At 36.2% G+C, this 72,089-nt stretch overlaps 2 protein-coding genes across 4 annotated transcripts; both read left to right on the top strand.

The window, feature by feature from the left end:
- Window positions 1-22,734: 22,734 nt before the first annotated feature.
- Window positions 22,735-51,568, top strand: LOC109008630 (protein CTR9 homolog). Of its 2 annotated transcripts, none has more exons than XM_018988802.2 (24): window positions 22,735-23,028; window positions 23,399-23,465; window positions 23,745-23,939; window positions 24,596-24,696; window positions 25,648-25,701; window positions 25,935-26,051; window positions 26,163-26,226; window positions 26,347-26,561; window positions 26,908-26,992; window positions 27,654-27,754; window positions 28,096-28,188; window positions 28,520-28,588; window positions 28,716-28,808; window positions 28,989-29,255; window positions 31,113-31,193; window positions 31,308-31,466; window positions 31,666-31,761; window positions 47,676-47,777; window positions 47,866-47,973; window positions 48,068-48,292; window positions 49,176-49,442; window positions 49,548-49,619; window positions 50,347-50,661; window positions 51,162-51,568. In XM_018988802.2, exons 1-24 carry the CDS (start codon window positions 22,888-22,890, stop codon window positions 51,342-51,344), a joined length of 3,270 nt encoding a protein of 1,089 aa, XP_018844347.1. In that variant the 5' UTR covers window positions 22,735-22,887; the 3' UTR covers window positions 51,345-51,568. The 2 variants fall into 2 exon arrangements, with proteins under 2 accessions (XP_018844347.1, XP_035547355.1); XM_035691462.1 differs by having other exon boundaries at window positions 31,113-31,196.
- A 15,441-nt stretch (window positions 51,569-67,009) lies between these two features.
- Window positions 67,010-68,982, top strand: LOC109008615 (growth-regulating factor 1). 2 transcript variants are annotated; one of them, XM_018988793.2, is made up of 3 exons: window positions 67,010-67,555; window positions 67,678-68,146; window positions 68,273-68,982. In XM_018988793.2, the coding sequence occupies exons 1-3, from the start codon at window positions 67,366-67,368 to the stop codon at window positions 68,721-68,723; spliced, it is 1,110 nt and encodes a 369-aa protein (XP_018844338.2). In that variant the 5' UTR covers window positions 67,010-67,365; the 3' UTR covers window positions 68,724-68,982. The 2 variants fall into 2 exon arrangements, with proteins under 2 accessions (XP_018844338.2, XP_018844330.2); XM_018988785.2 differs by having other exon boundaries at window positions 67,013-67,555; window positions 68,267-68,982.
- Window positions 68,983-72,089: the final 3,107 nt, after the last annotated feature.

The raw sequence follows: 72,089 nt of genomic DNA, 5'->3' as shown, positions 1-72,089 counted from the left end.
AATAGTCTGCTTAGTGGGTTGACTCGAAGATGAAGCTCAGGAGGGGTGAAGCCAACTCGACAATGAAGCTCGGGAAGGGTGGAGAAAACTCGAAGATGAAGCTCGAGAGGAAGAAGAAAATGGTGTTTGATCTCTAAAACCCATAGGAGAAGACGGACGAAGCCAAGCTATGCGTTTTGCATTTTGGGTTTCCTGCATTTTTGATTTCGTGGTTTTCTGAATTTTTATTTTTGTTTAAAAAAAAAAAAACTAAAATAAGGCAGCTGACGTGGCATGGGCCACGTCAGACGTGGGGCAGTGCCATGGACGTACCCTGGTTGCCCATAGAATTATCGTTTGTTACAACTCATTCACTCACTCAACTGCGCCCACCCCACTCCCCCGCCACGCTCCGCATGGTCGGGTGAAATATATTTATAACACAATATAAAAGTCTCACTTAAAGCAATATGAAATTCTGAAGACAATACGACACTTTCTCCCTCTCACGCGCACGTCTAATTTTTGTAGTTGTTTTCATATACAAGACTTCAGCCTCATCACCTAGTCTTTTTACACTTGATTTGCTTGTTTGACTCACCTATAAGTAATTGGCAATTCAAATTAATGACACAAGCCTGCTTATTTCCTTTTAGGTTATAAGTAAACAAAACTATTCGACAAATCATTTGAGATTGGCTCGATCAAACTCATTTGTTTATAAAATGAGTTGTAACTAGAAAATTATGATAGATTATTGAATGATACATTTTATATAAAACTTGATTCGACTCATAAATCATTGCTATATGTATATATAGGCGTATAATGATATTAAAAGAAGTCAAAATTTGTTTGTTAAAATTTCTAAATAAAGTTATAAAATAAAATAATTTATTTATTTTATCTAGATGAAGCAATTTCTAAACAAGTTTGAATTCACTTGAATATTAAACGAGATGTTCATGAAAATAAAACCCAACTCGGTGAAAAGCTCAAACTTAACTCATGTTCAAATGAAAATCAAACGAATAAAGTTTGACCACCCATTAATCATTCGAACTCGACTTGTTTACAGTCTTACCTTACCTGCTTTCATGAACTCCACATTGCATTTATTGTTCCTTCACTGCCCTTACTAAAACTTTATTCCTAACCCTCCTTCTAAAGTATGAACTATCTAGCTAATTCATGGCCGAAACTCTGCTAAATAGGACACACTCTTGAGTTATGTAACAACCAATTATATTATATCAAGACCAAGCTACTAAGTAACAAGCACTACCAAGACAGGTATAGAAGGAATTTATACATTATTGCAGCCCATTTGTTCATAATTACCTCGGTGAGATTATGAGCCAAATTCATATAGTTAGCATTACATAATTGTTATTATGCTTTATTTAGTATAGTGAAATTATGCACATATATATAAACTATTATCATGTCTATAGGACAAATACGTCCAAAGTGACTAGGTCATATTCAAAAAATCAAACTGGAGTTATGGTTAGAACAACATGAATGATCTACATTTCACGTCGAGCTAGCACGATTAGGATCGTATTCTATGGTTACAATTCTACCAATCTAGTGTATAAAGCTCTGAAACCATGCTTGTTCCCCTCCTTTATATAAACAAATATTTGTGAAATAATAACTTCAATGAAGAAAAAAGTTGTCAAGAGGAGTCAATACCTTCTTGGACCAACCCTATACACTCTAAGATCTTTTTCAAATCAAGCCTACACCAATTCAGAGTCAAGATATGGATAAATAAGCACATCTCGTCGCACTAATCGAGGCCCATGGTTCCTATGCTGTTGTATTCATTTCCGGTCCTTTATTTTAGTTCTTTAATCGAAAGCAACAACTTCTTGTTCAATGGATAAAATATATGTGATCTAGCTTACTCAATACTATGATGGCAGGGCTACGCTTAGTATAGAGTGTTTGGAACGGTATTTGTTCAACTAAGGATAAGAGTGCCTTGAACATAGTTGATATAGAGTCATGATGTGGTATGCATGATGCTTCTTAAACTAAGGGTCTAATGACACCGAACTAGTTTGTTCAACTAAGGTCATAGTGCACCATTTAGACCACGCTCCATACCAACTCCATTCAGTGCAATCTAACTTTAAGTAAAGAATCATTGCTCAAACCAATCTTTGTACCATTCCATTTGAGGCACTTAGTTGAAGAAGTACCACCTCTTTTTTAGGCAGCTTAGCCTTAGTTGAATAGCAACTATTTGATGGAAAGATGCAAATGTCGACAATCACGAGATCTCTTATGGCATGTGCTTAAATTTAATAATTACTAGGTCAAAAGTAGGAAATTCTGCTTGAACCCCAAGTACTACAAATGCATATTTCTCCCATCTACTGCTTGAATTCCAACTACAAATACATGTTTCTCCCATCTACAGACTTCTTCCACTAAACTTGGCCCCAACTTTTAGTTCTCTTGTCCTTCGTAGGATTTTGTTCCTTTGGCATCTTAGTGAATGATGCTATGAGAACTTTAGGGACATCATTTCTTTCTTCTTCTTCTTCTTCTTCTTCTTTTTTTCTCTCAAAGAGGCAAGAGGGAGTCCATGTTCTTTCTTACAGCTTCTATCTTATAAAAAACTATCAAGTTTGTATAATTATTAGAGATAAAGTATAAGTAGGCCATATCTCAAGGAGACAAAACAAAAAGTTAAAGATAATGATCAAAGATAAAACCTAAAGCTATCAAGGGAATGGAGAAAAGACAAGGGATAAGAGAGACAAAAGGGAGAAACACAACAAATAAAGTGATGACTTCATTTCAGAGAAAGGGGATAAACTAGAATTCATGTTGTTCTTATTTCATTTTTCCATCCATCTCCATCCCCAACTGTAAATGAGAGCATTGAGAGTTTGTATTAAACCCCATATATGGTGGATTTCACCCCAAGAACTACGGATATAAGCTTTTATGTCGAATCATGTCAATCTTCATGTTTCTTTTATTTTCTGCCTTTTATTTATATTTGCAAGTCATGTATATTTATCGAGTTCTGCTACATACAATCATTTTTGTGTACTTTTTGTCTACTCTACTGATGTGATTGGCCAAAACTGTTATTTTATATTAAAAAAAGTAATGCAGCCAATCACATCAGTCAAATGCGCAATGAGTACACAAAAGTGACTACAGATAGATTTTTTGATATTCATCACAAGTACAACCACCACCTTGTACCTCCATAGAGAGAGGAGAGAATCATTTGACTATACAAGTAGCTTCCATAACTAAAAAATGCATAAACACTAATCATGTTTTTGGAATTGCATACTACGTTTTATTCCTTTCATATGGTCATATCAGGAATACATGCTTACATGACCAATTGTCCATACTGTTGACCTTCGTGATTGAAAGATACATCAACACTAATCACGTATTTTAAAATTGTATGCTATGTTTTATTCATTTCAAGTGATCATCATAGGGATACATGTATACATGACTTAGTTGATAAATTATATTTCTTCTTGTGTCTTTTACTATACATAATTTACTAATTGTTCTCTTTATACTTTACTATAAAGGAATTCATAATTGAGTCAATACCATTTTTTGCCATGCTCTTAGAAGTGAACAATGTATTAAAGAACTGCATCACAAATTACTAGAGTGAAACCACTACTAAGAGAGGTGGGAACTTCTTTAAACTCCATAAAACATCTTAACTCAAACAATTTCACTATCATTCACAAATTTCTTATCTCATCTCATCTCAACATCTAAATGAGGCCTTAAGGAATTTGAGTGGTGTGAAAAAGCACAACAAGATATGAACTGATTGTTATTTTAGTGTAAATGAATTGTTAATTTGTTCCAAGATTCTAATAAAATTATTTATTAATTTACGTAAGTTTTTCCATATCGAACTAGTGAATAAGGATTATTGAGAATTATAAAAGACCTTGTTTCAATTTAAGTATTAATGGGACTTGTTGAAGGATGTCCCAAAATGGAACTTGCATGCCTCAAATAAATTTGTAAAGAAAAAAGAAACACCACATATCATTTTATTCATGAATTGATAAACAGTTCTGCTACAGGTACCCGTATTTCAGGTACCCGTTGCGGAATCACTGAGGTGGCGTTAGCCACGTCAGTTTTATTTTTGTATGGAAAAAAAAAAAGTAGAAAGAAGAAGACGGAAAGGGGAGAAATGAGAGCCAAAATTATTTCTGAAAGCCTGAAACCAGAAAGCATTTTGCGGTGCAACCATTCTGCGCGATAGCCGTTCTTCATCGTGGTCCGATTGAGCTGAAGACAAAAGCACCAGAAACAAGTTTGCGCTGAAAAGAAAAGCCCCATAAACCATTTTGCGCAACAGCTCTGGGAGCGGTGGCTGCAGTTCCCAAACTCAAATTTTCCCGTGGTTATATGTCGCAAGACTTCGAGGATGCCTCACGGCTGTAAACAAGTGGTTAGACTGCATTTTCCATTTCGAGTGGTCACTCCTTCAAACCAATCAAATTCGAACCCCAGATGTTTGACAAATTGTCCCTTACGAGCACGTCAGGGTAGGGTGCTGTGATAATTTCTTGTACCGGTGTGCACCTTTGCTTTATTGTGGAGTATGTAAATGATGGGTGCTCTGAAAAATATGGAACAGCTACAGTCAACATGTTTTGCTTTATCTTTAGCTATATAAAGCCAGGCCAGAGAAGGGTATTCAACCAAAAGGTACTTAGCGAGGTTGAAGACTCTCTCACTTTCCTACAAAAACCGGCATCTTCCCCTTACAATTCTCATGTCGAATCCTCCCAGAGTTCGACACATCTCAGAATGCTTTATCAAACTAGAATATGCATCGGAAGAGTCGAAGCAACCCTTCTACCTGACGCCATGGGATCTTATCATGCTCTCTGCGCACTACATCCAAAAGGGCCTTTTTTACAGCAAGCCTCCCGCATCAGATGACCAAGATTAGGCCTTCGTCAAGACTCTCTTGGACCGGTTGAAGAGCTCCCTCGCCCTCGCCCTTGTCCATTTCTATCCACTTTCCGGCCGCCTTGTGACACAAAAGAATGAAAACCCACCTTCCTGCTTGCGGGTTCTTACTTAATATAGAAAGCATTTTGCAGTGAAACAGACTAAGGTGCAAACGCACCGTTTTAATTATGCTGAGTTGGAATCGGGTACGCGGCGTGTCCCCCATCCCGGGTGCAACTAGCATTTTTCATTGATAAATCTAGCAAGAGATGATAAAGTTGATAATACATATGTAGACTTAAAGAGATCACTTCGCAAAAAGAGAGGAAAGAAATGTAACAGTCAAGATATTTGTTCATCTAATGTCGCAAAACTCTTAAGTGAAATAAAGGAATAAAAAATAGATTATACGAGAAAAAGAAATATTTTGTTATTGGAATCAAAACTCTTATGCTTTGTATTAAGGTTTTTTCTCTACGTAAAGGTGTGTCTCTTAAACTGTTTCTAGTCTAAAGAGGTGGTGAATGGAGGAGGAGTTGACAAAAAAGTGGGCAGGCCTTAGCCTAACAGACTAGGAAAAAAAGGAGGTGATATTGTCTTTTTCTATCTTGGACAAGGCAGAGGCACAAGGGAGAAGTTGTATGTTTGTTATGATCATAGCAAATAAGATAGTTAACAGAGAAGCCCTCAAATCTACAATGTCAAGAATCTAGAAGACTAAAGATTGGATTTAATACAATGATTTGGGAGAAAACGGGTATTTGGTGGAGTTTCAATATGAAGAAGACAGGAAGAGAGTGATCACAGGGAGGCCGTGGTAATTTGATCGATGGTTAGTTTGCTTGCAAGAATTTGAGGGTCTTATACCTCCAAGTGAGTTGCCATTCAACAAATAAGATTTCTGGCTATAGCTTCATAACATGCCTCTAGCATGTATGAATCAAGAAATGGGAAACCAAATTGGTGGAAGTGTAGGGAAAGTGTTGGAAGTTATTGCAGATAACAGAGGGTTAGGGTGGGGCAAATTCTTAAGAATGAGAGTTGAGATTGACATTACAAAAGCTTTAATGAGGAACTTTTTTTTACCATTGATGGAAAGCAAACTTTGGTCCAGTTTAAGTATGAAAGACTTCCAAACTTCTATCTTTAATGTGGCTTGATCAAGCATTCTATGAAAGCTTGTCCAAACATGAAAGCATGTAGAAGTACAGATGCTGACCAGCCTCAGTATGGAGCATGGCTACGTGCTCCTCCAGCAAGAAATAATGGAAGTAGTCATAAAAGGTGCGGTGGAGACGCAGGCCAACCAACGCAAGAAGAGCACTAGCCATCAGTGAGTGACAGTGATGAAGCTCGAAAAGGAAAGTCAACTCAGCAGGCGCCTATCAAGGATAGGGCTGTAAACGAGTCGAGCTTGAGCGAGCTCGGTCGTTTATTAGCCAAGCCTAAGTTTTAGATCCAGTTTGGCTCGTTTACAGGTAAAGCAAGCTCGAGCTCGGCTCGAAGCTCGGTTTGTTAACGAGACGAGCTCGAGATTGAAAATATCTATGTATTAGCAAAATAAAAAAATACAAAATTTACATAATAGAAAATGTCAAATAACAAATTAAATAAAAATTTACATCATGAAACCTTCAAGACTCTAAAGTATGGCTAAGGTACATTAAATGACATTGACATCCTAATGGAACAAGTGAATCAAAAATACTTTACAACAAAAAATTATGGAACTAAGTACATTAAACTAAAAAACAAAAAATGTGGAGTAAACTCAATAAAGTTCTCAGTCTTCATGAATGGAGCCAAAAACCTTGACACCAACTTGTTGTCCTGCATACACTAATACATTAAAAAAATTAAACTTATTTTTAATCCCTTGCATGATTACTCAAGTACTTTTAACTTAGTAAAATAAAATAAACCATCAGATATTGTAGACAGCAGTAGGCAAGTTACAAACCAGATAAGATAAAATAGCAACTTAGCATGCAGATAAGGTAATAAACATAGACAAGTTACTAAACCAGATTCTCTTACAGAAATTAGCATGACACAAATTACCAGTTTTGGCCAAAATCAAAACAAAATCAACAAAAAACAAAATCAATATGACACAAGAAATTATCAACTCAGCAAGTTATCAAACCAAAACAAAATCAGCATGACACAAGTTTACAACAAGTCAACAAGTTACCAAATTTCAACAAAATCAGCCAGGCAACTGCAATTACCAAATTTCAATAAAATCACAATGACAAGAAGTTACCAAACTTCTACAAAATCTGAAATCACCATGACATAAATCAACAAGTTCCCAAACTTGAACAAAATCACCATGACAACAACCTGCATACACTGATACACTAAAAAAAATATTAATCTCATTTTTAATCTCTTGCATAATTATTCAAGTACTTTTAACTTGGTAATATTTTCAATGGATGTTTGGTAGCAATGCAAAATTTAATTTGTCATTTACAAAATTTAGGAAATCAAATTGATGAGGAGTTAGAACTTAGAAATTACCTGAACTGTCATGACTCATATCATCTTAAACAAAATCAAATAGAACAACCAAACTGTCCAAATATAAGTAAACTATAGAAATAATACAAACTGTGGAAATAATACAAACTGAGTCTCTATGGCTATGGCAAGAGAATCTGAGTTTCTGATGAACATCCTTCTATTGACAAGAAAAAATCTTAGTTAATATTTCAATAAATAATTGGTGTATAAAATAGTAAAATAGCAATTTAAAATTCAAATAAATGTAACACTTACAGAATTAGTCGATGATCTTTTAAGCCCATATAATACTCTAACTCAATTAGACCCACATAACAACATCTGGACAGTTTCAGTTGACAATGAAGCTCGATGAGGATCAATGACTCTGCCTCATGCGCTAAATGTTGATTCTAAGCTAACTGTGGTAATTGGTATAGTCAATATATCTCAAGTCAATTTGGACAAAGTTCAAAACTTAAGACTATTTGCTTTCTACCATTCCAAGGCATCGAAACTTGCATCTGAACCCTCTTCACAGATATATATACTCTCATCTAAATAATTGTTCAGTTCTAATTTACTAGGTTGTACTGTATCAACCAGTGTTGTGAATTTCGTACCTTACCGGCCTGTACGGCCAAAATTTTTTGTACCGGCCGGACTATCTGTTTCGTACAGTGTTTTTTTTTTTTTTTCATTTTTTCAAACTACAAGCTTATTTTTTAATCCCCAATTCATACTAGACTATTTATAATTTATATATATATTTATATATATAATTTATTTATATATAGACTGTTATTTTGGAATATAATTTTTATATATAATTTATTTATATATCAACTATCCCGAAATGTTATCCCGAAATGCTATCCTGAAACGGTACCGGTATCGAAATATTTCGTTCCAGTGCCTTGACCGGTACGGCATTCGATACGGTATTCTAAAACATTGGTATCAACACTTCTAACAAAAGACTTAAATAATGATTGGCCACTCTGCATGCTTCTCCGAGCACATGAGGAACAACTGGATACATTTATTCTAACATTTTCCTGCTCTCTTTGTGCCTCAATAGTCAAATTGTATTCATGAACATACTCTTCATATAACTCATGCAACACTTGAGAGATGTGATCAATATTCTTAGAAACGTCCAGCTCTTGATAAATTAAAGGAAAACAAAACTGGATTAGGATGATTTTGAATCTAGGGTCTAACACCGCAGCAATTGCCATTAATGATTACTCCTCCCAATATTTCTCAAACTTAGCACTCATTTTTCTTACTATTGATTTCATGTATTCATTTTCATCTCTACTTTTCTTACCTAAGTTGTCCTTCATTCTCCATACTTCATAAATAAATAAGTTTGATATTGAGTAATCACCTTCGGATACAATATTGATTACTTCATTGAAAATAGCTAGTAGTTCACAAATATGTTCAACTTGCCCCCACTCTTTAACAGTTGAAACCCATTCAAAACTGCTATCTCTATCATCATATCTAGGAAAAACTTCTTTGAACTGAACTACAGCATCCAACATTAAATATGTGCTGTTCCATCTTGTAGGCACATCTAAAATCAGTTTCTTTGAGGGCAGATGCAACTATTTTGCAATTTCACTAAACTGTTTTAGCCTACTCTCTGATGCTACTAGATATTTTATACCAGATATTTTATATCATCCCTTACATAATCAACAATTTGCCTAATCTCCCCAAGTCCATATTGGACAAGTAAATTAGTTATATGCGCACAACAGCGTACATGAAACAATTTCCCTCCGATAGACAATGTTTTCTTCAATCTAAAATCATCTTTCAAGATCTTAATGACAACATCATCAGAACTTCCATTGTCAACAGTAATTGAACTATTTTTATTCTCAATTCCCCAATCTTGGAAACACTTTTCTAAAGCATTAGTAATAAGAAGGCTAGTATGTGGAGGCAACACATTACAAAAGTTCAACATATGCCTCTGAAGATGTCAATCAGTATCTATAAAATGATATGTCACTACCATATATGAAAGTTTTTTACAAGAAGTCCACATGTTAGTTGTGATATGAACTTTGTTAGCAAGTTTAAGCAAAACCTTTGACTTTGTCTTTTCAGTCTCATAAGTTCTCATGCATTCCTTATTTGTAGCAGTTTGAGACATTTTTTTCCAATATGGAATGTTTGCACTCATGAACTTATTAAATACCACATGCTCCATTAAAGAAAATGGATATTCATGGTAAAGTATCATATGAGAGGCAAACTCTCATACCCTACTACGATCATAGGTAAAGTTTGAGATAGTGAAGCCACCATCTGCCTCCTTAGACTCAACTGCTAAGACTTTCTGTTTTTTCTTAGAACCCATGTATAACAAATAAGTTAGCAAGTGCCTACATAGTGTAGTTGTAGAACTTGATCGAGATGCTTTAAAAAACGTTTTACACCACTTACATTGAGGCTATTTAGCCCCATCTCGTTCAATTTTGACAAAATCATTCCATACAACAGAAGTCCTATTTCTTTTCTTTCTATCATATGCTACTGTTTAAACTTTTGTTGGGCCCTCAATAGAGACAGTATTAGGGGCCTCGGTATTTGCAGTGTCTCCATCATCATCAGCTATGGGCTCTACTAAGCTAATCCCAATAGAGTTTTCATTTTCATACTCCTCCACCAGATCAAGTTCATTCATAGGATCTTCATTTACTAGGGTCTAAAATTTCTTAAACACAAAATCATAAATATAAAATAAGCATATAAACATTGACCATACATGTTATGTTAATTAACTAAAATAAAAACAACATTGTCTTGATGGCTCAAGGTGCCTCCAAAAACAAAGATACTAAAAGATGTCAAAGTCAAAAAAGCTTGACTCTAACAATTTTGTTATACAACCTTGTCTTGATGGCTTAATGTGCCTCCAGAAGGCAAGATTGATACAGTTGATACTAATCAACTAGAAGATGTTAAAGTCAAACAATTTTGACTCCAACAATTTTAGTATACAGTCTTGCCTTGGTTACTCGATGTGCCTCCAAAAGCAAGGCACCTCAACAACATAAAAATAAACATATAACATGTTTGATAAAATTTATAAACCAAAACATGTTAAACACCCCACCATTTCATATTATGAACCAAAGCATATTAAACACAACACCGTTTCATACTTGAAGCAAGAACATAAATATAGAATAGATTGGATAAGATTTATCAATCAAAATTGGTTCAAGAACCAGATAGGATAACTTATCACCAATATCACATGCACCAATTTTTCTCATATTTGAAGAGAGAACATAAACACAAGACATATTGGATAAATACAGAATAAAACATAAACACATAACAAAACAATTTATAAACACATAATAGAACATAAACACATCAACACAGAACACCATTTCATAAACACATAAACACAAAACATAAAAATTTATAAACACATAAACATAGAACAGAACAATTTATAAACAGATAAACATGTTAAAGAAAGCATGTTTACAACCTGTTTCAGCAGACATAAAGGATCAGGACCAAATCAAGGAAGAATAAGTAAAACTCACTGCATTGTGGACTGCAAGTTTTGCTTCAACTTTCAAGCACAGATCTGTAACTTGTAACTTCTTTCTTCAGAAGGTTTTTCCCTCAAAATTTTCAGTATGACAAATATAAAGCTCGAAACAGATAGTATAGTGCAAGTGCAATGTACAAACATCAGCAAGATCAAGATAGATTGGAGTGATAGACAGAAATCTGAGTCAATCACAGTCTTAGACTCTCACAGAAGCAATCAAGCATGCATATATCATATATGTTGTGATTAAACATGTATAGGCCTATGCAGGACAATGTCACACTGTCACACCATTTCGACGTACTAGGGTTTACAAATACAAACATGAATCACATGATTAGATCTACAATACTATAATTTAGAAATAGTTAGGAGAGAACTAGAGGTTAAAAAATACTCTAATAAAAATATAAGTGCTTCCAAACTTTCAAAGGAGTCAAGGACCAAATCTCCCAACTTCCCAAAGAAATGGTTAGAAACTTAGAAATAGAAATAGGAAAATAAACCCAATGAATCGACTGATGGACGAACCAAACATAGAACTAGAGAAGCATGAACCATGAAATCAGGGATTCAGTTGGTTCGAAGTCATACATACTGGTATTTAATGACCCATCTGTCGAGGCCTGACTGCCATCTTTGAGATTGAGATTGCAGTCATGGCTCCCCTCAAATCTGACTAATGCCTCCATTTGCGAGGGTTTCGAGCAGTCGCAGACAGCTGGAAGCTTGCAAGCCTTCAAGAATCAAGAATCAAGCATTGATTCAAGGTTTCATTCCATGGAAATCACAAGGCAAGCGACGAAGCGTAGGACTAAGGAGGCTAGGGTTTCACAAGTCGTGAATCGCGATGAGTTTGAGAGGAAGTGAGACTTGTGTGTGAAACAGAGAAAGTAAAACGGTAGACGCGTGAAGGACAAAGGTGAAAGGACTAAGGAGTGAGGAGGCAACTAGGGCTAGGGTTGTAATGACTCATGAGTTCCTCCAACGGTTATGATTTGCTTCTACAGATCCAACGGCTCTGAATTAAGGCAGTTACTTTTTTAATCAATGGCTTAGATTTAAATATACAGATCCAACGGCTACGAATTAGGGATGTAACTTTATGATTTAATGGCTTAGATTTAGTTATATATATCCAACGACTAAGAATTAAGACTGTAAAACATGTTATATACTATAAAACTATATATTTAATATTTATACTGTATACAATAATACATATATAAGTTTATAACATTTTCTAACATTATATAGATATATATTTTTTATAACAACTTTATATTGCTTGATGGAACATTATAATTTATATTATTACAAGTTCATATTTTATTAAAAATAGATAAAAAATAATAATAATAATAATACTCCTCATAAAGATAACATTGTCTAACTTTATATATTTGTTTTATAAAAACTTTATATTTTGTCAAACATTATAATTTATTACTCTTAATATAATATTATAGTTATATTAATTAGTATAATATAATAATACTATTATACTAATACCGTATATTAACTACAAAATGAGTATATTGATACTTAAATATTGATACCCTACGGTCTTATATTTGCATAAAATAAAAATATTATTTATTCTTGTAGTTATAACTTATAATACATATGTATTATGTAACAATTAATACTAAACTACTAGTCTACTACTACTAGTCACTAGAGTCACTACACAATAGTCAATAGACACTAGTCTAGTATTCTAGTAGTATGAGCTTATTAATTAATAATAATAGATATTACCACTAAACATGTATATTACTATAGTTTATATAATCTTATGATTACAATATTACTAGAGTTTAGTGATTATTGATTAATCATATATAAAATAATAAGATTAATAACTAGTGATAAGTTATTAATAGTACTTTTATAAAAATGATAGAAATTATAGAATCATAAGTACGATGTAACTTCATAGAATATATAATGACAGAATCTAGGAATCATAAGTGATAAGTATTTAATAACGATATTATGATAGATTAATAATAATATTGTAAAATCTTCAATAGTACTTCACTACTTCATAGAATGATAGAATCATAAGTGATAAGTTATAAGTTAATAAGTTATGACTATAGCCTATTGCATTTGCCTATAGCCTGTAATCATAACTTTTTATATGACAATTCAATATTTGATAAGAATAAGATAAATATATCATTATGATATATTAATATTATAAATTAAATTTATAGTATATGTAGAAGAAAGTCTATAACTATAATTCTATATACATAATTAATAATACATATATAACGTTTGGTTATTATATTATATATATATATTGTATTATATATGTATAAATATATATGAGTCGAGCTTCATACGAGTTTGTTCACGAACATTATTCGAGTCGGTCGAGTTTTATATGAGTTTGTATCATTTTATAATCGAGCCTAATTTTGTGTTTACGAACGGCCCATTTAATATACGATTCAAGTCAATTTCGAGTTTAATTGAGTTGAATTCGAGCTGACTGTCGAGTAGTCTGTTCATTGTACATCCCTAATCAAGGAAGTTAAGAAGGAATATATTGCTCATATGGAAGGTGATGCAAAGATGGAAAGTATGCATGAAATTAGGGAGAGAGAAATTTATGGATTTTTCAAATAAGAGAATGGAGGGATTTGGCAAGGCAGTAGTTTCCATAAACTCTGCTACAGAGGTTAAAAGGGAGGTCAAAATTAATCATTGTGATACTGCCATAAAAAAAGAAGATTCTAAGGGATAACTACAACCTCTCTCCATAAACAGAATCATCCTTAGCATCCCAAGTAAGTTCTTTAGAAAATTGTTTGGCTAATCAAATTCTTTGATTGGAAAAATAAAAAAAAGAAGGCTAGCTGGAAAAGGAGAGCAATGGACAAATTTTATGATGACTTTGTCAATGACTCTAGTAAGAAGGTGGACGGTACTGAGATTAGGAAAATGGACTTTGGAAGAATGCTGGATGACCATCATACTTATAATATTTCTAAGAAATAAAAAATTAAGAATATGGTTGAAATGGACTCAAATTGTGAAAAGTTGGTGGCAACTGTTGTACAGCCTCACTAACAGCCATGAATTGCTTAAGTTAGAACTACCGAGAGCTTGGGAACTCTCAAACAGTTAGAGGTCTTCATCTCATGGTGAAGAATAAGTTCACAAGTTTTGTTTCCCTCATTGAAACAAAGGGTAGAAGACATAAGGTGGAAATGATTAAGAAAATATTGAACTTTGAGAGAACTTAGTGGGGGTCTTGCTTTCCTACGGAAGAATGATGTTGAAGCTTAATTGGAGTCTTACACTCGTAACCATATTTATCTAAGAGTAAAAAATGTAGATATAGGAAAGAGCTGGATACTGACAAAATTCTATGGAAGCCCATTGACAACAAAAAGGTAGGCTAGTTGGGATCTTTTCAAAGCAGTAAAATCTGTGAGAGAGGTGGGGTGGTTGTGCGTGAGGGATTTTAATAAGATTCTTAATAACAATGAGAAGTATGGGGGAGCAATGAGACCTTATAACCAAATTGAGGCTTTTAGGCTAACAGTGGAGGAATGTGGTATGAGTGATCTAGGTTTTGTTGGGAACAAATTCACCTAATGTAATAACAGACATGGAGAAGCTTTTACCAAAGAAATGCTTAATAGAGCTTTTAGTAACAATGAATGGAGTGAGCTATTCCCTAGAACTATGGTGAGTACACTGCCTGCTCAAGGCTCTAATCATAGCCAAATTCTTATATCCATGGAAAACAACCTAATCAACATGAGCAATATGACAAAGCCATTTAGATATGAAGCCTGTTGGGCACAGAGAGAAGAATGCCATCAGATAATCAAGGAAGAGTGGAGAAAACCAAGGCTAATAGATAACAAACTCAAGTATACAACATAATGCTTGAAGAAATGTCAAGAGCAGTTGATGAAATGGAGTAAACAGTAGTATGACACACAAAGAGAGAGAGATCAAAACTAAGCTGACACAGATTTCTAGTTTACAACAGCTTAATAAAGGGGACATAAATGACAGCATTAAAGCTCTGCAGAGGGAAGTTCACGGATTACTTAAAGAGGATAATAAAAAATGGAAACAACGTGAAAACCAAAGATGGTTAAAGGAATGAGATAGAAATACTAAATTTTCCCATCAATGTACTTCTCAAGGAAAAAATATCAACACCATTAGAAGACTTATAGATGAAGATGGGAAAGAGGTGACAACTCTTGAAGAAATTAGAGAGCAATTCTAGACCTTTTTTTAAGAGCTCTTCACCACATATGGACCAGAACATATTGAAGAGTGTTTGGCTGTTATGAAAACTTGAGTTAGTACATATATGAATAAAGAGATGCTTAGACCTTATACTTTTCAGGATGTTGAAGAGGCTATGTTTCAGATTAATGGCCTCAGCTCCCTTAGACTAGATAGCTTCCCAACAGCTTTCTATCAACATCATTGGAGTACAGTGGGGAAAGAGGTTAGTGAAGTAGTTTTATATGTCCTAAATTCTGGAGGTTTAATTGATGATATAAATGAGACCTTTATAGCACTTATTCCTAAGAAAAATTCTCCCGCTAAGGCTTTTGATTTCAGGCCTATCTCTCTTTGTAATGTCATATACAAACTCATTTAAAACATTTTAGCCAACAGGTTGAAGAAAGTCTTACCAAGTATTATCTCCCATAATCAATCAGCTTTTGTACCTGGCAGACTAATTTCTGATAACATCATAGTTTTTTTTTAACCTATGCATACTATGAATTGCAAAATGGTTGGAAAATAAGGTTATATGGCAATGAAACTTGATATGAGTAAGGCATACGATAGGATTGAGTGGAGGTTTCTTAGATAAGTGATGAGCAAAATGGGTTTTGATACAAGCTGGGTTGATTAAGTGATGAAGTGCATAGAATTAGTCTCTTACTCTAGTTTGGTTAATGGGGTTCCTCAAAATTCTTTTAAGCCTTTAAGGGGAATTAGGAAAGGTGACCCTCTATCACCTTACCTATTTATAATGTGTGCATAAGTCTTGGGTGTTTTGATAAGGAAAGCATAAGAATGAGGCTTAATTACTAGGGTCCCTTTTGCAAGAGGTCAAATTAGACTTACCTATTTTTTGCAGATGATAGCTTCTTATTTTGCAAAGCAAATTCAATTGAATTGAGCAAAATGTTCAATCTCCTTAGAATTTATGAAGAAGCATCAGGACAAAGATTGAGTTTAGAGAAGACCAAAATCCAATTTTGCAAAAACACAACCCAATAAACTCAAGAATATATCTTAAGCATAGTTGGGGTAAGATTTACAATGCCTTATGAGAAATACCTTGGGTTGCCAATTGTGGTGGGAAGAGCTAGAGAACAGTCCTTTAGACATATATTGGATAAAGTGTGAATGAGGCATAGTAGTCATAAGGTGAAAACACTATCCCAAGCTGGAAAAAAGATATTCCTTAAAGCAGTGGTGCAGGCTCTCCCAACATATATGATGAGTGTTTTTAAGCTGCCAAGTCGATTGCTCAGAAGCATAAATAGTGTGATGCAGAATTTTTGGTGGGGCCAACAAGAGAATGAGAAGAAGACTCATTAGATATCATGGAGCACCATGGGCAAGGTTAAATTATAAGGAGGTATGGGATTTAGAGGCTTTGAGAGTTTCAATCTTGCTATGCTTGCCAAACAAGGGTGAAGATTGCTTCAAAACCCTCAATCTCTAGCCTCTCAAGTATCAAAAGCAAAGTACTATAAAGGGTCTTCTTTCTTGCAAGCCAAATTGGGTAATAAGCCTTCTTCTATATGGATGAACATACTTGCAGCCAGACCATTAATTGAATCAGGCTCATATTGGAGGATAAGCAATGGTGGTTAGGTTAATATATGGGAAGACAAATGGATCCCCAAGCTAGCACCAACTAAGACTCAAATTCTATTAAGATACTGGATAGTAAGGCCAAAGTCTAGGAGCTAATCGATGCAAGTGCAAAGACTTGGAGAACTGATCTGGTGGAGAAAATTTTTCTGAAGGAAGAAGTTGAGGTGATAGCACAGATTCCTATTAGTTCTTCCAATAACTCAGATAAACTAATTAGAAGGGCATTTCAAATGGCTATTTCACTGTAAGAGTGCCTATCACATGCACAAGGAAATTCAATTGGTAGAAAAATGGTCAAGCCTCGAGTAGCTATAATTTTCAGACAGTGTGGAAACTTATATGGAAATTGCAGGTGCCCCCAGGTGATAAGGTATTCTTTTGGAGAGCTAGCCTTGATGCTTTACCTACTCAAGCTAATCTTTTAGAAAGAAGACAATGGAGCATCCAAAGTGTCCTATTTGCTCCAATGCAAATGAGGCAATTGTTTATGCAATTTGAAAGTGTCAATCATCAAAGGATGTATGGGGTTAGTGCTCAAAGATGATTCAGAAGGGAATCTCCAACATGAGTTTTTTGGAGCTGATAGAGTCTATGTCGACTACATTGGAAATTGAATTGATGCAGGAATTTGCAAGGGTGGCTAAGAAAATTTGGTTGAGAATGAATGAACTCATCTTCAACACAGAGTTTAATCATCCCAACAGAGTGGTGAGGGATTCACAACAAACTCTACAACAATTATTTGAGATGCAAGAACAACAATCTATGACCACTAGTCCAGGAAGTAGTACAACAGATAAATGGGAACCTCCACCATTGAATACTTATAAATTAAACTGGGATGTAGTAGTATATAAGGTTCACTCCAAGATTGGAATAGGTGTTATTGCTTGAGACTATGAATGGAAGGTTATTGCTACACTGAGAAAGAACAAGAACCTCTTGCCAAATCCTCTACTGGCTTAATCATATGAGGCACTTCAAGCAACAATCTTTATTTTAGAGCTGGGACTAGGGGTGTAACCTGTCCGATTTGGTCCGGTTTGGTCCGATTTTGGACAAAATTTGAGACTGAACTGATATGCACCGATTTTTCATTTTCAAGAATCGATTCAACACCAGACCGATACTTCTGATTTTATCAGTTTCGGTCCGATTTTTCAGTTTCAATATACTATATACTATATTATATAATATATATATATGATAGAATATTATACTATAGTGATAATATAATATATTGTAGTATATTATAATTGTATTATAGACTATAGTGACATATTATAATATATAATATAGTGATATATTATAGTATATTATAATATATAGTGATATAGTATTAGTATAACTATTAATACAATAGACTATAGTGATATAATATTTTAAAATTTAATATTATATTAATTATTAATTTATCATATAATACAAAACTATTTTATATATAGTCATATATTATATATAAAAATTATATACAATATAAAAAATTATAATATATAAATATGAACCGGTTCGATTCGGTTCAATCCGGTTTAAGAAAAAGAAAAACAGGAATCAGACCCATTTTGACCGATTTTAAGAAAAATAAAATGGGTATACAGGACCGAACCAAATTCAGTATTGGACCAAACCCACCAGTCCGGACCGGTCCAGTCCGGTCCACTATTTTTTTTTTTTACCCCCTAGCTGGGACTTAGAAAGGTTAGTACTGAAGGTGACTCTCTATAGATTATTAAGGCTTTGAAGAATGAAGAAAATGCATGGACTAGTGCAAGGATGTTTGTGACGGAAGCGAAGGATAACTTGAGAAATTTTGCTTAGTGGGAAGTTCATCATGTTAGAAGGAATTCCAATGTAATAGCTCATGTATTGGCAAAAGACTCTTTAGCTATCTCGGATGTAATTGTAACCATGGAGGACCATCCTCCATGTATTTTATCCTTGTTATAAAGGAAGATATCAAAAAAGTTTTCTTTAAAGAAAAAAAAAAAAAAGAACCTATACATAATGGAATCGAAAATTTGTCTATTTATATAACATATGGCATGATAATAAATTAATAAGTACAATGATGATGGGTTAATAAGTTCAAAGAGTTCAAACATGTATCCTTGACTTGTTTTATTCTTATTTTTCACGTACAATAATGTGTAACCTTATCTTATTTGAGCTGATCTTTTCACCTCATCTTTGCACATTTTATACTCTCTGACTAGTTCTCTTATTTTTTATGTAAGATAACTTGCAACCCAATTGATTTCTTCTCTAATTGTTAGCTTATACAAAATAGCTGATTTTATTTGGTTGTTGTTGGATGCTAAAATATCGACATTTACATAACTTTATAATAAGCATAGTTATTGTTCTAGCTATATATATATATATATATATATATATATATATATATATATATATTTATTTTTCTCTAAGGCCTGATTTGTTTTCATAAACCATTTCATCTCATCTCATCCCATTTAATTATTGAAAATTTCCCAAACTCCCAAACAAAATATCGAAAATAATTTAACTTTTTCAAATCTCAAAATAAAAATAATTTTAAAAAATAATATTCTAACAATATTTTATTCAACTTTTAATTTTAATCTCATCTCATCTTATCTGTGTAACCAAACGATATTGATTATAATAAGCATTTTTTAGTAGAAAATATGAATCTGGGTATGATGAGCTTAAAAAGAAAATAGGAGTAGAAAAGTTAAAATAAATATCAAATATCAAATAAATTATTAGAATAAATTATTTTAAAATTAAAATAAATTAAATAAGAGTAGAAATATCAAATGATATTTCTCCAAATATTTATGATTTAGGTCAATAAAAAACATTGATGTAGGATTTAAGGATCTATTAGTAGAGAGAGAGAGAGAGAGAGAGATGACTAGTTCAATTAGCAAAAATTAGTTAAGATCCTAAAACAAATTAAGAGCTAGGCCACATGCTTAGAGCATTCTTATTGGATTATGCAAATACAAATTCAATGAGGAGTTTGGCTAATAAACCTTAAAAATAGTCTATATTGAATTATGCAACTTCAAAAGGATATGACTTTTAGCTACAGTAATTTGGGATTGATGGTTATATTTGGTGGTCACTGTAGCTAGACCAAATTGATTAAAAGATATTTTTAGATACTTTCTATTTCCTTTACTTTTCTTCTGCACCATTTCTTATTTCGTTCATTTGCTTTTCTTCTGTACCATTTATTTCATTTTAAAGTTTTTTTTCATGTTATTGCTAGGTTCAATCTTTCAAATTTAGGATTTTTTTTTTGAGATTTGTGCTTTGTTTTAGTGCTCCCAGGGCTGGGATTTGAGCTGGAAACAAAAAGAAAATTTATGGATTTTTCTTAAGTAAAAATGTAATGACATATATGTTTTTTTCAATATATTGTATTAAATATTTAGGACGTATTTTCTGCACTCCAGAAATATTTCTTTGCACTTGTATTAATGTATTTTCATATAACTCTTAATTTAGAAAAAACAATTAATAGAAAAAAATTGAAAAAATAAATTATTAAATTTATAATATTTTATTATTATTTTGATTAATAGATGGATAGTCAAATGTGAGAATAAGTTTTGAGTAGAATAATCAAATATAAAATCATGTCATATTATCTAAATTTTATATTTATATTTACATAATTCAATACTAATGGAACAACATATGAGATTGAAAATTGGAACTCTGGCTATGCATGAATATTTGATATGACATTTTGTTTGCTGTTAACAGTCGCCCACAGACTACAGTGGGTAAGAATTTACAATCCAAATATATGTATATTGATGTTTTTTTTTTTTGAAGCAATATATTGATGTTTATAGATAAACTAAAAGGTCCTATTTCTTATTTGGAAATTATGGAGAAATTGGATTTTATTTTTATTAAATTCATTTGAAGAAATTGCATAATTTATATAAAAAAAAAACATATAATTCGTAAAAACTAGAACTCATATTAAAAACGTATAATTCATTGAAAAAAGAAAGAATTTGACGAATATATTAATGATGAAACAATCGAATCACCTTAATAATATTTTAGAATTGAATATCGTATAAAGAGTTTTGCTACACAACCTCCATCACACTCTATATTATTTTAAATTTTTAAATTTTTTAATATTTTTTTTGAATTTATTTTTTTAAATTATTTCAAATTTTTTATTTATTATTCATATAATAAATATTTGATAAAAGAAAAAAATAATAAAAATTAAAAAAATATGGAGTGTAGAGTGTAGATTAAACTATTTCTTCAATTGAACAATTTACAATATATGCGAATATTTTTTTGTTTTTTATTTAATATAAACAATTAAAATCTTCAAATGATATAAATTTGGAAAAAAAATTCTCTGGACCTTTCAAATTTCTTAAGGTCTCATTTGGTTGTTGGATTACATTGAGATCAATTCAATTCAATCTAATTTTAAGTTGAGTCTAACATCTAAACATCCAACTCTTAAATTATTAATTCATCTCAATTCAAAATCTCTTTACATATGAGATCCACAATATTTTTCAACTCAACACCTCTTTACATGCGAGATCCATAACTTTTTTTAAATTCTCATAAATATATCTAAATTAATTTTAACATCTAAATATATCTAAATTCATTTTAAGTGGGGTTCATAAAACTTACGTTATTATCTTAATTCATTACTATTTATAAAGAATTTGATTTATTTCAATTTAATTTAACATCTAAACGCAACCTAAAATTCAGTGAATAATATGACCATAATGTTTTAGATTTGTTTTCAAAGTTAAAAGTGTTAAAATAAATTCTGACAACGGAAACTAATATCCAGATTAAAATATTAAATTATATTAAAAAATAGCTTCTGCAAAGTTTTTCAAAAACTCAAATTAATAAAATCCTATGTCACAAGAAAGATTAATCCATGGATTGGCTATATTATCCATTAAAAATAGCATATTAATAAATCTGATTTTAAAAAACAATTGGTAAGTAACTTACAATAAATTTTAAATAAGCTTTAAATAGTTAATATTTTAAATAATACTTGATTTTATTTTATCAAGAGTAAGACCACCTGGTTGGTTACACAAATCAAATCTTCTCATCTCATATAATTATTATAATTTTTTTAAACTTACATACAAAATATAATAAATAATTCAATTTTTTTAAATCTCAAAATAAATATTATATTAAAAAATTATATCCTAACAATATTTTATTCAATTTTAAATTTTTATTTCATCTCATCTCATTTATATAACTAAATAAGGCCTAAATTGGACCTCTTGAATCTTTCATCTTTGCAAATTGATGAATGCTTTAACTAAAGAGAGATTTTATAAAAGTAGGATATGTTAAATTATAAAATTATTTTTATTATAATATAAATCTAACGAATTATATGAAAATTTATTAGTTTATAAATTTAGGAATGTTTGAAAACATTTTTATTTCATCCCATCTCATCTTATCTCATTCTATCTTATTTTCTTCCCAAACATCATTTAAACATAAACACTTTCAAACTAATCATTAAATTTTTTTCAACTTTTCGACAAAAAAATAAAAAATAAATCAACTTTTTTAAATGTTAAAATAAAAATTATATTAAAAAATAATATATTTATTTTAGAATAATTTTTATTCAACTTTTTCTCTCTTAAATTTTAAGATTCAATAAATATATATTTCAAACTATCTTATTATTATTTACAAAAATATATTTTTAGTTATCTTTTAAACCAATGAAATTTTTTCACACGAAACGAAATCCCCCCAAGGCAGCAGAGCCTGTTTTGATCGGGTTTCCTTCGCGGGCCAAACAGTCATTTTACCTATTCTTCACCGTGATTTATCGCCGTGCTCCTCTTCAGTTCTGGCTTTTCGTGCTCCCGAACAGTTCCAGTCCGAGGTATTCGAAACCAATGGCGTGCCTGTATATACCAGTGCAGAACTCGGAGGAGGAGGTGAGGGTTGCTCTCGATCAGCTTCCCCGGGACGCCGCCGATATTCTCGACATCCTCAAGGCCGAGCAAGCCCCTCTCGATCTCTGGCTTATCATCGCGGTACGTTCTGTTTTTTGAATTCTCTTTTCCTTTATTTTCCGTTTTCTCAACAGCAACGAACTTGTAGGTTCATAGCCCAGGTTATGGGACAGTTCTCCAGAATTAGCTCCATAATTTGATCAGCATGAACATTTGAGGTTGCTTGGTGCACGAGATTGTTGATGCTCGTGCTCTGATTAGAATCACCTTTATAGTGGAATTTCAAATGACCAATTAATAATGCAAGTATAAATAACTGACTAGAGAGGCTGACCCTGTAATTTTTTAATATTGCCTATGTGTAGAAACACACACAGACACAGACCCGTAGATATTTTTATTCTAGCTTTATTTCGTACTTGTGAAGTTCAATATCTAATGCTTGTTGCAGAGGGAGTACTTCAAACAGGGAAAAGTTGAGCAGTTCCGGCAAATATTGGAGGAAGGGTCAGGCCCTGGTAGTTTCTTTTTTCTATAATTATATTTTATATATCTTTTTTTTTTTTTTTTTTATGTTTGTTTAACTTAATCTTCTAGTTATCTCATAAGATAAGGGTTTTGCACGAGTAATGTGGAGACTCTGTACTGGCTAACTGGTGGTATGATGGTGCAAGAAAACAATTCTCTTGGCTGCTGTTAGCTTTAAGTTTTCTCTGAAGAAATAAGATAATGATACCAGCTGATATTTGTATGTACATCACTTGATTGTACTTTTTTTCCTTTTTTTTTTTTTGCAGAAATTGATGAGTATTATTCCGATGTTAGATATGAGAGGATTGCCATCTTGAATGCTTTGGGGGCTTATTATAGTTACCTCGGGAAAATTGAGACAAAACAACGAGAAAAGGAGGAACATTTCATTTTGGCTACTCAATACTATAACAAAGCATCTAGAATCGACATGCATGAGCCGTCTACTTGGGTTGGAAAAGGTGAATGCTTGGAACTTCTCTCCTTTGTTGAATATCTAAGAAATGATTTAATTGGCTGGCCATTTTACACTTGTAGACATGATCGTAATCTTGGATGTTTTTCTTCATGTGCACTTGAGTAAAACTGTTAGCTGGTGAAGTATGGACCTTTAAAATGGATTGGCTTATTGGATGGTTCTATCCTTTTTATTTTACTTGGTGGGAATCCTATTGTTTGAATGCATTAGCCTTGTGTTTTCTTCTCCACTGGCACTGACTTTTGGTCTCTATTTAAATTCATGCTTCACAAATAGACTGTGATCATATAACTTAAAAAAAAAAAAAAAACCGTGATCATAAAGTGTCATGGTGTATTTGAACTGTTATCGTAATAATTCCTTTGTAGACTTACTTTAATCTGTAAGAGATCCTAACAAAATGTGCTACTTTGTTTTTGAACTTTAAGTTCAGGAAGATGCTGGTTTTGGGTATAGAATTCACTGGCAAATTACTTGGTGCTTATACCATTCTTGAATGAAACTGTGATTTTTGTTTATAAGTAGTGCGTAAAATGTGATATGTAGGGATATCTTGTTTATCACTGAAAGTGTGAGCCATATTTTAGATAAGTCGCTGCTGAAATAATAAAAAACTTGATGCATATATGCTGCTTACAGGTCAGCTTTTACTGGCTAAGGGTGATGTAGAACAGGCATCCGCTGCTTTTAAGATTGTATTAGATGGAGATCGTGATAATGTTCCAGCTCTTTTGGGTCAGGTAATATTGAATGTTGCTCATAGAAAAAGTAATTGTGCTGTCCCTTACTTATTTGAGGGTGGAAACATTACCCAAACAAACATATGATTGATATTTTTCGAAAACCTGCTCCGCTCTCTATTGTAAATTTTGTAACGCTATTGTTCACTAGTGATTAATAGTTGGTCATCTTGAAAATACTTTTCCATGCATTGAAACCCTCTTTCCTAAATAGGCATGTTATGTAGTTTAGATGATGATTTTGCTCAACAAATCCTAAAACTTTTTACTTGTGGCTGGTAAAGCAAAATCATTCTCACTATTTTTGTCTCAGAATTGTTATCTCTTGAGTTATTATTTGAGGGGATTTCAATTACAGGCTAACACTTTAACCCTACTTGAGTTGGTTATAGCATGACATATACCATACATATGTCCAGGGTTCTTGTGCTATTTGCATCGGACTGTCACTAGCAAGAAAGATGAGGTAGACACTGATACAAGAACACTGGGGTTGGGGGATGGCACCCCGCAGGGTTTGGGGTGAACAGGGCATGCCATGTTTAATTTAAAATAACGGCTTTGAGGTTCCTTACCAAATATTTACAAAGAAAGACCAGGTCAGCCTAGAAAGACCAAATTGGGCATAGCTTCATATGTTGGCGCACAAAATCTGCCTTTGTTGTTTACCTATAAAAAATAAATAAATAAATAAAAAAAATCTGCCTTGGTTGTAAATAATGTGTAAAACCTGGGCCCCACATTGGGAATATGAATACCCCACGTAGAGTGCGTAGGGTATAAAGGTAGCAATAAGTACTGAGTTCCACATTAGCTATGTACTAGGGAATCTAGGCTTTATAAGTAAGTCTGGGGAAGCTTCAAATTGACTAGACCTTTTGAGGTAATAGCATAGATGCGTATCTAGTGTTTTCTCTGGATAGTTACATAATGTGGTTTGGATATTTGCAGGCATGTGTTGAGTTCAATCGTGGACGCTACAGTGAGTCTTTGGAGTTGTACAAGGTTTGTTATTTTTGTCTTATATTTGGTTTTATGACTTGCATTAATACATACATTTGTATGCACTCACACTGGCCGACATCCATACATGAAACAAAGATAAATACCATAAAATTGACAGTAGTCATTGGTAGCCCTGTACATGACATAATATGATTGGTATTTGGAGATGTGTTCTCGGTTATGTTCATGATTTTGATGGTGCTTTTGGATTGTAACATTTGAGCTCTCTTAAGAGGGCCTTGCAAGTGCATCCCGATTGTCCCGCAGCTGTAAGACTTGGCATAGGTCTCTGTCGCTACAAATTAGGTCAATTCGATAAAGCTCGGCAGGCATTTGAGAGGGTTTTACAGGTAAGTATTCTCTATGGAATACAAATGAATTGATTGTATAAAAATCTACTGAACATGCTGCGAGTCACTAATCCTGTGGTACATATGTGTTTCACAATTGCATTCATGCAGTTAGATCCTGAAAATGTTGAGGCTCTTGTTGCACTTGCAATTATGGATCTGCATACAAATGAAGGTACACTATGTCCTCAAATATTGTTTTCCTTCTGATAAACATCGTCTGGCCATTGTTTAGCTGTCCATGCTAATTTCTCTATTTAAGTAACTTATCTAGTGCTCTATAACATCTTCGCAGCTGCTGGAATTCGGACGGGAATGCTTAAAATGCAGAGAGCTTTTGAGATATACCCCTACTTTGCAATGGCACTGAATTATCTAGCAAATCACTTCTTCTTCACTGGTCAACATTTTTTAGTTGAGCAACTAACAGAAACTGCACTTGCTGTTACAAATCATGGACCGACAAAGTCACATTCTTACTACAATTTAGCACGGTCTTACCATAGCAAGGTTGGGAACAAAATCCTTTATTTGTTAACCTCATTTTCCCCTTTACTTACTAAAGGGGAATAAAAAAGATGGAATGGGTAATAAAGCCAACTGCTCTTCCTGTTCAAGTGGGTAGATCTCCTTTCTGTATTGTACTAGCGTATCCACCATGAATTAATAATCACTTTGGCATTTGCTCATCTGGTGACTTACTTACCTTGCCTTTTAAAAAAATTATCCCGTTGATTTTCATTCCTCTCTCCAGTTGTTAAGAAGTGGTCTGAAGTTAAATATTATGATTAATCAAGCATATTTGATTGTCTCCTATGTTCTTTCTGGCTACTGATATTCTGGATCTTAACTGTAGGGGGACTATGAAAAAGCTGGGCTGTACTACATGGCTTCTGCCAAGGAGATCAATTCGCCCTACGAATTTATTTTTCCTTATTATGGTCAGTCACTGCATGCCATTTTCATATCATATTCTTTCAAGTTGTTTATAAGCATTTTCTTATATGTTGGTGTGACATCATCATGCATTTTAATCACCCATATTTAGCACAATTCCTATTGATTTGCGTTAGAGTAGAAAGGTGAAGGGAAAACCAAACATGTCATAGATCAAAGTTTTGAGTAACAGCATGATCACAGAAAAGGCGTATACAATATGCTCTGGGGCAGGGTTGAGTGGAAAAATAAGTTCTCTATGAACAAAATTAAGCATGTTTCAAGTTGCATCGTTCCTCAAGACAGCTCAAGCCAACAAAGTCTTAATTCTTTTTTGATCGGTAAATACGATTTTTCTTAAAAAAAGGCAAAGCCAAGTACACGGGAGATATACAAGAGCAACACCTATGCATGGCAGCATGGGTGTCTAAAGATACAAGGAAATCATGTACATCCATGCCGTTAAAGTCTATTACTATCGACCAATGGAACAAAGTCTTAATTCCAACTAATTGGAATTTGAATACAATGAGAACGATATTGTTCAACACTGTGCCCAAGTGGAAGCAATCTTTGCTGAATTATTATAACCTTGCTTCATATTTATTTTCTTTTCATCTATTGCCTCTTGTTCATCTTTCTATTATGTTGGAAATTTGATGACAGGTTTGGGACAGGTTCAATTGAAGTTGAGAGATTTTAGAAGTGCACAGTTAAACTTTGAAAAGGTCTTGGAGGTTTACCCTGATAATTGTGAGACACTGAAAGTGAGTGAGTTAAATAAAAGCGTAATGGTATTGTTATTTCATGATTTTAGGCTCTATTTATTTTGTGAGTATGACTTGCATGAAAACATTTTTCTTTTCTTCCTATGTCATTGAAACTTCCCTTTGGGCAAACTTGTGATCACCAGCTGCCAGTGCCACCACCTTATTATACAAGAATATATATACCAAGCAAGAAGATTGCAAGAAAACTAATAATTTTACTGCAACCTTCTCTGATGATCCTTTGAGATCCAAATATTAGGTCTAAAGCAATCAGAAATCTGTTTTGGTCCAATTTTGTTCTTATGATTAATCTTGAAGTGATGTCTCTTTTTCATTAGGCTCTTGGGCACATATATGTTCAGCTTGGCCAGACTGAGAAGGGCCAGGAGTTTATGAGGAAGGCTACAAAAATTGACCCACGCGATTCGCAGGTAATTGATCATGTTATCTATTGTTTTTAGATGTGTTATAGAACAAGTATCCCTTCTAAGGACCTGGTTTGTCAGCCCTATTTGCTTGAAGAATGTATGAGGTGAATTTGTTTCTTTGGCTACAATTATATGCAATAATGCATACTTGTGGAATGCAAAACAGTTAAATATTTTATGTCGGATTGTATATATATTCTTCATTTGCTCCTTTTGTTTTTAATAAAGTTACTAGATCTTACAAGTTGCATGCTTTCAAGAAGCAATAACCAAAGTTAACTCAGCTGGTTACATTCTATTTTCACATCTTAATATACGTCTAGATATAATATAGGCATTTCTTGAGCTGGGAGAATTGTTAATTTCATCTGATTCTGGAGCTGCTCTGGATGCCTTCAAAACAGTAAGGGCTTCCTTTTTGCTACTCTGTTGCATATAGCAAGTGTTATTTTTTATATTTAAGGGAGCACTGTATCTCATTAAGTTCTCCAACTTTTCCTGGATAATCTAGACTTAAACTAATGTTACAGGCACGTGGTCTTTTGAAGAAGGGAGGCCAAGAAGTACCAATTGAATTGCTCAACAATGTTGGAGTTCTTCATTTTGAGAGGGGAGAGTTTGAGGTTTGTGCAATTCTCAAAGGATTAGATGAGTAATTGCAATTGATCCTGTGGAAGAATCTTTATATAGCTATTCAAAATTTGCACTTTTATTGTTATTATGCAGGTTTGTACTTTTTTTTTCCATGGATAGTAAATTGTTGGTGCAACCAGAAATAACTTTTATGTCTTCTTATTTTCTAGCTTGCTGAACAAACCTTTAAGGAGGGCCTAGGTGATGGAATTTGGCTTGCTTTCATTGAGGGCAGAGAGAACTTCCAAGAGATTGCTGCTAGTGAATCTATCCATCAATACAAGGACGTGCAGTTTTTTCAACAACTTCAGGATTCTGGTCGCCAAGTGAAACTGCCTTGGAATAAAGTCACGACGCTATTTAATCTTGCCAGATTACAAGAGCAGTTGCATAACCCCGAAACTGCAAGTATCTTGTACCGTCTAATCTTATTTAAGGTAGTGGTGTGTTTCTGTGTGCGTGCATGCATTCTTAAATCCTGATTTCTGTTTTATGCATAAATGCCACTCAGGGGACAAGAATGGTATAAATTTTGATTATTTGTTCTTGGAACCTCTTATGTAACTTTTAGTGAATTATATGAGGCATCCGCATGATTGCACGTTTAAATATAGTTACCATATTACTTATCAAGAAAAAAAGATATATAGTTGCTCTATTGATTTCGAGATATTTTTAACAGTACACTTGTTTAAAATTTTCAGTTTGTATTTAGTGGGCATTTCCTTTTTCCTTCCCCGAGGGACTTAAAATTGATTTGAGCACACTCAACTAGACCCTTATATATGTCGTTTAACCAACGTGTATTACTCACCATTCTGCTTTTTTCTAGGAGTCATCTTTTCCTCCATATCCTCAATTCTTGGCTGTTTTCAATGTGTTTGTGTTCTTACTGACTTGAGCTGAATCGTTACCTTTCAAATGGTGCTGTTATGAGCTATGTTTTGCTGAATGATACCCTGACCATAACTATAGAGTAAGAGCAAAGTTGACTTTAGAAGAAGATTATTGGGATAACCTTTTTTTCTACAGTATATGCCTAAACCAAAAAGAAACTGCTTATTTTCATCCATTTTGTTTGATGTTTTACGGCCTTCAAATACTTCCTGTAAGAGCTTCAGCGTCTGCCCAGTTTTTTTTTATTTCCCATGTGAAAGCCCCTCCCACTGCCTCATCCGCCCAAATACGTCTGGCGGAGAAAGATAGAACTATCCTTCAGATATGTCACTCTGCTCCTATTCTGCCCCCTTGCTTATTTTTTCCCTTTTTTTCATCTCCTATTTTTTCTTCCTTTTGCTTAGGCCTTGGAGAATAGATCTACAACTTTCCATCCACTAAACCCCCACATGCTCCTCACCCCTACAATTGCTGAACCCCGATCCATCCCCACCAACCATCAGATGGTCAATTCTACCGGCGCTTGGCCACCACGCCCCAGCCCCAAGCTCTGGTTTCCAAACCTATTTTGGCCTATTTTGTTGCAAAATCAACTAGTTCGTCACTAGTTCATTTATGGTCTCTCTTCCCTTTTCTTCTCTTTTTCTCCATTTTCCTCTTCCTTTTGAGTGGAACTAAAATTTAAGATCTGCTGCCATCCACCTATCTAAAGCCCCCACGCACCACCCCTCTCCGGTATAGAAGACCACTGATCCACGATAATACATCACTGGATCAGAGATTCAACACGCACGTTTGGCCCAGCACCCTCTCATTTTGGCAGCACTTATAAGGTTTTGATTTCTCTTTTTGAGGGATAGTCCTCTGTTGTCTCTTTTGTCTAAAGCATACTATCGTTGTTGTTTCTCTTTCCAAGGATATGGAGAATGAGAGTGTAGAAAACTTCACCGGATGCTCCGAAGTAGTCAAATCCAATGCATTATTGCCCACTGTGGTTTTCAGTCGTCAGTTGTAGTTTCACAATCCCGTGGAGGGATTACATCAAAACTTGCCTTTTAAGGCATTCCTTTCCTTGGCTTCACCAAGAACATGGGTCCTAACCAAATTTTTGGTTCCACTGCCTATTTTTAGTTTTATTTCCATACATTGTATTTGTTGTATTGGGATATCTTTCGAGGACCCCCATTCTTTTTTAGTTCTCTTCAATTTAATGGAATGTTCGGAAAAACAAATACTTCCTGTAATATTTGTCTGCTGTTTTAGAATCTTGTCCTGGTATGTTTTGGTAAGTTTTGCTTAATTCCTATTTTTTGATGTTAAATGGTTTTCAACCGACCTTGTCTGTGGATATTTTTGTGGGTTTTTCTCGATTGATACCTTTTGTTTGTTCATTGCAGTATCCAGACTATGAAGATGCATATTTGAGACTTGCTGCCATTGCAAAAGCGAGAAACAATGTTCAACTAAGCATCGAACTGGTTGTTAACTTGTTGTTGCCCCCCCCACAACATCACTTGGTTCTGTTTATTACTTATTATAATCTTTTATGTATCATATTTATATATTTTTATGTAATATTGCCTTTATCATAGGTTCATGATGCTCTGAAGGTGAATGATAAGTGCCCCAATGCATTATCTATGCTTGGTGAGTTGGAGTTGAAAAATGATGACTGGGTTAAGGCAAAAGAAACCTTCCGTGCTGCTAGTGATGCAACTGATGGGAAGGATTCCTATGCTACTCTTTCTCTGGTGTGTATATTGTTCACTGTGCATGCTTTTATTGTCAAAATGCATTCCCAGAACCTTCTTTTTACCAGCTTATGCATCTTGTGATAAGGAACTGCATGTGATTATTCTAAGTGTTTCTTTTCCTGTTCTTGTCGCATACATTATCCGTTTGATCATTCATTACCATTTTCATCTCATATGCTTGCTTCACATTTGAAAGGGAAATTGGAATTACTTTGCCGCAATTCGAAATGAGAAAAGAAATCCCAAGTTGGAAGCTACCCATTTGGAAAAAGCCAAGGAACTCTACACGCGGGTATGGTTTTCTGACTTGTCTTGTTTGGTCTGATTCTGCCCTCTATGATGCTTTATCAATTCCTTATTCCTTCCCTTGAATTGCCACTCTTTGCACTACTTTTTTTTCTCAATTCTATAATTTCTTTTGCTTTACAGCTTTTCTATGTGGGTGGACTATGTGGTTTGGGAAATTCCATTAATATTTTACTTATGAATTGTATAACTAAATTGTTTTTAGTGCTTATTGTCTTGCTCATCGCTTGTTATATAACATCCTCTTGCTGCATATCGTTCCTACCGTAGTACAAAGATTCAAGAATTCCATAGACTGAAACAGCTTAAGCAACCCTTACGAATAAACTTAAACAACATACCATTGTACACATAAACAGAAACTTAAACAAGCCACTGTTTATATCGGGGAATACACAGTGGCTTGTTCTTTTTAGAATGTGGAGGATTGTTTTAGATGGGCTTTTGCTGGAATATATCGGCCGACCTTGGACAGCAGTAGACATTTTTTATGGGAAGAGCTAGCTGGGTTGCATAGCTGGTGGGACATTCCTTGGTGTATAGAAAGGGGACTTTAATGTTGTCAGATTCCTAAGTGAAAGATCGAGAGGTAGTAGGTTGTGGCTAGCAATGTTGAGTTTTTCGGATTGTATTTTTGGGTTGGGATTGGTGGACATTCCTCTTATGGGTGGTATATTTACATGGTCCAATAATCAGACATAGTCTAGATTGGACAGATTCTTAGTCTCCCTAGAGTGGGAAATACATTACCCATAAGTATGTTAAAAAAGAATGCCTCGCCTATGTTTTGACCATTTCCCTATTTTATTGGATTGTGGGGTATACAAGGAGGGAGGAGGTGCTTTTAAGTTTGAGAATATGTGATTAAAAACTGAAGGCTTTGTGGAACGGGTAAGGCAATGGTGGTCAGCCTATCAGATCCAAGGTATCCCGAGTTTCATTCTTGCAAGTAAATTGAAAGTTTTAAAAAAAGATTTAAAACTTTGGCATGCACAGTCCTTTGGAGATATAGGCAATAGGAGGGACGAGTCCTTTCATTAGAGGAACTTGCTCGACGGACAAAACTAGTTTCAGAACTAGAGAGGGTTACCCTATTGGAGGAGATCTCTTGGTGGCAAAAGTCTCGAGCGTTGTGGCTGAAAGATGGAGACTGTAGCACAGAATTTTTTCATAGAATGGCAAATTCCCATAGGAGAGCTAATGCCATTGAGATGATGAATATTGGCGAAGCTGTTTCCACGGATATCCTTGAGATCCAAAAACATGTCGCTGGTTATTTTGAGCACTTGCTTATCGAGCCAATTGGGTGGAGGCCAAAGATTGATGGGCTAGCTTTTGAGTCCATTGAGCAGTAGAATGCCATTTTGCTAGAGAGGCCGTTTAAGGAGGCCGATGTTCATGAAGTGGTGAGAAAGATGGTAAAAGACAAAGCACCAGGACTAGATAGATTTTCTATGGGCTTCTTCCAATTTTGTTGGGAAGTGGTGAAAGAGGACTTAATGATGGTATTTCATGAATTTTTTTCGGTGGGAAATTTGGAAAAAGTCTCAATGCCACTTTTATTGCACTTATTCCCAAGAAGGTGACGGCATCGGAGGTTTAGGATTACCGACTTATTAGCCTTGTGAATAGGGTGTACAAGATTATTTCCAAGGTGCTTGCAAATCGATTGGAAGAAATGTTGGGGCGGATCATTACAAAACCTCAAAATGCCTTTGTACGGGGAAGATAAATCTTGGACTCAGTACTCATTGCTAATGAATTTCATGCTTATAAAGTATATTAAAATTTGGCAATCTGGGTCTCTTTTGTAAGTTGGACTTGGAGAAAGCTTATGATCATGTCAACTGGAATTTTTTGCTATATTTGCTTAGGAGGTATGGTTTTGGGGAGAGGTGGTGCGTATCGAAGGCACAGTTCTCAGTTTTAGTGAATGGTTGTCTAGTTGGTTTTTTTAATAGCTCCCGAGGTCTAAGGCAAGAGGATCCCTTGTTCCCACTTCTCTTTGTCATAATGATGGAGGCGTGTAGCAGAATGATTTCAACGATGGTTAATAGGGGGTTCTTGGCTGGATTTTCGGTTGTTGATATACATTGAGGTACTATTCACATTTCTCATTTGTTGTTTGCATATGACACTCTTATTTTTTGCGGAGCAAATCTAAACTAGATTTAGGCACTAAGGGCACTTCTACTTTGCTTTGAGGCGGTATCCGGATTGAAAGTGAATTTATCCAAGTCAAAGTTGGTTCCAGTTGGCAACGTTTGTAACATCCGAATGTTGACTAACATCCTTGGTTGTAAGGTCTCCTCTCTCCCTATGAATTATCTTGGCCTTCCCTTGAGGGCTGTCTCCAGGGTTAAAACTATTTGCGATGTAGTACTTGGGAAGATAAAACAAAGGTTGGCAGGTTGGAAGAGATTGTATCTATCGAAGGGTGGAAGGATTACTCTAATCAAAAGTACTCTTTCTAATCAACTTACATATTTCTTGTCATTGTTTCCACTTCCTACAAGTGTGGCAACACGTATTGAGAAACTGCAGCGTGATTTCCTTTGGAGTGGACCTGGGGATGATTTCAAATTCCATCTGGTCAAGTAGGATAAGTTATGCTTCCCAATCTCTTCTGGCGGTTTGGGAATTAGAAATCTGAGGGTGTTCAACAGGGCTCTACTTGAGAAATGGTTATGGCGATATAATACGGAACATGAAGCTTTATGGAAGTTGGTAATCGACTACAAATATGGAGGTTTTGTTTTTTTTTGGGGGGGGGTTGGTGCTCTAGGGAGGTAAGTGGGGTTTATGGCATGGGTATGTGGAAGCACATCAGACGAGGGTGGGAAATGTTTGTTTGTCGTACCAAAATCTTGATGGGAGATGGCACAAGAATTAAATTCTGGCATGACATATGGTGTGTAGATAGCGCTCTCAAGCACTCATTCCCTACAATATTCACACTTGCGCTTGAGAAAGAAGTTTCAGTGGCGGACCTCATGGGGATGGATGGTGACTTATTTCAGTGGAATGAGCTTCATTAGGGAGGCCCAAGATTGGGAAGTCTGCAATTTTGTAAATCACTCAATAACCCTGGTGCACTCAAGTGAACCAGACCACACATGATGGCTGTCCCCACCATTTAGCTTCAGTACCATCACATAATCTCACATGGCCATAACATGTAAAAACATCTAATGCATTAACACATCACCTTTCACTTCTTTCTCATAACTTTTCAAATTATAGTCATATTCATATTATAAACGTTGCGGAAGTATGCAACGTAAAGTCATTTGAATAAACTTGTGAACATAACATATCATGAAGTGCATGAAAAGAGGTTTCTGAAGAGAAGGTGGAAAATTTATTGCATATGCATAACTTGAAAATATGTTTTTCAGAAAACTCATATTATTTAAAAGTTGACTTGTATACGTCTTGTGTACATGGGCTATGCCTATTATTTTCATGAATAAAATCTTTCATTACTTGTAGAAAAATTATAAAAGTTGAAACAATAAAGGTTTAATAATATCTACTCACCTGAATCCTTAGATTGAAGAACTTGACAAACTTCACATAACAACCTAGCAATCATATATATAAATAATTAACTTCTCATTAACAAACCCAGCAACGTTTCCTTCGCCATTCTAATTTTACACCATTTGGCCTGCCTAAGCATCACTTCCAACATTAAGGAAATATCTGATTCCTCCTTTGTAAAATGCTTAAAGATGCTGGTTTTCATTATTTTAAATCAATTTCAGCATGGAGTTTTTACATTTTTTATAATTAGCATTAGGGCTGTACACCAATGGGTTCGGCTTCGGTTTCGGCGCAAAACCGATACACCATCGACGTCTGCCATGGGTCTATGGAACCGGCCGAAACCGTGGGTTTGGGGAGAGAAAATTGATCATATCGGTCTCAACGTGCGTTGGTGTGGTCTTCGGTCCAGCGTCAGCATCTTCTGTGAACGAGGAGTAACTGAGGTTACGAGAAAAAAGCCTCACGCCATCGCTGCCATGGAAGAAGAAGAGAGTTGTAGAGAGGAAGAAGACGAGGCGGGGAAGAAGAAGAGGGGCCTGGGGGGGGGGGGTTATTAAGTCATTTTGAAACGGGCCGTTTGGCTTAAAAGCCAAACGGCGCCGTTCTATATATATATATATATATATATATTTTTACTTTCAGCCTCTAAAACGTCGCCGTTTCACTCATTTAAGTGAAACGTCGCCGTTTTATATACATATATTAAAAAAAATATATAAATAGACCAGATCGGCCGGTTCAATAGTTTCCTAGGGGTTCAAACCAATGTTTTGAATACCGTACCGGATGGCGTACCGGTCAAGACATTGGAACGAAATATTTCGGTACCGGTACCGTTTCGTGTACCGTTTCAGGATAGTCGATATATGAATAAATTATATATATAAATATATATAACAATTATATTCTAAAATAATAGTTTATATATGAATAAATTATATATAAATACATACATACATATAAATTATAAATAGTCTAATCTAAATTGGGGGTCAAAAAATAAACTTGTAGTTTGAAAAAAAAAAAAAAAAAAAATATCGGCCGGTACAGGCCGAAATATAGGCCGGTACAGGCCGAAATTTAGGCCGAAACGGCCGGTACCGGCCGGTATTTTGGCCGGTACGACATATATCTAGTACCTGTACCGGCCGGACGGCCGAAACGAAAAATTCCGGCCGGTACGGTACGAAATTAAAAACATTGGTTCAAACCGGCGTCGAACTGCCGATATCGGTTTTCCCTCAATTCCTCTCGACTGCCGACTGGTTCTTTGTTGGTTCCAGCCGGTTCCGTGCTCTGGCGGTCAGTCTGATCGGTTCACGGCCGGTTCTGGCGGTTCCTGTACACCCCTAATTAGCATGGAATATTTACACCATGCACACATACTTATCAAAAAACATTTACAACATGCACACATTCCAACTTATCTCACATGTTGATGCAGTGTAAGCTTGTTTATGCCATCCTTTGTGCTCAAGTCTTATCTCTCTCAAACTTAGCCTTCCTACAGTCTTAAGGGGCTGAAAATTTTGGTTTTAAGGAACTTATAGGTCTCTCAAATAGATAGGTAGTTGGACCAAAGATTATCTTTGAGGCCTTAAACATGTTGCTATATAGCTATAAGTAAGGTGTGCATGCTGAAAATCCAGCAAGGTATTGATGAAGATTACTTTGCTGCAATTCCAACAAGTGTCCTCAGATTGCTTAGTAAGGCGTTTAGTCTATGGTCACTTGGCTTCAAAATTATTCTTTAGGAAAGTCCCTAACACTCTTCCCCTGCCTGGGTGGGGTGGCCATTTTCCACCCCCTACCCCAACCAGTAGTGGTGGGTGGATTTCCAAGCCCACTATCCATCCAAACCATCTTTGCATCTGAATCCACAGATTCAACACTTCCACAATCATCAGCAGATCACCAAACAATGTAAAAAATCAGTGCAAATCACGAAACAACTTCATCATTCCAAGATCGGATTAGATCCAACATCATCACAAAACAAGATCGGAGCCTATCAATCATACAAATGATTAAAGATTAGATGATCTTGTGACTTGGGATTAGACGATGACGTTGCACAACGTGGATTCGTCTCAGATGGAAGGTGAGAGGTGGTTGAAGGTGGAATAAAAAACTTTTGTTTTTACGAAAGAGGGGGGAAATAGCTTTCGCATCTCTAAATGTAGGAAAATGATGGCTTAGTTCATGTGTCTAGGCGGGACGGCAGCTTCGTGGGTGGCTAAGGGGATAGAGGATTGTTTAGAACTCAAATGTTATGAAGGATTCTTCAGGGAGCTAAGGGGATAGAGGATTGTTTAGAACTCAAATGTTATGAAGGATTTGTCAATATTGGTCTGTCAATATTGGTCTGAATACCTCTTTCTATTGTTTTCCTTCATTTATATAGAAAAGGGTTACAACCGAGCATTGAAGCCAGCGCTTAATTGCTGCTGGTTTTACTATACACGTTAGCTGCTATTTACACGTTAAGTCTATTTACGGTACACGAAGAGTCTATTTACTGTACACGTTATCTATTTATCTGATATACTATCTAGATATAGAAAGCATAAAAGTATCTATATAAAAGAATCTCTGTAACATCCCCCCTCAAATTGATGCTGGTGGATCAAGAAGCATCAATTTGTCAACCAAGAATTGATGCCGATGCCGAGAAAGAGCTTTAGTGAATATGTCTGCAGTTTGACGTTCAGTAGAAATGTGAGGGAGTGTAATCACATGTTTGTCAAAGGATTCACGTATAGAATGGCAATCGACTTCGATATGTTTCGTACGCTCATGGAAGACAGGATTAGCGGCGATTTGAATAGCACTGGTATTATCAGCATGAAGATGAGTGGGATGTAGCTGAGGAAAACCAAGTTCACCCAATAACCCACGAAGCCATGTGATCTCAGAGCATGCGGAAGACATAGCACGATACTCAGACTCAGTAGAGGACTTGGAAACTCTGTCTTGCTTCTTACTCTTCCAAGAAATGAGTGCATTGCCTAAGAACATGCACCAGCCAGTAACAGAGCGACGAGTATCTGCACATCCGGCCCAATCAGCATCACTATATCCCACCAACTGTAAGGAAGATTCTTTAGGAAAGAACAATCTGCGTGTAGAGGTGCCCTTCAGATATCGGAGAATGCGACGAACAGCGGCTAAATGAAGATGTCGAGGAGCCTGCATAAATTGACTAACTTGCTGTACAGCAAAAGAAATGTCAGGACGAGTAATCGTCAAGTAGTTCAAACTCCCAACAAGCTGCCGATACAAGGATGGATCTGATAGAAGCTCCCATTCTTCTTGACGAAGCTTAAGATTTACCTCCAAGGGAGTAAAAACAGAGTTACCCGATTGAAGACCACCCAATGAAATAACATCCTGTGTGTATTTGTGCTGATGTAACAACATACCAGTTGGAGTAAGTTGTACCTCAAGGCCAAGAAAATATTGTAGGGGACCAAGATCTTTCATGTGAAAAGAGGCCTTGAGATGCTGTTGTAATTGCTTAATTAACTCAGTATCGGAGCCAGTGATCACAATGTCATCAACATATACGAGAAGCAATACGATTCTTGTAGAAGTCTTGCGAAGAAAAAGAGAGGAATCAAACTGACTCTGAGTAAAGTGAAAAGCAAGCAGGTTAGAGCGAAATTTGTCAAACCATGTACGTGGAGCCTGTTTCAGTCCATACAAGGATCGGCGTAGCCGACAAACTTCTGAGGAAGGTGTGGCAAACATGCCGGGAGGTGGAGACATATAGATTTCTTCCTTCAAATCTCCATGTAGAAAAGCATTATTTACATCCATCTGACGAAGAAACCACCCTTGCGAGGCAGCACGTGCCAAGATAGTCTACACAGTAGTCATTTTTGCAACAGGTGCAAATGTTTCTTCATAATCAATACCATACTCCTGTCGGTTCCCAAGAACCACGAGACGGGCCTTATATCTGTCCAGTGAGCCATCAGCTCGAAACTTGACTAAGTATACCCATTTACAACCAATAGGTTTGACATCAGAGGGACAAATTATAAGGTCCCAAGTGTGATTGTCTTGAAGAGCTTGGATTTCCTCTTGCATGGCCTGCTGCCAACACGCTTGGATGGATGCTTGAGTATAAGAGTGAGGAGCAGAAATAGTGTCTAGAGTGGCAGTAAGCGAGGTGTGAGGAAAACCATACCTATCTGGTGGATGTGTAACCCGAGTGGACTGCCGAGGTATAGGAATCGTAGAATCAGATGACGGATCAGTGTCTGGAAGGGGCGTTGAAGAAGGGGTAAGACGTCGATGATACACCATACCTAGTTGAAATCGCTTAATACAGGAAGACACATCATCAAAAGCGGGAAGAAGAGTAATAGGAGGATTAGAAATAACCTGAAACTGAAAGAAATATTGATTTTCGAAGAAAATCACATTCCGTGAGATTCGGGATTTATTTGCATGAGCATCATAACAAATAAATCATTTCTGAGTGGGATTATATCCCATAAAGGCACACATGACAGATTGTGCAGCAAGCTTGTGACGCTCAACAGGTGGCAGATGAACAAAACAAACACACCCAAAGGTATGAAAGGATTGATACTCAGGAGATATGCCAAATAATCGAAAATATGGAGAATCATAATCTAAAGTAGTAGTAGGCAAATGATTGATCAAATAGACAGCAGTAGATAAAGCTTCTACCCAAAACTAAGAAGGTACAGAAGAATCAATCAATAAAGTACGGACGACATCTAAGAGATGACGATTTTTACGCTCAGCGACTCCATTTTGTTGAGGAGTATATGGACAAGAACGCTGAGAAATGATCCCCTTTTGCTGAAGAAAATTTTGAAAAGAATGAGACATGTACTCCCCCCCTGAGTCGGAGCGTAAAGTTTTGATACAAGTACTGAACTGTATCTCAACAAACGCAACAAATTTTTGAAAGACAGAAAACACGTCAGCTTTAGAACGGAGAAAATATATCCAGGTGAATCGACTATAATTATTTATAAACGTCACAAAATAACGATACTGACTATGAGAAATAATAGGACTCACACCCCAAACGTCAGTATGCACAATCTCAAAACAGTTAGACGCACGACTACCATGTGCAGGAAAAGGTAAAGTTTTACTTTTACCAAGACGACAAGTGGCACAATCCAAAGATACAAGAGAAGAAGAAAATGAATCTTTATTGCCCAAAAAGCCATGTTTCATAAGATGAGTCAAGACAACAGAATTAGGATGACTTAATTTCTTATGCCAAACTTCATTAGTATTGGCAGTAGTCGTACAAGCAAGAGAAACAACATTAGGAATAGAAAACTGTAAGGGAAATAAACGTCCTATTTTAGGCCCCTTTGCGATCACCGTCCCCGACACCTGATCCTGCACAAGACAACCACCACGAGAAAAGTGAACATCACAATTATTATCTACCAATTGTCCAACAGAAATCAAATTGGTAGACAATCCAGGAGAGACAAAAACATCGCGAAATGAAGAGCCCAAATTACCAACAACAGTAATAGGAAGAGTACTGCCATCAGCAATCTGAATATTTTGCATGCCTCTATACTTGCGAACACCATGGAGACCCGTCGTATTACGAGTCATATGATTAGAAGCGCCCGAATCAACAATCCAAGAAGTTGAGTTAGTACTCGTACCTTGCAGGCCTAAGGCCGTAAAAGCAGACACAATCATCTGTTGGACCATTGCTGGTGTGAGAACAAATGAATCAGAGCTTACAGTAGGTGGCGCAGAAGATGAAGAAGAAGACTGTACAGCTGCCTGAAAAGCTTGAGATTGGCGATTCTGAGGCCATACTCGACAATCTTTGATGAGATGACCCTCTTTCTTGCAGTAGTTGCAAACTTTCTTAGGACAATTGCGAGCGATATGACCAAATTCCTTGCAACTGAAACATTGCAACTTGTTCTTCCCTCTCCTTTGTGCTGCATAAGCTACATTCATATTCTCAGAAAAGACCTTCTCAGAAGTCATACCCATCTGAGTGGATAATCGTTGTTCTTCCCGCAACAAATCTCCCAAACAAATATCCAAAGAAGGAACCGGATTACGGTTCAACAAACCAGCTCGAACGGTCTCAAATTCGGGTTGAAGCTTCATTAAAAACTGATCGCGTTGACTCTCAGCATGAACTGCTTGAAGAGCCACGAGTGCCGTAGTGGGAACCTTAGCATGAACAATGGCAGAATACTCGCACCAAAGGTTAATAAAACCAGAATAAAATTGTGCGATAGGTAAATTGCCTTGACTATAAGTACTAATTTCCAATTCTAATTGGAACTTTCGAGCACTATGATCTTGGTGGTAAATATGGTGAAGATAATCCCACATAGCTTGAGCCGTAGTAAAACAACGAAGATTGGTCACAAGGTGAGACTCAATCGTCCCCAATAACCAAGAGATGACCTTGGCATCCTTAACCTCCCATTGAGCAAATTCTTTTTCATTAGTGGGAACTTCAGTAGAATTATCAATATGATTTGATAATTCTTTTCCTTTTAAAAACATCTTAAACTGAAATTTCCACGTAGGAAAATTCTTTCCAGTAAAGCGAACAATAGTATTTTCAATAGACATGATGAAAAGCACTTAGAGAAATATGCTTAAGTAGTCAATCAAATAAGTGGTAAGATTAGGATCACAATAAGCCAAACTCAAAGTCACGGTAACAAGGAGGGGCCCAAAATAAAATGCCCAGATTAAAAATAAAGGACCCAAAGGCACAAGAATAATAGGCACTTCACGAAACAAGGGCCCAAAATCAGTTGTCGGAGAGAAATACCTTACGGACGAAGTAGAAATACTTCGACAGCTGCCCAGAAAATTACGGAAACCAGCAGAGAGAGACCCGACTGCAACACAGCCACACCCAGAAACTTTCGGACCGCCACAAGACGTAGCCGACCACCAGAAACTACCCAAAAAGTGCCGAGAAGCACCAACAAACCACCACAGACGTAGCCGACCACCACACAGCCACCTAATACTCAAGCCCACAAGTGAAAACACCACAGACAGCTCTGACTCCCAACCGAGAATGAGAAAACAAGTGAATGAGAAAACACTTTTCTGAGAAAGCAACTCAGAAAGTGCTGAAAATCTCCACAAGCAGCTCAGAAAGTGCCGATAGGCACCAATCAATTCAGAAAGTGGTGAAATCACCACACAAAGCCACAAGAGACTTCTCTGAAAGCAGAAGGTGCCGACACAACCACAAGAAGCTATTGCCGAAAGAAAATTTGCCCAGAAATTGAAGAGCCCAACTCAAAAAATTCTCACAAATAGCAATGGAAATCGCACACCCAAGATTAAGACTACAGAGACTGAAATCAGAGTAACCTGGCTTTGATACCATGTCAATATTGGTCTGAATATCTCTTTCTACTGTTTTCCTTCATTTATATAGAAAATGGTTACAACCGAGCATTGAAGCCAGCGCCTAATTGCTGCTGGTTTTACTATACACGTTAGCTGCTATGTACACGTTAAGTCTATTTACGGTACACGAAGAGCCTATTTATTGTACACGTTATCTATTTATCTGATATACTATCTAGATATAGAAAGCATAAAAGTATCTCTATAAAAGTATCTCTGTAACAGGATTCTTCAGGGAGCTAGGGATGGGTAATGGAGTTCTCATCATTCAATATCATATTAACGCAAGGGGCATCTTTCTGCAACTCTCAGAATTTCGAAATGGAAGGAGGAAAGGTTTGGTGGTGATTCCGGAAGGTGCAAATGGCATTGGATGGATAGGTTTTCTGCAGTCCATTCGAAGCGTTACTGGGTCCAAAGCCGCTATTCTGAAGCATGCAATTAGATGGGAGTTTGTTGATGGAAAGACAGTGGGAAGGCCTTCTTCGGTCAAAGGTACCTCCTACGCTTTGGTGTTGAGGTCACTAGCATGTAGTCCAGCCGAGAATAGCTCTACGGCAGAAGGAAAGGGTAAGACACTTGTAGGGGACAAAGGTTGTTAGGTGACATTAGGAGAAGTGGAGGGGGTCTTGTGGGCTGGCAAAGCTCAATTGACGGGAGTTATGGAGTATGTGAGTGATCTCATGACTAAAGTGGATAAGGGGCTGGACCTAGTCATGGGTTTGAGTGGTGGGTCGAAAATAGACAAGGGGGGTGGGGGTTATATCCTACGGGTTTGAAGGCCTCAAGTGCCCGGCAAAGGGCGTTTCGACGCCGTCACAGATAGGGTCGTTTGATGCCAGCATCACTATTCTTGCTGGTGTCATTCAGGACATCGGTAGCTTGTTGTCTGACTGTTCTCAGTCACCAGTTGCTAATGGGGTTGGTACTTTTTTCCAGGGTTCTTACTTTTAGTTGAAGATGGGGTCCTTTCAGGGTCTTGAGTACTTTGGAAGAAACTAACGATCCTCTTTTAGAATGTGAAAATGGGGTAACAGAAGGTTGCGCTTCCCCTACCTATTCTATTCTTCCTGAGGGAGCAGCAGGATCTGACAAAGTGGCACATAAAGAATCGTTAGGGGGTGGAGCACGTACAAACAATGTCCTCGTCGATGGAGGGGAGGAACCCTTAATGGTGACAACAACAATGGACAGCAACCATATAGTTGTTGAGGAGGTTCGGGATTTGGATGCAGGATATGGCGGGGAGGAAATTATGGGTTTGTCATTTGTGCCTTGTGAGGAAGAATGTCTAGGGTCGGGAATGTAGTTGGGTACTGTGTCTGGGGATAATGTTGTTCCCTTGGTTTCTCTACCTCCGATAAACAATATAGCTGGTTTACCATCTGATTGGGTTTTGCCTAAGGTTAACGAGATTCAGCATATCGTGGGGCTCTCATATGGAGGATGTGAAGACCAATTTAAAATACTACTCACTGCGATTGAGGTGAGCCACTCGTTTGAAACCAAATCAAGTTTTAAGAAAAGCAAGGAGTTAAAGCGTCTTTCTTGGGCAATCAACTACGACGCTAAGGGTGGTAGCTCAAGTCGAGAGAAGACTAAAGGGAGGGAATCGTGAAGATGTTCTCGTAGAGGGAGTTTCGGGTAGAGTATTAGTCTTACGGAAAACAAGGGGTTGGGGTTGGGGAGGTGTGTTTTTATTCCAATTCGGGCTTGGTGTATTTTGGGTAGTTTTTCACGGGCTTTTTGGGTCTTTAGGAGCTCTCTAGTATGGGTTAGGTGTTTTCTTGTATACATCCAGTGTACTTGGTTACTCCTATTGATATATATATATATATATAATATTTTTACTTATTAAAAAAAAAAAGATCAGATCTATATCTGATCTTAGATCAGACGCTGTCGTGGGTCTCTGAAGATTTAGAGTTTTAGGGATGCGAGAAGAAAGGAGAAAATAAGAAAGAGGAGAATAGAAAGGGAAGAAGGGAGAGAGGAGGCTTCTACAGGCCGAGGGAGATGAGAGAAAAATGAGAGAGGGGAGGGAAGTAAAAGAATCGAGAATGTGGTATGTGGATGTAAAATATATGTATTATATATATATATAACTTTCTTGCTTGGTGACTACTATGCTTTATAAAATTTTGTTGCGCATCTTAATTCATCCTGTGTAACATCCCAGTCCCAACATTAGGAATATGTAGCCCACAGAGTGGGTAGGTTATAATGGTAGTCATGGGTGCCAAGTCCCACATTGGCTACTTGGTGAAACTAAGGATTCGTTTGGATTCGTAAGTGATCTCAGCTCATCTCAACTCATCTCACTACTATTCAGCAACTTTAACTCATAAATCTCACTACTATTCACAACTCATCTCATTACTATTCACAATCCATCTCAGCTCATCTCAAATCATCTTCGAATCCAAACGTCTCCTAAGATTCATAAGTGATTCTAGGGAAGCTTCAAATTGACTAGTCTTTTGAAAGTTATAGTGCAGATGTGGCTAGTGTTTTTCCTGGGTCGTTACATGATAAGTTTTCTAAAATGCATGATACATAATTTTACAGTTATGACTTACATTCTGCTATTTTACATTTTACAGATGTTCTGTGTTCAAGATATGACTTACATTTTACATTTTACACTGAACATTTACTTATAAAAAAAAAACATTTTACACTGAACATAATGCGTGATAAAAGCTTTAATTCGTATCTGTTCTTAATTTTACATTCTGCTATTGTAAAATGTTCAGTGCAAGTCCTTTTTCATCATTTTGCTATTTTAAAGCTTTAACTCACCAACAATAGAATTAAGAACAGATACGAATCAAACAAACCCCCTACCTGAAAGGAAATTTGATTAAAACCGTAGGAAGAGTGGCTGAAAGTTGATATCTTGATGAAATCACATTGATTTGTTAGAAATATTTATACTCTTCTGGTATTGATATTACGTTCATTCAAGAAAGGCTTTTTTAAGAACTATACATGAATCTAAAGGAAAGACTTAAGAGAACATGGATAAAACTCACTGAAATCAACCAAAGAGGGGCTGACAGCTAGGTTTATGCCAAGGAAGAAGGGGATTTTAAACAAAATATTTCAGTGGAGATGGAAGAGGGTTGTAGCAAGGGAAAAATGTGGCTTAGATGAAATAATAAGGGTTATGATCCTATTTATTAAGAAAATTAGGGCTCTCTTGGGCTGCAATAGGGCTGGTGGCAACATAGGAGTTAGGCTCCTTATAGAATTAGGTTCATGAGATGAACTTGAAAAATGAACTTGTAGAATCTCTAGGATATGCTGGCAGCCAATTAACAGGTTAAATTTCAACCAGGATTTCTAAATTTCTTGGATTTTTTTGGGCTAATCTTAATAGAAATTAAGTTTGAGTCTTGCTATCTCTTTAATTCCTGGCCCTAGTTATCTGGTTTGGATGTTGAAGTGAGTTGAGTTGAGTTGAGTTGAGATAATAAAATATTATTAGAATATTATTGTTTATTATTATTATTATTTTGGGATTTGAAAAAGTTGAATTATTTATTATATTTTATGTTGGAATTTGAAAAAGTTGTAATGATGAGTTGAGATGAGCTCAACTTCCAAACAAAGTAAAGACCATGAAATAAACCATAAAGTTTTAAGGTCACAGGTCTGACCTGACGTGTTAAGTGATGTTTTAGAAAATTGGTTTTAAAACGGTTATAAAATGAAAACTATAGCCAATGAGCTCAAGCCTTGATAACTCTTCCTTCATGAGAATGGGTTGGAAGGTGTGATGGTGAGTTTATGACCCACTGGGCACATATGTAACTTACTAATAAAAAAATATTAGAGAAATAATATTTGTTGTCCAAGGGTGTGCAGGCCTTGCGCACTCCCTTTAAAAAAGGTGGGTAAATTTGAAACCCACATGAAAAAATCATTTTTTTAATGGTGGCCTCTATTTTTTTTCAAAATGAGTGAGTGGAGCTTGCACACCCTAGGACTAGTATTACTCAAATTTTTATATGTAAAATGATTGAAGTTTTTTTAGAGGATATGAAAGTGTGTAGATTGGCAAATATACAATGGTATAGATTTTAAATACATTTGCAAATCAGAAGACATAAATATATATATATTTGAATCTCACAAACAATCATTTCTTCATTCATGAAGAGAGGGAGTGTCCCTAGGGGTTGGCTGAATTGGTAAGGGCCTTGGTCTTGTGGGTAAGCTCCTCCTAGGTCCAGGGTTCAAATCCTTGAATGCAAATCATCTCTAACAGCCATGTCCCTTTAGTGAAAAACCGATGATTTACCTAATCTGTTTGATGATGGTGCAGTACAAGTTAATTGGGTAATAGACATGTTACATTTACACCGTCTTCGAGATTTCTTGTCATAAAAATGAAGATGGGGGAGATAGAGAAGTTGATAGCAAGCACGGGAAAATAATAAAGAAAGTAAAGAACCTTAGTAAAGGGTAAACTGCAAAACAATGAGTTTCTTTATATGAACTTCTAAACATCTTATTTGCTTGACTTGTAAACATTAATCTGCATTCAGTTTTGAGTTTCTGAGATACCTCATCATAAAAAATGAAGAGAGGGAGATAGAGAAGTTGATAGCAAGCATGGAAAAAAAAAGAATAAAGAAAGTAAGAACCTTAATATAAGGGTGAACAGAAAAACGAGTTTCTCTGATATGAACATTCTAAACAAGCTTATTTGCTTGAATTGTAAACATTAGTCTGGATTCCGTTTTAATAAACTTGTCTCAATTCAATACTTCAGCTTTCTTTTTTTAGAGTTCATCCTCTGATTTGATTGTGCTCATATAGGTTCCATTTCCACCCCTTCTCATGCTTTTTGTATTTTGGTAATGCTTTGCCGTCATGAACAGAGAAGTCTGATGTTTGAGATGTACTTTTCCATGTCAATATTTATAGGTTCTGCTTCAGCATCCTGCTAATCTGTATGCTGCCAATGGTGCTGGAGTGGTCTTGGCAGAAAAAGGCCACTTCGATGTTTCTAAAGATATTTTCGCTCAGGTAAGCTGAATAAGTTACCTCATTTTTTGGGACATGTATAATATAAGAATTCAAACTTGGTAGAAGATTCACTTTGAGATTATTGTAGGTTCAAGAAGCTGCAAGTGGAAACATATTTGTCCAGATGCCAGATGTTTGGATAAATTTGGCCCATGTTTATTTTGCTCAAGGAAATTTTGCGTTGGCTGTAAAAATGGTAAGTTGGTCTCATTTTACTGTTTGCATCCCTTCAACTTCAAATTTCTTTTCATTACTGCCTGCATGTGTTCATGATCATTATTATCTTGCAGTATCAAAATTGCTTGCGGAAGTTTTACTATAACACAGACTCCCAAATTCTCCTCTATTTAGCTCGTACTCATTATGAAGCTGAACAGTGGCAAGACTGCAAAAAAACTTTACTGAGAGCCATCCACCTGGCACCTTCAAATTACACGCTTAGGTTTGATGCTGGTGTTACAATGCAGAAGTTCTCTGCATCAACACTACAGAAGGAAAAGAAGACTGCTGATGAGGTTATTTGAGAAAATTCCTTGTCCAAGTTTTCGTGACATTTAATTTTTGTTGGATGATTTTTCCTTTCTTTAGTTGTATGGTACTATTCCCTATGAAAGTTGTTCAAACATATTGAATATTTTTTGTGAGGATGACAAAACTGCACATACATTACCAGTAGGATGGGTTAAACTGCTAAAGTGAAAATATTGCCCATACACCTATCTGATGATGAGAACGTTTAGTGCCAATATGAGGTCACAGTTGTTCCAGTGAAATATTTTTTGCAGGAAACTGACGGTTGGGAAAAAGTGTTGCATAAATGGACATGGTTAGAAGGATGAGTGGAGCAGAGCATAAAATTAAAGGATTTGATATGAATGCATTTTGGGCAATGGCATATGATATAACAGAAGCGTATAACTAAGACAAACAGTAAATTGGAAATTCCTCCTTAATTAACAACGAACACATCCCAGGGACCTTAATCCATGACCTCACCCATCACCTCTGCATATGGAGGTCGGCGATTAAATGTGTGATGTAGTTGCAGTTGATGTAGCTTATGTAGCTATTGCCCTGGAAGAGAGTTATGCTTGTTTCATCAGCTTGCTGTAGTTGCAGTTGCTTGTGTTAATGGAGTCCTATTTTTCATTTAGGTCGGCGATTACATGTGTGAAGTCTTGTTTTGCTACTATTTTTCTCTTTTTATTGAGACATTTTGGAGTTAAAGACTGCATAAAAAGTTGGCAATAACATTAATTATTGTTCGTTTATATTGCACTTCGTTATGCGAGAAGCAGCATTGAGTATATTGAACTTTTTGGAAAGGATTTGTACTCTGAATGTATTATTTTCTTCTCTATTGACTGTCATGTTGCTTGTTTGTTGGATTTCAATTAGGTACGCTCAACAATTGCAGAGCTAGAAAATGCTGTTCGTCTGTTTAGTCACCTGTCTGCTGCTTCCAACCTCCACTTTCATGGGTTTGATGAGAAGAAAATTGATACCCATGTTGAGTATTGCAAGAACGTACTTGATGCAGCCAAACCTCACCTTGAAGCAGCTATGCGCGAAGAGCAGCAGATCCGGCAGAGACAAGAAGTTGCTCGGCAAGTTGCATTGGCTGAAGAAGCCCGTCGTAAGGCTGAAGAACATAGAAAATTCCAGGTCTCCCTGCTTTACACACTGAACATTCATGTCTGTTGTGCATGGATATATTTCTTTGAATCCTGTATATGATAATTCTCTGATACTTTGTATGTGTGAAAATAGTTGGAGAGGAGAAAGCAAGAGGATGAGCTAAAGCGGGTCAGGCTACAGGAGGAACATTTTCAGCGTATAAAGGTAAGGATTGCCAACCATGTCTTATTAATAAAAGAACTCTCTTCATTGGTAGACCCTGAATTAGTTTTTTTTAAGCAAATTAGTAAGAATGCATGTCTGAGATTTATGCTCTCACTGAAGTCTATTACAAATTATGTTGTAATCAAACTGAAGAAAGGAGCTGGTTCTCATGAAAAGGAATGTCACTGAAACATGCTATATCTGCCTATCTTTTGATCTGCTTTATGGGCACGATAAGTTGCCCCAAGTGTAAGAGTCTGGATAGGCTTTATTTGGTGCCTTTTTGTTTGTAGTTCAATACATTCCGAACACTTCCCAGTTTGTATATTTAAGTTACAGGAACAGATGAAACTCGCAAGCATGTATAAAATATAAAGGAAAAGCTATACCACTTAAGGTTACATATCAAATAAGCACGGTTCTAAACCCTGCTGAGTTTTGAGGTCGCCACTATTGTGGTTCCAGATTTGTAGTGCACCTCAGAATCTCAGATGGGGTTGCCACAAATTGGTTGGTCATGATCATGCCAACTCCAAATGGGCTGTTAATCTGTGACCTCGCAACGCTTGTAGTTCATCTGCCTCACTAATTGCATGGGGAGCAACACAATGTTTGTGGATGTTTACATGGTCTCCTTTCAGTTATTAGCTGGTCAGCGGTCACTTATTAAGTGATAATAAAACATCCTCAACTTTTACTGTCTTTTGCATATTCTTTGCATTATCAGGAACAATGGAAGAGCAGCACACCTGCTTCTAAGCGGAGGGAAAGGTCAGAGATTGATGATGAGGAAGGTGGGAATAGTGAGAAGAGGAGGAGAAAAGGTGGAAAGAGAAGAAAGAAGGACAAGAGCTCAAAGTCACGATATGAGACAGAAGAGGTAGAAGCTGAGATGATGGATGACCAGGAAGATCCGGAAGATGAAGATGCCAACTTGAGTTATAGGGATCTTGCCAGCCAAAATGATCAGGATGATGCTGAAGAGAATGCTCATGATCCTCTTGCAGCTGCTGGGCTTGAAGATTCTGATGCTGAAGACGAGGTAACAATTTTACGTTTCTGTTTCTGACTCTGTAGTTCTGACTTGAGAAACAATTGGTATCTCAGCTTGGATTCTTAACTTTTCCAACATCTATCACTCCCGTCATGAGATAAATAATGGCTGGAAACCTTGAGACAGGACGTTCAGTATTTTTTATTAATGCATTGTTCTGTGTCATACTTGTTGGGAGTTGATTTATTAGTTATGATCCTGATATTATGCATAGATAATGATGCCTTCCCATCCATCCATCAGATAGGTTTACTTGGTAGTGGTATCCTATATTCTATATTTGTAGCCTGTTGTCCTGTTGCTTTTCTTATAATGAGTAATGATTTAATACCATATCAGTAAATTATCATAATTGCACGTTTTCCACAAGCTACAGTATCCCCACCCCCTCCCCTGGGGGTTTAAAGTACTATATTTTCTTTTTAACATTTATTTAGCCTCTCTACTAACTGATACTTTTTTCATTTAATAATTATATCTTGTTGAAGGCTGTACCTTCAACAAACACAGGTCGACGGAAGCAGGCATGGTCAGAATCTGATGATGATGAGCCACCAGAGAGGCAGCCGTTTTCCAGAGAGAATTCACCGGAACTGCAGGAGAGTGATGAAGAAGTCAGAGAAGATGGTCATAAGCCAAATGGAAATGCTGCTGCTGAGGACGAAGATTGAGACACAACTATACTTGTGGTCGGTAAGAAAACTGACGTGTAGATTGACAAATGCAATCTCTCTCCAGTCATGAAACATTTTACTCGGGGGATCACTATATTGTATATTCTTCATTTGCTGTTTGTGCTCCCCAAAGTTGTGACATATTTCTCATGATTCCATATACATTTTGTTCGTTCAAAAGTAGATCAATGTTCGAATGTTCATATGACATTTTTCTCTCATTGGTGATCGCTTGATGATTTTTAAATCATAGAACTGGTCGTCGTTGTTATCTGTCCTTAGGAGCCCATAGGTTATTATACAGAGAGAGTGGCAGAAGTATATTAGTGATTGGCACACTTAAATTGCGGGTGAGCGTGCCCAATCACAGCTCATCACACGGTCTAATGCAGTCCACCACTCTCAGCACTACCTTCACACACACACACACACATGTTTCTATTTAAATTTGTTTCTATTTCAGGGTGGCTGATCACCTAAAAAACAGCGGGATGATCCGAAAACTCCCATAGTTGGGACACCCCAAAAACAGGATTCTCCACCCCTGCTGTTTTGGTCCAGCCACCTCCAAAATATTTAAGAATTTTTTTTAAGCTTTTAGAGTTCAAAGTTTTACGTTCTTTACTTCCACCAACAGTCATTCCATAATTTTTTTTTTGTAAGTAACAGTCATTCCATAATATGGTTAGGTATTGTGATGAGAAATGGTCATTTCTCAAAATGAAGAATCAATCCTACTGTTAGGTTGTCATCCATTTTACTAGGAGTTCCATGTTCTTTCAATCAATAACTTGGGGACTGGAAACGTTCCACGATGGCTCTGTTGTCTTTAGGGCACCCTTTCCTACAATCCTAGATGGAGAAATTTGAGTAGAGAGGAAGATTTGCAATTTATTAAAGTCTTGCTTCTCCCAATCTTAAGTGGTGCTCGAGCTTGGGCAATCAAGTTTCTGGCTCAAACAGAACTTCACTTTACCCTTGCTCGAGCGAGTTTTCGATAAATGCTTTAAAGATCAAAGCATATGTGCAATTTAAATGGCTAATTTGGCTGCCCCTGCAGTTACTTTTCAACATAAATCAAAAGAACATTATTGCGAGTGTTTTCTTCTATTATGTGTGTCTATATATATATATATATATATATATATATATAAATATATATATCTTACCATTGTTTTCTAGGTTTGAGAGAAATTTTTTTTATTCTAAGTTATTCAGCTTCCCACAAATTATAGTTGGGTTATTTGAATGCCTATACACTACACAATATATATTTGAGTAATATGGGGAGTATCAATTTGATGCAATACTACTTGCCACCACTGGTTGTTGTTTCCAGGTCTATTCATCAACGAATTATGACATGTTGACTCTGCATTTATAACGCGTCAGTCTTTTATTGGTCATGACATGACAAATAAGTGCAAAGTTAATAATTTTTATTAATAGATGAATGAAATTTGGAAAAATGGATCATTTTGATATATGATATTACCTCAAGGATCTATTTGCAACTTTTTCACAGCCAATAACAGTTTAGTAAAAGGTCAAACTCTAAGGACTCGTATAGCAACTTTTCCTTGATATAAATCACTTTTGAAGTTTGTGGCAATTGTGTATGTGGATACATAATTATCTACGTTGTGTGTTGATTTTGCATCATAGCAGTTCAAGTTGTGTACCCGTTTCCTCAACTTGAGTCTTGAATTACGGTCATAGTAACATGATGAATATTTCATTTGCATTGGACAACTATTTTTCATTTTACTGCCCAATACAATCTACATGATCACTTAAATAGTAATATTTGATTTATACTTCTAAATCGAATTACGTTATGTAAGTTTTTTACTATGTATTGACTTCGAATTATGTCATGTAAGCATCGGCTTGAAAATAAATTTTTTCTAATTTTTGAATCTCATGTATTTTATATGATTAAAATATTTTTCCAATATCCTTAATCAAGATCCAAATCATTACTTTTTCCAAGAGTGACTTTTAATGATCATTTTACTGTCCAATATCCAATATCTTTTGATCAAGACCATTGATAATGATTTTTATTGGTCAAAAAGTGCAAGATCAAAAGTCACTTTTTTTTATTTTAAAGAAAAATGAGGTCGAGGCTTCCTATTACTAAAAAGACTCTCACTAAAGCGGAGGAACAACCATAGTTACAATGGTAAAGCCTCTTGAAAGCAAACAATAAAGAAATACATCAACGTCGAATATAAGGAATACCCAATCTATCCAAATGAACATGACCCCAAATCCTTCCTTGCACAAGACCATCATCAATAAAATCTAAAAATCTTCCTTTAGTGCCCTCTTTCGCCAAAAAATCCCCAACCGTATTAACTTATCTAAAACTATGTCGAAACTGGACATTAAGCGTGCGAATAAGCTCCTGCACTTCCTCCCAAAAATCCCATAAAAACCAATACTTACAAACTCCTGAAGTTAGCCATCCCACCACTCAAATCTGACTCCACCAATAAATCTCTCAACCCAATCGTATGACACAACCACTGACCATCAAGTAAAGCTCAACACTTCGCAATTGTGTTCGTTGTTTGGCCATAAAAATGAGCAAATCTCGCAAGACCACATCCCTGCGAATCACGAATAATTCCTCCCCCACTTGAAGAACCTGAGTTTCCACAAGATCCACCATCCACATTAAGCATAATCAACCTCACTTTAAGCGGATGCCATACAATCAACCTTGGTAGCCTCGCACGAACCGAAACAACTGGGCAATTTAGCTCCTGAAGCACCAATAAATCATTAGGACCCATTTGCCAGAAATGTCGCAAGGTACTAGATATCTCCATTAAAGAAACTTTCACTGCATGAGTTATGGCCCTCTAGTCATATTTTATATCTTCCATCCGAGCTGGACAACGAGCTCTCCAAAGAGCCCAAGAAATAATAATGGGAATGATCCCACGTATCCAACCAACTTGAGATGAACAAGAAGCAAGACACCACCATACATTAAGCACTTCCATCCAGCCACGAACTTGTGGCAACCGAACCCCACAAACTCCTGCAAAGAAATTCCAAACCTTCCTCGCCCCTCCCCATCCAAGAGCACATGATCCAAAGTCTCAACTTGGGGAACAACACAACAATTGCACTTTGAAATAATCGGAATACCAAGTTGTTTGATCGCATCATCCACAGGTAGTGCCTTTCGTCGGGCTCTCCAACACATAAAAGACATTTTCTTCAGCACATGATCTTGCCAAAGCCACATCCGCCATGGGCATAAATTACCGTGTTGTCTAATAAGCTGCCAAGCTGATTTCGTGGTGCACGCCCCATCCACTGAATGCTTCCAAATGCAAACATCATCACCCTCACACAAACGAAAGCGAAACTGAGAAATCTTCTCTACCAATTTTTCGTCAACTAGCATTCTCAACAATCCATGATTCCATCCAGCTCCATCAACCACAGACCGCACTTGGAATCTAGCATCACCCACCCCCATTTGCTCATCTGCAATCGGGCCATCCTCTAACCAATTGTCATACCAAAAATTAAAATTTCCCCTCCAACCCAACCATCTCAAATTCCTTAACACAATAGGCATTACCCGCATGGGACCTTTCCAGAATCGAGAACCTCTCAACGAAGACATAACCGTAGCAATGTGAGCATTACCCACATATTTTGTGGAGAAACCATTCGACCATAGTGATCCACCAATAATGAATTTCCATCCAAACTTCATTAACAATGAACTTAGGGCCTCAAATAGATCTCGAATACCAAGCCCACCTTATTCCACTGGCAAACAAATCTTGCGCCAAGATATCCATTTTGCTTCTTTTTTTTTCCATGGTAGAACCCCATAGAAAACTGGAAAAGTTGCTTTAAGACCTAACAGCACTCCCTTTGGCAGATTCAACACTGAGAGCACATGGCTGGACTTAATATTCAGAACTTTAGCCAACAAATGATCAAACATGCGTAACTTCACTCTCCCCACATGCAACGGAATCCCCAAGTAATTACAAGGCCAAGAACCCTCCTCAAAACCAGATAAATGCTTCAACTCTAATTTCCTTTCAAAAGAGATATTCGAAGAGAAAAACATAGAAGACTTGTGGGGACTAACGAGTTGTCTAGACATACGCTCATAATTATGGATCACCTCCGTAAGTTTTCAAATAAAGGCCTTTCCACCATTAACAAAAATCAAGATATCATCAGCATACAACAAATGGCTAATCATAGGACCTCCACTCGGATTAAAGGCTTAATCCTCCCCTACTGAAATTATTTGTGTAGCATCCGAGAAAGCAGCTCCTATAAAATAAACAAATAATGTGATAAAGGATCTCCTTGACGAAGACCACGAGAAGGCTTAAAAAAACCTCTAGTACATCCATTCAATATGACCGAGTAAAATGGAGAAGAAATGGAATTAAAAATAAGAGATCGCCACTTATCCGAAAAACCCAACCTTCGCAACACTTCCATTAAAATTCTCCAATTCACCCAATCATAAACTTTCGCCATGTCAATTTTCAACATTACGTTACCTTCCCTAGTCTTTCGATGAATGCCATGAATCAATTCCTGAGCGAGAGCCATATTATCAAAGATACTCCTCCCAAGAATGAATGATGCCTGCTCTGGAGAGATAATATGTCCAAGTATCGGTGCCAATCTAAAAACTATAACTTTTGCCATGACCTTGTAGACCACCGAACATAAACTAATGGGGCAAAATTACCCAAAGCCCACCGGTGCATCCACCTTTGGAATTCATCCTAAATTCGTAACACAAAAAAATGTCGACAAAGGCTTTCCCTTAAAAATTCTCTCGCCATGTCCAAATGTTCCTAATTAACAATATCCCAAGCAAGGACGGAAAAACTAGCCGAAAACCTATCTAGTCCTAGGCTACTATCTGGTGGAATAGACCAAAGTGCCGCTTTTAATTCTTCCATCGATGGCGACAAACACAAACTCTCATTTTCCTGATCCGAAACTGACAGCAACAACAAACTCAAAGACGACTCGTCAAATTCAACACTAGTCATAGAAAGGAGATCCTCAAAAAAACCAACCACTCCATTATGGACTTCCTCCGATGTCTCCAACACTTGCCCATTTTCAAGCGTCATTCAGACTACCAGCTTTTTCTTCTTTTTAACTCTCATCACTGTATGGAAGAAATCCGTATTATAATCACCTTCCATTAACCATTTAACACATAACTTTTGGCACCCCAACATTTCCTCACGATGAAGCCACTGCAAATGGCGTTGTTTGCACTTTAATAGTTCAAATTCTTGTTCCTGAGTGTAATTTGAACTAATCGACTGCTCAAACAAAAAGATACGATCTTCAATACTTTTTAATTCCACTTCAACTCTACAAAAGTATCTATATTCCATTTTTTCAAGGCCTCTTTCACTAACATTAATTTTTTACTAACCCACACCATTGGACACCCCTCCAGCATCTCGCTCCACACTTCCTTCACCAACGGAAGAAAGCACTCATGAGTACCTCACATACGTTGGAGTCTGAAAGGTCTTGCCCCTCACCTCCTCTCACGAAGCAAAGATACAAGCATCGGATGTTGATCCGAAGAAGTTCTTGGAAGATACACAATGCGCGCATCGCCAAATAAATTCAAAAATTCCGTGTTCACCAAGACTATCTAGCCTTGCCCAAATCCGTCGACCCCTTAACCTTCCATTACACCAAGATAATCATTGCTCCTCAAAAGGAAGATTAATCAAACCACACTCTTGAATACAAGAGTTGAAATCAGCTTTCACACGAGACGCCCGCATAAGGCCACCCACTTTTTCATCATCACTCAGAATTATATTAAAATCCCTCTATGAACCATGGCCATCTACCCTCATCTTGACCACTTAAAAAATCCCAAAGCTCCATATGCTTCCTCTGAAAATAGCTCGCATAAACAAAAGTCACTAGAACTCGCATACTCTCATAAACAAACCAACCACACAACACTTGATTCGACATTGATACCTAATCAAAATCAAAGCCCTCCTCCCAGAATAACCATATTTTTCCTTCAATCACAACATTATTAAAAAAGTAAGCCAATTTTATCCACCTTGCCCACCTACTACATTTATTAGCACCAAGAAAAGGCTTTAAAAGAGCCACCACAGACGGACGACTTTTATTCAAAATGCACTAAAGTCTACTCTTCGACGAAAGAATCCCTCTAATATTCCACGTCAGTATATTCATCATAATTAAAGAAATTTTTTGGAGTGAGTCCTCTGCAAAACAACAATAGATTTTTCTTTCCTTACCCCCCATAACCTCTTCAAAGGTACATTCATATCCGGGTCCGAATCAAAACATTTGATTGCCAGCTCATTCAACTCTTCCTCTGGTTCCAAATTAGAGGTGGCTCGGTACTGAGAAAAAACCCTGTCCTCACCAAATACTCCTTGATCTGCCAAACAAGTAAGCACATCTGACTATATCTGTCACTGTCAGTCTCCACCCTCGTTTTTTTTTTTTTTTTTTTTTTTAGGGGGAAGCAAGGTCCTTTGGACCCATCCCTATAGAGTAAACCCCGGTCTCATGCATCACACCCTCAGAAGTTTCTCATACACAAAACTGAGTAAGTAACTGGCTTTTCACCAGGGGTGTGCCTAAGAGCACTCTTAATGGCTTTTGTATTATACAAAAAATGTAAATTATTTGAAGAATTGCTCTAAAAAGGAGTTCCATCTGATTATGTAAAAGGAATTGTAAAATACAATTAGCTACAGTAACCCGCTACATGTAGCGAGTACTATGTTCATCTTGTATTTTTTTTTTTATTATTGATATCTCATTTTCTTTTACTTTGATTTTTATCATGTAAGCAAATTCTTTTCATTGTTCATCATTTAAAACACATATATTTCTTCTAAAAAATATCTTAGAAATGTTTTTAAACCAATTTTTTCATATTTTGATTTTATTTTTAATTTTTATTTGACTTATATATTTTTGTTTTACATGTATAGGACTGAATTATTTTACATTGTATATAAAAATATATTGCAAATACAAAAAAATATATGGATATTGTAAATTTATTGGTAGAAATGAAATATTTAAAAAAAAAAGAATATTTAAATGATATAGAGAAAAAATAGATAAGCTGATGGATGACATATTGTAAAAGTCAGTATGTAAAATAGAAAAAAGTGAGTTTTGATGATGTATTTTAAAGGATAGGATAAAGAATCCATTGGGAGTGCTCTTAGGTGGAAGCCTTGGTCTTGTGGTATAGCTCCTCAAGATTCAAGGTTCGATACCTCATGGGTGAGACTTGTATACTCTTATTATTCTTTATCAATTTTATGTGAAAATTTTAATTTCTATTATTTTCTTAATCCAAAAATCCTGGACTCCTCATAAAGTCTTACTTCTCCCAATCTTAAGCGGTGCTCAAGCTTGGGCAAACAAGTTTCTGGCTCAAATAGAACTTCACTTTACCCTTGCTTGAGCGAGTTTTCAATAAATGCTTTATAGATCAAAGCATATGCAATTTAAATGGCTAATTTGGTTGCCCCTACAGTTACTTTTCAACATAAATCAAAAGAAGCATTATTGAGACTTTTTTCTTCTATTATGTATATATATCTTACCATTGTTTTCTAGGCTTGAGAGAATTTTTTTAATTCTAAGTTATTCAGCTTCCCACAAATTATAGTAGTGTCATTTGAAGGTCTTTGCACCACACAATATACATGTCAAGTAAATGAAAGAGCAATTTGAGTAATATAGGGAGTATCAATTTGATGCAATTCTTGCCACCCTTGGTAGTTGTTTCTAGGTGTATTCATCAACCAATTATGACAAGTTGAGTCTGCATTTTTAACGCGTCGGTCTTTTATTGGTCATGACATGACAAATAAGTTCAAAGTCAATAATTTTTATTAATAGATGAATGAAATCTGGAAAAATGGATCATTTTGATATATGATATTACCTCAAGGATATTTTTGCAACTTTTTCACCGCCAATACTAGTTTAGGAAAAGGTCAAACTCTAAAGACTCGTATAGCAACTTTTCCTTGATAAAAGTCGCTTTTGAAGTTTGTAGCAATTTTGTATGTGGATACATTTTTTTTTTTATGGAAAAACGAGGTCGATGCCTCCTATTATTAAAAAGTCCTCACTAAGGCAAATGAACAACCATGGTTACAACGGTAAAGCCTCTTGAAAGCAAACAACAAAGAAATACATCAATGTTGATTATAAGGGATACCCAATCTATCCAAACAAATAAGACCCTGAAGCCTTCCTTGCATGACCGTCACCAATAAAATCTAAAGATCTTCCTTTAGTGCCCTCTTTTGCCAAAAAATCTACAACCAAATTAGCTTCTCTAAAAATATGCTGAAACTGGACATTAAGCGTGCAAATAAGCTTCTACACTTCCTCCCAAAAATCTCATAAAAACTAATACTTACAAACTCCCAAAGTTAGCCATCCCACAATAAATCAATAAATCACTCAACCCAATCGTATGACACAACTGCAACCCATCAAGTAAAGCTCGACACTATGCAACTGTGTTCGTTGGTTGTCCATAAATATGAGCAAATCCCGCAAGAACACGTCCCTACGAATCACGAATAATTCCTCCCCCACCTAAAGCAACCGAGTCTCCACAAGATCCACCATCAACATTGAGCTTAACACACCCCATTTCAGGCAGATGTCACGCAATCAACCTTGGTAGCTTCGCACGAACCAAAATAACTGGGCAATTTAGCTTCTGAAGCACCAATAAATCATTTGGACCCATTTTCCTGAAATGTCGTAAGGTACTAGATATCTCCATTAAAGAAACTTTCATTGCATGAGTTTTGGCCCTCCAATCATATTTTCTATCTTCCATCCAAGCTACACAACGAGCTGTCCAAATAGCCCAAAATATAATAATGGGAATGATCCCACGTATCCAACCAACTTGAGATGAACAAGAAGCAGGACACCACCATACATTAAGCACCCCCATCTAGCCACTAACTTATGGCAACCAAACCCCACAAAATCCCGCAAAGAAATTCCAAACCTTCCTCGCCCCCTCCCCATCGCAGAGCACATGATCCAAAGTCTTAACTTGGGGAGCAACACAACAATTGCACTTCGAAACAATCGGAATACCAAGTTGTTTGATTGCATCATCCATAGGTAATGCCTTCCATCGAGCTCTTCAATACATAAAAGACATTTTTTTCGGCACATGATCTTGCCAAAGCCACCTCCACCGTGGACATAAATTACAGTGCTATCTAATAAGTTGCCAAGCCAATTTCGTGGTGGACCCCATCCACCGAATGCTTCCAGACGGAAACATTATCACTCTCACGCAAACGAAAGCGAAAATGAGAATTCTTCTTTAGCAAGTTTTTTTCAACTAGCGTTCTCAACAATCCAAAATTCCATCCAATTCTGTCAACCACAGACCGCACCTGCAATCCAGCATCACCCACCACCATTTGCTCATCTGCAATTGGGCCATCCCCCAACCAATTGTCATACCAAAAATTCAACTTTCCACTTTGAACCAACCATCTCGAATTCCTTAACAAAGTAGGCATTACCCTCTTGAGACCTTTCAAAAATCGAGACCCTCTCAACGAAGACATAACTGTATCAATGTGAGCATTACCCACATATTTTGTGGAGAAAACATTCGACCACAGTGTTCCACCAATAATTAATTTTCATGCAAACTTCATTAACAATGAACTTTGGACCTCAGTTAGATCTAGAATACCAAGCCCACCTTCTTCCACCGATAAACAAATCTTGCGTCAAGATATCCATTTCTGCTTCTTTTTTTTCCATGCTAGCTAGAACCCCATAAAAAAACTAAAAAAAATCGCTTCAAGACCTGACAACACTCCCTTTGGCAGATTCAATACTGAGAGTATATGGATGGACATACTATTCAGAACATGCTTAATGAGAATAAGCTTACTCCCAAAAGATAAAATCTTACTCTTCCAACTCGCTAACTTCTTCTGAACTTTAGCCAACAAATGATCAAACATACATGACTTGACTCTCCCTACATGCAATGGAATCCCCAAGTAATTACAAGGCCAAAAACCCTCCTTAAAACCAGATAAACGCTTCAACTCTAATTTCCTTTCAAAAAGATATTCGAAAAGAAAAACATAGAAGACTTGTTGGGACTAACGAGCTGTCCAGACATACACTCATAATTATGGATCACCTTCGTAAGTTTTCGAATAGAGGCCTTTTCACCATTAGCAAAAATCAAGATATCATCATCATACAAAAAATGGCTAATCATAGTACCCTTGCGCAGATTAAAAGGCTTAATCCTCCTCAACCGAAATTCTTTGTGCAGCATCTGAGAAAGCAGCTCCTCCGACAAAATAAACAAATAAGGTGTTAAAAGATCTCCTTGAAGAAGACCACGAGAAGGCTTAAAAAAACCTCTAGTACATCCATTCAACATGACCGAATAAAATGGAGAAAAAATGGAATTAAAAATAAGAGATCGCCACTTATCCGAAAAACCCAACCTTCGCAACACTTCCATTAAAAATCTCTAATTCACCCGATCATAAGCTTTCGCCATGTCAATTTTCAACATTACATTACCTCCCCTAGTCCTATGATTAATGCTGTGAACCAATTCCTGAGCGAGAGCCATATTATCATAGATACTCCTACCACAAATGAACGCTGCCTGCTGTGGAGAGATAACACGACCAAGTATCGGTGCCAATCTAAAAACCATAATTTTTGCCATGATTTTGTAGACCACTGAACATAAACTAACAAGGCAAAATTTCCCAAAGTCCACTGGCGCATCCACCTCTGGAATTAGTAATGAATTCATAGCTCCAAAAAATGTCGACAAAGGCTTCCCCTCAAAAAATTCTCTTACCATGTCCAAAAGTTCATAATTAACAATATCCCAAGCAAGGACGAAAAAACTAGTTGAAAACCCATCTGGTCCCGGGCTACTATCTGGCGGAATAGACCAAAGTGCCGCTTTTGATTCTTCCATTGATTGCGGCACACACAAACTCTCATTTTCCTGATCTGAAACCAACAGCAACAACAAACTCAAAGACGACTCATCAAATTCAACACCAGTCGTGGTAAGGAGATCCTAAAAAAAACCAACCGCTCCATTATGGACTTCCTCCGATGACTCCAACACCTGCCCATCTTCAAGCGTCATTCAAAGTACCAGCTTGTTCTTCTTTTTAACTCTCATCAATGCATGGAAGAAATCTGTGTTAGAATCACCGTCCATTAACCATTTAACACCCAACTTTTGGCACCCCAACATTTCCTCACAGTGAAGCCATTGCAAATGGCGTTGTTTGCACTTTAATAGTTCAAATTCATGTTCCTGAGTGTAATCTGAACTAACTGACTGCTCCAACAAAAAGATACGATCTTCAATACTTTTTAATTCCACTTCAACTCTGCAAAAGTATCTATATTCCATTTTTTCAAGGCCTCTTTCAATAACATTAATTTCTTACTAACCCGCCCCATTGGACACCCCTCCACCATCTCGCTCCACACTTCCTTCACCAATGAAAGAAAGCACTCATGAGTACCCCACATACGCTGGAATATGAAAGGTCTTGCCCCCCACCTCCTCTCACGAAGCAAAGACACAAGCATCGGACGTTGATCCGAAGAAGTTCTCGGAAGATACATAATGCGTACATCGCTAAACAAATTCAAAAATTTCATTTTCACTAAGACTCTATCCAGCCTTGCCCAAATCCATCGACCCCCTAACCTTCCATTACACCAAGACAATCACTGCCCCTGACAAGGAAGATCAATCAAACCACACTATTTAATACAAGAGTTGAAACCAACTTTCGCATAAGGCCACCCACTTTTTCATCATCACTCCGAATTATATTAAAATCCCCCTATGAACGACGACCATCTACCTGCATCTTAACCACTTAAAAAATCCCAAAGCTCCCTATGCTTCCTCTGAAAACTGCTTGCATAAATAAAAGTCACTAAAACTCACATTCTCCCATTAACAAACCAACCACACAACGCCTGATCCGACATTGATACCAACTCAAAATTGAAACCCTTCTCCCAGAATAACCATATTTTTCCTCCAACCTTAGAATTATTAAAAGAATAAGACAGTTTTATCTACCTTTCCCACTTACTACATTTGTTAAAACCAATGAAAAGGGTCTAAAAGAGTCACCACAGACGGGCGGCTTTTCGACGAAAGAATCCCCCATAATATTACACGTAAGTATATTCATCATAATTAAAGAAATTTTTTGTAGCGAGTCCTCCTCTCCAGAACAACAATAGATTTTTTTTCTTTCCTTACCCCCCTTGACCTCTTCAAAGGTACGTTCATATCCGGGTCCAAATCAAAACATTTGATTGCCAGCTCATTCAACTCCTCCTCTGGTCCCCCATCAGAGATGGCTCGATACTAAGAAAAAACCCCGTCCTCACCAACCCCATCCTCACCAAGTACCCCTCGATCTTCCAAACAAGTAAGCTCAAATTCCAGAGCTTCATCCACCACCTTCAGGGAACTCCTAGGAGGTAATTAACAATAGGCAATTCAGCACGGTCATCGTCTGATGCTTCTTCTGTTAACTCAAACCATCTTCCCAACTGCTCCGGAGAAGATTTCATCTAATCAATAGCCACACTAGCTGCACCACCACACTCTTGAATATCACCAACCTGTCTGGTCAAGCAATCTTCCAATGGACCCTCCGGCTCTACCACCATATCAAATTGACTCTTCTTTAGAACCTTCCTTTCAGAGACACGAATAAAACATCCCTCGAAGTCCCTTCTACCTCACCTTTACATTTTTGGATTCCATCCAGAATTTTCGACCTATGAGAATATGATTTACTCACCATATCTTCAACCTGCTCTTGCGTAAAAGCCTCCTTATCACGGACCCTCACTGCCTTCCAAACTTGTTTGGGCCTCTCTCTTCTCCCCTCTTCTTGATTCCCATATGGCACGCTTTTTTTCTCTTGACGATCACGACGAACACATTTATTCTCCTGGCGACCTTGTTTCCAACAATGTGAGCAAAACGCTGGAACCATTTCGAAAAACACAACCTAATAATGACTATTCTCTAGACCCGGTGTACCAAACCAGGACGAGTGCCTCAAAGGCTTAGAGATATCCATTTCGACACAAATGTGCACTGCCTCCGAATGAGTCACACACATAGTCGCATTATCCCTCTTTAAGAACCATCCAAAGCCCCCTACGATACTCTGCAAAATAGACGCATGAAAATAGTTAGGAGGCAAACCTGGTAGAGTAATCTAGACATGAACCCATGGGGAGTCTTCTTCTTCGTTGAAATCTGGTGTCCAATGAAACACCCTATAAGGCACACCCTCAATATCTGCATTCCCTTGAGCCATAACACTGATGAAATCTTCTTCATTCGACATCCGAACTAAGACGTTTCGAGGGCTTTTCAATTGACCCACCACAGACATTGATCTCAAACCCCACTGATTTTTTATGAATCATTGCAGATGATCGAGTGAAGGTCTTCGATGCATAAATTTCTACACTACAGAAAAACAAAAAGGCTCTGCCGATTGCTTGATCTTTGCTCTAGAGAACAAAAAAACATCTCCCCATCATTGAAACGTGGTTCCCACAATGGAATATCCACCTTGGGAGGGGTTTGTGGCCTTGCGACAACAATATCAACAAATCTATGACCAGACGACGTCCCTAGTGCAACCCCTAAATGCACAGCCTGCTTCAACGTGCAACTCTGATCAGAACCATCAACAGAGACACCTTGCCCTGCCGTCAGACACGTAGAGTAGGCAGCCAGCGCAATGCAGAATCCTAATCGCCTCTCTAATCCCGAGAGAAAAATTAGAACCTTGCCACGTCAACACTTGGATTTTCTTGCATGTGGATACATAATTAGCTACGTCATGTGTTGATTATGCATCGTAGCAGTTCAAGTTGTGTACTTGTTTCCTCAACTTGAGTCTTGAATTATGGTCATAGTAACATGACGAATTTTTCATTTGCATTGGACAATTATTTTTCATTTTACTGCTCAATACAATCTACATGATCACTTAAATAGTAATATTTAATTTATAAGATTCAAATTTTAAAATTTATCTTCTAAATCGAATTATGTCATGTAAGTATTTTATTATATGTGTTCTACACACCAACTTAAAAATAAAATTTTTCTAATTTTTGAATCTCATGTATTTTATATGATTAAAATATTTTCCAAATATCATTAATCTAGATCAAAATTAATACTTTTTCCAAGAGTGACTTTTAATGATCATTTACTGCCCGATATCCAATATCTTTTGATCAAGACCAATATTAATAATGATTTTTATAGGTCAAAAAGTGCAAACTTCCTTTCACATGTGAGCTAAATTCTCTTTCAATAAGTTAAAAAACACTAGAATATTTAATTAATGAAGTGAACTGTAAAGCAAATGTTAAAATTCGTAACTCATATGTACTCTGGTACTTGTCTCTAACACTTAAATCCATAGAAAAAAAAATAGATTTAACTATTTATATTAACCGGTGTATAGTTGAAAACATATATGAAATTATAATTTTATTGGGTTGATGGTTGTTAATTGGCTTTGGCGAGGAAAGCAACGGTCTGGGTTCAATCCTGTTTTCTACATTACGTGTACTACTACAGAATAACTAATTTCCATTTTGTAGTCATATTACAATGTAAAAATCAACTGATATGTGAAGGTTAAAACAACCTTCATCTTAACCAGTGATTAAGTACTTTCTGCCTCTGCATGTATATTTCCACTCAATAAGGCCTTTTAATTGCAAGCAATCTCCTGTCATAGTCCCATAGATCATGGAAAACCCATTTAAGAAAACGAGAAAGCGCAAAAGCCAGGTTGAATTGCTGACTCATTTAGGTTCTGGAATTTACTTGAGTGAAAAAAACGATCGAGTGAAATCTTTAGATTCTGATATCTTTCTTTAAGCAATGCTCTCTCCAGATCATGAGTAAGGAAATGGCTACTACGGATCTTTCAAAGTATTTTCCAGTAAGTGGAACAACTTAAATGACGAAGCCTATGAAACCCTATATGAACATTGAGATGGCTATGGCAAAAATACACAGAAGACAAGTAAACGGGGGCTTAACTGGCCTATAACACATTCTCCAGTAATCTGAACATTTGGAGCGAAAGAAGCCTGCAGTAAAAAGAGATCAGGAAGAAGGAAAGTGAGGGTTGCAGTTTTAAGAATGCATAAAAATAAAAAAAAATTAAAAAATAAAAAAGCCCTGTGGCCTGAAAAGGCTGAGGTAAAGGCTTTTACAGATTTCTAAAATTGAAAAGGGTCAAAGAGTAATGGGGAGTACTGGGGTCTGAGGTAAAGGAACAGAAAAAGTAAAAGAGTTTAGTAGCAGTAAAAGCTTTAAACCGTACAAACTTCTCAGACAGGCATTGCTTCAGACACCAACTCTTACAGTCTCATATATAATAATGCCAATAATAATTATTTTGCTCTTTTGTTTTTCACGTTCTTTTTTATTGTTTCTCTACTTTAGTTTATGGGTTTCCGTAAAGATGTCAGAGACAAGAGCTGCCACAGTTGCAGCTTAGCTTCAGAACCAGAAGCAAGAGAGAGGTGCAGTCATAATGTCATTACAGGGGCAGAGAGAGGGAGAGAGGTGGGCATGCAGCAGCACTGTTATCAGAACCATTAGTTTTATTCATGTGCAGAAGATTCTGCAGACTAATGGTCCCTGAAATAAATATACCTACTCTATTCCAAGGGCTCTAGCAATAAGTATTAGCCTACACAGAACTCTGATGCTTCTCATATTTCTCCCTGAACCTGTCCTTTCAGAGCCCCTCTGAACTCTGAATAGGTTCTTGGTTTCATCTTTCTTTGTTCCCTCTGAAAGTTTATTTCTTTCTTTCTTCCTTCGATGCTGAGTGGAAGAAACAGATTTGCCTTCACTGCATCTCAGTGGCAAGAGCTTGAACACCAAGCTCTAATCTTCAAGTACATGGCTTCAGGCATTCCTATCCCACCTGATCTCCTCTTAACCATCAAAAGAAGCTGCTTTGACTCTCCTCTCTCTTCGAAGTTGTTCTCGCACCAACCTCATCAACACAGTATGCCAACTAGAATCTTGTGTTTTGTGTGGGTGTGTTCATGAATTTTTATTTGAGTTTTTGAATGAAAGCTCTTGCCTTTGGTGACGAAAGGGGTTAATTTGAGGTGTTTGTGGATGCAGTCGGCTGGAATTACTTGCAGATGGGTTTGGGGAGGAAAATAGACCCAGAGCCAGGCAGGTGCAGAAGAACAGATGGAAAAAAATGGAGGTGCTCAAAAGAGGCATTTCCAGATTCTAAATACTGTGAGAGACACATGCACAGAGGGAAAAACCGTTCAAGAAAGCCTGTGGAAGTTATGAAAGCAATTACATCAACGGCAACAATCACAAATCTATCATCTCCAACAATCTCATCAAAAAACCACTCTGCACTGACCCCAACCGCTCATGATTCGCTTTCTTCACTTTCTGCCATGTCCTCAGAGACCCACCATCACCTTCACAATTCTTACTACGATGCCCACCTTCACCAACCCTTCATACATAATCCAACATCTTCTTCTAGGCTGATTGGCTTGTCACCTCCAAATAACAGCCTGTACGTCATGGAGCCCGCTTCTTACTCCCAGATCACCACTACGGATTACAGGTCTGTAGTAAAGAGAAGTCTATAAAAGCTAAATCTGGTTCTTTTTTATTACTTAATTCCTTCTATCTATATTTGTACGTATTTGCTTATGATATTATCCTCTTTGATCTTGGGAAAAAGAAATAGGTACAATATTAACGGGCTGAAAGAGGAGGTGGATGAGCATGCTTTCTTCTCAGAGTCTTCTGGGTCTATGAGAAGCTTATCTGGCCCATCCATGGATGATTCTTGGCAACTCACACCTTTGACCATGAGCACATCTTCTAAGCAAAGAAGCAGCTCTGGTTTCAGCGATTCCGCAAAACGACCCGAGCAAGACCGGCACAGCTTTGTTCTGGACAGTGCTGTAAAAAAAGATGAGATGCGGATGCCTATCCAAGAAGAGAAAGAACAACCCCAAAAGACCATTCATCGCTTCTTCGATGAGTGGCCGCCTAAAGAGAGAGATTCATGGCTCGATTTGGATGACAAACCATTGAATAGTTCATCCCCATCAACAACCAGACTATCAATTTCCATTCCAAATTCCTTCCATGACTTTCCCATCTTCAATTCCAGAACCCATAACGGTAACTGAAGAAAACCCATAACGGTTACTCCTTCCGTTTTATTTCGCATGTAGATGGTTGAGTTTGCAGCACTTTTGTTTCAAAATCGAAGGCCAGAAATGTACTGATTTGGTGGGAGTACTCGCAGAATTGTGTACGTGAGGTCTAAGAGAACTGATTATATTTTTTTCCTTTTCCTTCTCCTGCAATTTTTTTTTTAACGTGGTTTGCTACTTGGGACGTTGTTGGTGTGTATTTCAATTGAGAGATCCAAAGTGTGTTTTCCTTTGTTGCTTCTGTAACTCTCCAGCCAAATCTGTTTCATGGCTAAAGCAATATATATATATATATATATATATAGATCTTCTGGGGTTTGATATTCGAATCAATGCTGTGTGTTGATAGGAATTATGGAGGGGCCCAATGCCACCAACCTTTGTTGTAGTTTGTCGCGTTGTTTTTCTTCAACTCTTTTCTCATACGAAGTGTTATCCTTCTATAAAAATCAACTCATAGATTAAAATGATTTTACATAATATTATAATTTATTTTATATTAAAAATAATTTTATTGAGACTACGTACAATAGGTATAAAAATATTACACAAAATAAATCTAAATACTGATTTGATTTTATAGAATCTGTTAAATTTATTTTATAATAAAAATAACTTTACATTTTGACGTATTATATCAAATCACATCAGTTGAGTTTATTTTCATGTAATCTATTTTTTATTAAAGTATTTTCCTAATAATTAACATTAAAATATAAATAATATGCCCGTTGTTGCTCAGCTAGCAGATTAATGTCATGGAAAATGTTCAGTTATTAATTGTGGCTAAGTGGATATATATATATATAGAGAGAGAGAGAGAGTAATGCTACATCTACATTTCATATTGTTTACGTAATATAATTTAATTTAAAAAATAAATTTTAAAATTTAAATATTACAAATCAAATCTTATAATTTAAGTGATGTGAATGATGTCTATTTGAGATAATTCCTTTAAATTTGTAACTCAAAAATAATGTAGAAATTTTAGAATAACATTACTTTCCTTGGTTATGGCTGATTATCGGTCATCACCCTTGATTGCCTACTAAAAATAGCTAAACAGTTCGAATCAGGCTTGATTTATATATACACAAGCTAGCTTTGGCTCATATAATTTATAACAAAAAAAAAAAAAATTATATACTTCAAAATAATATAAGAGACAATTAGGGCAGGTTTGGTAATAAAAATAAAATATAAAATTTTCATTTCATCTTATCTCATCATTACATCTTTTTCAAATCTTCGTATAAAATATAATAAACAATTCAATTTTTTCAAATCTCAATACATATTTTTTAAATTTTAAAATAATAATAATATTAAAATATAATATTTTAAACTTAAAAATAAAACATAAAATTTTTATCTCACCCTTTAAACCTATCCTTAATTATCTTGCAGTGTGATAATCCTGCAGTTTATGAAAGTGCACGTACGTGTAAGGATCTGAAGAGTAAAATAAAATATATTTTATATGTATGAATAATAAATCAATCAATCAGATTGAAATAACCATGATCAACTCATTGGAAAAGAAACAAGAATAGAGAAAGAGAAATACTATGTGCCGAAATCTGATGCAGGAATGGGGCGGGGCTGTTTTGCATCTGTCCAAAAACACTTGGAAAGATGTTCTGACAAAATTAAGAGTCACGTACTGTCTTTTAATAAAATAAAAAAATAAATAAAAATAAATAAAGATAAATAAAAAGGACTATCACTTCGGAACCAAACCTTTGGGACAGATCTAAAGTGTGTGTACCCTTCCAGTCCTCCATATTCATTGAATTGAATTGAATTGAAACCCATCTGACTCTCTCTGTCATTCTGTCAGCCTCCACCCAATTTAATCCACAGACACTTGTATGCTATTATTATTGTCTATATGGCTATAGTCCAACCAATCTTTCTTCATTTAAAAATAATTATAAAAACTATTACTTGCTTCAAATAACTACAAAAACAATCACTAAAATTATAGTGCTGCCAATCTTTTTTCTTTTAAAAAAAATTTACAAAAATTATCACTTCACAAACTTTCTTTTTTCAAGCTTTTAATAGTATCCTAACTAGCACTATCTGCCTACACAAATAATATTCATGCATCTCGCTAAATTAAAAATATTTAATGAGAAATCATATCTTTATATATATATAGGTTAAGTCATATCTAATAGATAATTTTCATGCACATACTTTTCATGCATACACCACAAAATTGAATTACAAGTTATAAAGTCTAAACAAATATAAGCAAAAATTAAAATTCAACTATATCATTGCACCGGTTGTAATCCATCTACTTCAAGTTGCATCTGTAAAAAATAACTAGTAAATATTAATGTAACATCAATATGACTATTAAAGTCTATTAAAAGTTTAGAAATATTACATTTTCTTGACTCCCAACCATATTTTGGATTCCACTAATGTTAACAGCTGAGCTAACTGGAACAGTCTAGTGATAGATAGATAATAACAAAAATATGGCAAATATAAGTCTACCGCATGTGTAGGAATTACTTCTCCAAGTAAGGCAGCAAATTTGCAACAAAAATATGTATACCTGCATGTTTCCTTCAACAGCAAGATCTATCTCGGATGGCCCAAATAAATTCCTACACGTGTTTTGAGCTGGAGCATCTCCTCCCTCTTGCTAATAATCAAGTAACAAGTAAAGACTCCATATTAGCACAATATTTGTATAAATAAATCAACCCAAATAAACATGTATGTGGCAAATATTCTTGCTATTAAAAATATCGAACATCTTTACGTTTACCCTTTACATTTGCTTTCTTTGTTCTCACTTTAAATTTTCGCATGTCTTGCTCCATCTTGGACGCTCTCCTCAGAGATAGGGGTCTGCCTTTTTCGCGCATAACTTATGGATTGAGTACTTGCTGCGAACTACCAATTATAGTTGTCCTTTGTTGTTAAACCAACATTAGAACTTGTTCGGGTCATTGAAGGGGGTTCTTGGTTGCCATGATATAAATCAATCATTGCATATAAATTTTTAGTTGCATCTTCAGTATGCTCTTTTGAACCCGCTGCATGAGTAATCATCTAATAACAAATATTCAACAGACTTGAATATCTGTTAGTATCTTCCCGCTGATATCATGTATCATATGTACTATGGATTAACGTGTATCTCCGTTTGATGTCTTTCTTCCATCGATCTAAAATGTACCTATTTGGCAAATATTTTATCTCGTTACATTTGAATACGGCCAATAAATGCCTACATAGTATCTCATTCATCTGAAATAACCCACATGAACCCTTAACATCGTAGTCTTCATCATTAAAGTCCACATAATATGT

This window comes from Juglans regia, chromosome 1 (assembly GCF_001411555.2).
Source record: "Juglans regia cultivar Chandler chromosome 1, Walnut 2.0, whole genome shotgun sequence".
In the NCBI taxonomy this organism is placed as follows: Eukaryota; Viridiplantae; Streptophyta; class Magnoliopsida; order Fagales; family Juglandaceae; genus Juglans; species Juglans regia.
Note: the sequence above shows the minus strand (reverse complement) of the source record. Positions and strands in the feature narration are given on the sequence as shown.

Coding starts and splice junctions, on each gene's coding strand:
- LOC109008630 (XM_035691462.1), top strand. CDS start 22,888: ATGGCGTGCCTGTATATACCAGTGCAGAACTCGGAGGAGGAGGTGAGG. Junction 48,293..49,175: donor AAAAGAAGACTGCTGATGAG/GTTATTTGAGAA, acceptor GATTTCAATTAG/GTACGCTCAACAATTGCAGA. Junction 49,620..50,346: donor AACATTTTCAGCGTATAAAG/GTAAGGATTGCC, acceptor TTGCATTATCAG/GAACAATGGAAGAGCAGCAC.
- LOC109008615 (XM_018988785.2), top strand. CDS start 67,366: ATGCTGAGTGGAAGAAACAGATTTGCCTTCACTGCATCTCAGTGGCAA. Junction 67,556..67,677: donor GCACCAACCTCATCAACACA/GTATGCCAACTA, acceptor TTGTGGATGCAG/TCGGCTGGAATTACTTGCAG. Junction 68,147..68,266: donor ATCACCACTACGGATTACAG/GTCTGTAGTAAA, acceptor CTTGGGAAAAAG/AAATAGGTACAATATTAACG.